Here is a 64895-nt window from a genome sequence, read left to right as displayed (position 1 = left end):
TATTAATATATTATATTGTATTTATTTTAACAATTTTTATTATTAAATTATTATCTATTGTTAATATTAAATTCATTTATATAATAAAATTAATATTATTTAATAAATTATAAGTTAATATTAATAACAAACATTTTAATATTTTCGTTTAAATTTTAATCAACTTATATTAATGTATTATGTTGTCTTTTTATGTTTCTCTGTAGTCTTTTTAAATTTAAATATTTTTTATTATTTGTTAATTTATAAAACAAATCAAAACATTAATGAAAAAATATATAAAGTAAAACAATATTAAATAAAATCATATAAAAAATATATAAAAATATTAAATAAAACAAAAAAAAGTACAAAAATTATTAAATAATGAAATTAAAAAATTATTTACAATTTAAAAAAAATAAATTAAAAAAATATTTACAATTGTTTTAAAAACATTAACTTAAAAAGTAAAACATTAACAAAAAAATATTTACTAATTCAAAGTGATAAATATAAAAAAAATATGACTTTAAGGTGGTAAACTAAAAAAAAATTAAAATCATAAAAAAATTTATAATTTCTTTTTAAAAAGTCATAATAAATATTACCACTTCTAACATAAAAATTACAAAATTTATTATGATTTACTGTCTCGTCCTCTCACGATTCAAAAACAACCCTAATTGATATATTTAGAAAAAAAATTACATCCAACTGGTATTAAAACCGACTAAAAAAACACAATTAACCGTAAATTAAAACTGTCAGAATTTGCAAACTAATGTGTTAGTTTTAATTGGACGAAAAGCATTGGATTGAAGTAATTTTGAAAATAACGAAACCTAATTACAGCTTCAAAAAATATGAGGAACTAATTCAGCATTTTAAATAAATTAAGAAATCATTTTAATAATTAAGCCTTGATCGATTTTATTTTTTTTGCATGATTTTGTAATTTTTAATAAATTGTAACTAATTAAAAAGAATATATTTTAAAGAATACGTTAGAAAATATATTTTTTCTCGTTGTCTGAACACTCCTATGACTTGAAAATACCTGATATATCTTTCAGGAATTGAAGCAATACATCCCTTTTTTATGATTACATGTTATGGGATGGACATATCATATCGTTGGGCAATCCATTACGAGAAGTTCATATAGAATTTGGGTAATGAAATTGGGCTCTGAAAAAAAAAATATAGGAGGGGGATGGGGTTAGCTCAAATTGTGAGGGCTTTTTTATCTCAACAAATTTATTTGGAAGGGGATTTTAACCTTGTTTTTAAATTAATGAATTTTTTTCACATAAAAAACCTCATTTTTCTAAATCAGTTACCTATTCTTAAAATAGTCTTATCTCTTGAATAAAAAATAACAAGATGGATAAAAAATAGTAATCTTATGACTTTTAATTTTATTTGAGATTCCAGAACCAATTTTGGCCAAGAACGTTAATATACTAAAACAAAACAAAAAACTCTAATCTATCCTGGATTCCAAGCCATTCCCTCCCAAATTGGGTTACTGTCCTGATATCCAGTGTGTTTAATTTATTGTCCTGCAAGTAGATTAACATTCAATTTCCATTATTGTAAATTAAGCACTTCTTGTTACTTTGACAGCTGCAGCTTAATTTAGCCCCCTCTTCCCAAGGTGCATCTCTGCCACTTTATTCAATTTCACATCTTGTGATCATTCTTGCAATTTGCATAATTCGTCTTCATTGCTTGTGAATAAATGTTGTTGTTTCTACTTATATTTTGAAAGCTTGTTTCCCCAACATTTACTATTTAGTATACAAGTGCACGGCAAGGTATTTGAGTCATTTTAATTTTAAGTTATGTTACTTATGTATAAAAGAGATATGTACGAGCTATATTTTCTGCATTTGTGCTCCCTACAATCAAAATATCTTTTTGAGTTATATAAATTAAGAGGTGTGTATTACATATAACTATCATTTAAAAGGATCCATGAAATATGAAATTTCCTGTTAATTAAGAACACAATTTTTATATATATTGCTTCTCACAGAATAAACGTGGGAACTTATTCTCTATCAAGCACTTGCAGTAATGAACCCCACTTTCTTTATAACTTTAACTTTCAGGATTCAAAGTAACATAACAAGTAACCAAAGAAACCAGTGTGGGAGTGGACAAGCCATAAAGACACTGAAACTGAGCAATTGGCAAATACAACCTATAAAAGAAATTACAAGATAAAAGAATTTGTTAGAAGAAAATAACTTGAGAAAAATAATAATTATTCAAAAAAATGTCAAAACAAATAAATATTTGTTTCAAGTTTTGACTTACCAGCGTGTACTTGAAGTCATTACAGCCATCCCTGCATCAAATGAACAAATAATTGTTTATTTGACTAATCAATCGTATTTAGAAAGGAGACATATTCAAATAATTCCAGGTAACTAAAATATACTTCTTGCAGTGAGGAGCATCCCTATCCAAACGAGCAAGAGTACCAGCAAAAATGGAAACCTGAAATTAAAAGACAAGTTGTCGGAAAAAAGAAAGAAGTTGGATAATATTCAAGGTAGTGGTACTCAATCATAACAATAAATAAACCAAAAATTCATAAAACAACAAACTTATTTCCCAATAGTTTAAAATGTCACTGTGCTATGGGCAATAAAGTTTTATTAACTTAGTGCTTGCATGTTGCATGTTTAGATGTGCTCTCTCGCCATGCAAAAAGAATTTTTTTATTAAAAAAAAAAGTACTTTTCTTATAGTACATTAGTGTCAGCAATAAAATAAACAATTATTTGTTGATTTGAATTCATATTCATAGCGTTCCAATCACAGAATCATTCGAAAACACCAACTACGACTTTGAGTGGTCAAAAACCTCTGCGCTTCTCTCTCAAGTCTCAAAGACACGCTCCCTGAAAACCCTAACATCTACCACTTCTCTGAGATCTCCGCCGCAACCGCCAATTTCTCCGCGCCACGCCTTTCCTCTTCCTCCTGGCGCTGCGTAATTCGTCACCGCGAAGTCGTCGTTTCGCGCCGCGACTTCCGCCGTCAAATTGATATCCCGGAGCTCAGCCGCCGCCTCGCCCTCATCTGCCGGAGTCACCACAGCAGCCTCTTGAAACTCCTCGGCGCGTCGGTCTCTGGCGCCGTCATCTTCCTCGTCAACGAGTTCGTCCCCGGCGCCAGCCTCGCCGACTGCCTCCGCAACCGCCGGAACCCTAGCTTCACCGATCTCAACACGTGGATCTCTCGGATGCAGATCGCGTCCGACGTGGCGCACGGTCTCGATTACATCCACAATTTCTCTGGTTCCGGTTCGGATTCCGGTTCCGGATCAGGATCCGGATTCGTTCACAAGCACATCAAGAGTTCGAGCATTGTTATCACGGAGGAGAATCTGCGCGCGAGAATCTGCCACTTCGGCGTGTCGGGTCTCTGCGGCGAGGCCGTCGCCGGCGACGGCGATCCTTCTGGCGGCCGGACTGTGAGGATCGAGGGGAGGAGAGGCTACATGGCGCCGGAGTTTCAGATCAGCGGCGTCGCGACGAAGAAGAGCGACGTGTACGCTTTCGGAGTGGTGGTTTTGGAGCTGCTGAGCGGGGAAGAGGCGGTGAAGTTCGAATTCAACGACGACGGCGGTTATCGCAGGATTAGCGTGGTGGAGACGGCAAAGATTGCGGCGGAGGAGAACGGCGGCGTGAGGAAGTGGGTGGATACGAGGCTGAGGGATTCATTTCCCGTGAATGTTGCGGAGAGAATGATTCGGGTCGGATTGGAATGTGTCGGGGATGACCCGAATGAGAGACCCGATATGGGTTGGGTTTCTGATGAGGTGTCGAAGTTGTATTTGGATCTCGTTGGCCCCACGGTGACTTCTTTTGGTTGGGTTTGAGGGGTTTTCTTTTCTTTTTATTTGCATTCGCTATGAATTTTGATTGTAAAGAAAGAGAAAAAACTGACTGTGAAAAGAGATTGATGTATAATTTTATACTTTGTATAGTACATGATTGCGGATATGAAGGAAAAGGTGAAGTTTGAAGCACTCAAATCAGCCAATTGGGCTTGAGTGGAATGGAAGGATTCTGTCTTGTGTAGAATTTGGATTTTGAACAAAATAAACATATTTAGTTAAGCAAGCATCCAGTGTATTTGACTGCAACATAGGGCGGTTCACAATTTTGTATCAACATCTAAGGATGTCGTCATCAAGTTTCAGTCAATATGAATTATCAGTTATCGTTGGGATTTTGATATCTTTCCAATCAAGATCAATTATCATTGGTTATTTGATTGCTGTTTTCAGTTGACATTGATTTGTTCTCAGGATAATAAGTCTTCGTTTTCTACTTTCCTTATTATTTTCAGTAGTAATCATCTCATCTATAATGAAATGTCAAGATATGAATAGAGTAATTACAATTATTAACATTCCAAGAGTAAGAATTTCTCTTTCATGTGATTGTACTTGATCTTGCTTATATTTTTAAGCACTTGCGATTTTTTTTTTAAGAGTACCTGCGATCCTACTACGTTCACAAATACAAAAATATTCTTAAAAATAAATTATTTAAAAATTTGATAAACATTTTTATGTAATTATATTATTAAATAAAAATTGATTTTAATAGTGTAAAAACTCTATTTACCTTTCTTCCCCAAAGACCAAAGTCAAAGCCACATACTACGGGCTCTAGAGGGTAATTGCTTCATGCACCAATTTTTTATTTGGTGCACCACCAAAATTTGTAATGTCTCCATCTTACCCTTCTTCCCTTGCTCACTCTCTTCTTCTCTCCATTTCCTCTTCACGGCATCACACCTTCTCACTGCTGTCACTAACCCTTTCTCTCATGCCCTTCCATCAGCAGCAAAGCCTCCTCACCCTTCAGATTCAATATTCAAAGTTATGGTTTCATAACTCTGAATCCCAAATCCAAAGGGTAAAGAGGGTGTGCCGGGGATGAATAGGTGCAGTGGAAGAGATTAGTGGCAGCAGAGAGAAGGCGTGATGCGATCAAGAGGAAGAAGATGGAAAGAAGAAGAGACTGAGCAAAGGGAGAGGGAAAAAGGGTAAGATGGGGTTATATTAAATTTTGGTGGTGCATAAAGCAATTTCTGCTCTAGAGAACGAAAATACAAAGCCTAAAGCTGGTGTCGTAGAAAAGAAGAAAAAAAAAAGCTAAAAAAACTCAGAAAGTAGAAGGTCTGGGCATAACACCACATTACATTGGCTTGGGAGCTATGGCGGCAAGGATGTTGCAGAGGCGATTCATTTCAATCTTCTCAAGACAAACCCATCACCCCATTACTCAAGGCATGTCCTCACCTTCATTCTTTGCCGATACCTTTGCACAGTTTCTTTTGTGTGTGTGTTGTTCAAGTTTTAGTTCCTCTCAATACTAGCTTCTTCAACAAACTACCCCTTTTTTTTATTCACGAATAACCCTTTATTCAATTTTATCATTTTGCCTTAAAAATTTTAATTGAATGCATTGGTAACATGACTGGTTTCTAGTTTCCACTTTACGGAATTGCCTTGGATTTTAATTTCTTTTGGCAATTATTTTATCTGTAGGGCTTCTCATAACTGGTTCTGAAAAGTGCTAGGCTTGTCAAGGATGATGTCTTTTTTTAGGGATTCTTGATAGCTTTAGTATAATACTTTGATTGTTATGGCTTTCTTTGTCATGATTTAGCACTTTTGGATGCATTAACTTCATTTTTTTTCATTTTCTGTTTAACATGAATCTTGATAAAAACCTTTTAGTATTAAATTAAGCAATTAGGATGTTCAGGAAGATATCTTAATAGCAATAAAAGACATGTAAAGCAATACAAAGATGAAGATGTCACTCTGGTGTCAAAAGCAAAAAAATGCTATTCATGAAGGATAATTTCTTCAAAAAAACACATTTTGTAATATTTGGCTGAACGCCTGAACTGGTTGTTGTACTAGTCCTTTTGAACCAGTAAACAGACACTGAACTGCCAAACAAAAGGCATTTCCATTGGGTGGGGAAACCCTCTTTAACAAAAAGTGTTAATGTTGGGAATTAAAGCACCAGATGTTGGATAACAAATAGCTAGGCCTTAGGCATGCTTGCTCTGTTATAGTACCTGTAAAAATTTACCTTTTTATATAGGTTTCCTTAAATTAACTTTCTGTTTCGTTGATGGATTTGGTTCAAAACTCTGGACTTAGGCAATGAAAATTTACTGTTAAACAACTTATAGATTTTATAAACAGATTTTAACACTCGCATCTCCTATAATGCAAAGCAGACAGTGTTTTCAGAATAACAGGAAAGATTAGGTATTGTTAAGTGTTAACTTGAATTGGACTTGCTCTAAGCTCTAAGCAATCTGATGTCTTCCACCTTATCCATTTTGTGGTAAAATATGTTTCTGCTTGGTATTTGCTCGAGTTAAAGCCATTTTTTATCATTGAGTCAGCTAATAACTTAAGTTTATGCATTAAAAAAATGAAGAACTATCTAATTCTCTCTCTCTCTCTTATTTATTCCCTTGTGTGTGAAAGTTTTTCTTATTAATATGTGAATGTTGTATATTGGCAGAATCTTGGTATTCTCCTACCAGTGCAATATTAAACAGTTATGGATTCCATCAACGGGGGGTCATGACCCATACAAATCCAATCAAACCTGTCTGTGAAGATGTAGAGAATAATGAAGCAGACACCTTAAAATCAAGTCCAAACCCAGATGAAGTTGCTACATCTATTAGTGTTAATGAAACCTCTTCTGTAAAGTTTTCTGCCAAGTCCAGTTTGAAGACATCCTCAAGGCATGATCTTGCTATGGTTTTCACCTGCAAGGTCTGTGAAACGAGATCCATTAAGACGGCTTGTCGCGAATCGTATGAGAAAGGTGTAGTGGTGGCAAGATGTGGGGGGTGTAATAACCTTCACCTGATTGCAGATCACCTTGGGTGGTTTGGTGAACCAGGAAGCGTTGAGGACTTCCTGGCTGCTCGTGGAGAAGAAGTGAAAAGAGGTTCAGTTGACACACTGAATCTTACATTGGAAGATTTAGCTGGAAGGAAACCTTGAAAGATAGAATTTGACCAAGTGTATGTTCTGCAATAGGGTGTCACTGAGAGTTTGGAAGTGCAAGGGAGGTAACAATAGTTGGTTTTGTAAACTCGGCTCTTCTGTCTATAATTATGCTAGTAATATTAAAAAGCAACATATTCAATGTACTGTTTGCTTTATCAATTATTTTTGGTGCCTGCCAAAGGAATGTTTTTAGACCATGATACACCTTCATGTGCAAAACTTAGCCAAGAAAGGAATTTATGAAAACATATTATTTGAGTAGAACTGAGATTTTAGTAGGAATAGTTATTTCCTTTGATGCTTAAATGATTAAAACTAGTACTTCGTTTCTAAAAGTTAAATTTATATACTCCATCCCAATTTTCTTTGTTAGACTTGGTTGGTAGTTTGTTTTGAGAAAAAATTTGCGAGACCCATGAAAGAAAATGTTCTAGTAACGGAAGCACAGTTATTGAATCAAATAATTGATATTTTATCAACATGATTCACCATAGTCGATACATATTTAGTCATATGCATACAAAAGACTTTATTAAGAAAGACAAATCTTTCGTAAGTGATGTTTACATTGTGTAGCCTTACTGCATAGTGGTGTAACCTTCATACATACTCTACTTGGTGTCAATGGTCTCTGATATTAACTCGTCTGACGACAAGTTTGTGAATGTTGATCTCTATGCTCACTTGAGCAAATCTACCATGATAAGCAAATAAAGTGTTTGTATCCACCTTAATGGATTTACCAATAACAAAGTTAGTCCCAACTGAAAACTTTTTATCATAGAACACCGCATTTAACCTTGAAAAATGAACTTAAACCAAACTACTACCTATCATGCTTTTGCAATGAATTTTGGTGTCCACATTTTCACTAATAAATAATGATAAAAAAATTATTCAAAGGTTACCACTCATCCTTTCCATCTAGCTTTCAAAGAATCGAACTTAAACATGAATTATCCATGGCCAATGTCATGTAGGTCAAAATCTTGTAGAAGCTTCTACATTGACTTCAACTTTGATAAGTGCCTCTCACCCAGGCTCATGTAGCTCTTAGAAATATTGATCATCCACAATAAGTTTAGGGAGTAAAAGATTACTTTTCTCAAATTCCACTTTCAATAGATTAACCTTATGTTTGGATGAAGAATTTTAAATGTTAATTTAATTGACAGTAATTAAATTTTAATCAATTGTAAATTAACTTGTTTGGGTTATAAATGTTAGACAAGTGACCTCATTATCTTAAGAAGGGGGAATTGAATTAAGATACAAAATTTTGCCTAATTAAAATTTAATTCTCTTTTTGGATTAACAATGCACCCTTAATATGATTATTCAAAGAACAATTCAAAAATAAACTTCTTTAAAGTAAAAGATAAATTGCAATAATTAAAAGAAGTTTAAGGGAAGAAAGAATGTAAACTCAGTTTTTATACTGGTTCGGCCACGTCATGTGCCTATGTCCAGTCCCCAAGCAACCCGCTTGAGATTTCCATTATCTTGTAAAATGTCTTTTACAAAGTCTGAATCGCACAGAGACAACCCTTTCCTTATGTTCAGAAATCCTTACATCTTAAAAGATCGGTCCCTTAATCAATTTCTTTGAATAAGAAAAAGAAGAAGTTTCTCTCTTTAAGAGAAGAATATTACAATTGAAGTTCAATCAAGATTCCTTATTGAATATGCAAGTGTTTGACCAATGAATCTTTTTGAGAGGATAAAATATTTCAGTTCAGAAAAAACTCTCTAAGGAATTTCGTGTCCAAGTCACCTATATATAGGTCTTTGATGGCCATTCAAAAACATTTGAATAGATGTGACTGTTGGGAGTTATTTTTGAATAATTTCTTACTGGTAATCGATTATCAAAATGGTGTAATCGATTACACATTTATTTTTTTAAGAGTTGTGACTCTTCAGACTTGAAATTTGAATTTTAAGTTCTGGTAATCGATTACACACAAGCTGTAATCGATTACAGACTTTGAAATTTAAATTCAAATTTTTAAAGACTTTTATAGAACGTTTAAAACTTATGGTAATTGATTACAAGTTTTGTGTAATCGATTACAGGCTCTTAAAAACAAATTCAAAATTTTAAGAACATTTCAGAAACTACTTTGGCCACTGGTAATCGATTATATCCTCTAGTAATCGATTATCGATTACCAGAGAGTAAATACCATATTTTTGAAATTTCAAAAAACTTTTTGAAAAATGTCCTTTTGCCAAACCTTTTGCATCATCAAATAAAGAATGTTGTCTAAGACTTTAAGGACTAACTTCATCATTTATCTTGAATTTCTGAGTCCTTGACTTGGATTAAACTTAAGAAGCGTTTATCTTATGGCATCATCAAAACTTCATATTAAGTATGCTTCTACAATAAATTTTTGCAAATAATTGAATTTCAAAACAAATGTTTCTCCTAGCATGCTTTGTCTCTCTACCACACATTTCAACCACCAACATTGCAGCACAAATCTCACCACGGAAATCGAATCTTGAAAATTTTAAAACAAATTTCAAGTTATAATGGTAAGGAAGCAGATTCATTCACAGTCACTTCTAGTCATCAATGGAGGTGTTGGCATGGTCAAAGCCCTTGTGGAAATCAATGACATTGACAACGGTGACGATGTAGCAGATGTTCTTCACGGTGCTGATGATTATGCGATGAATGGAACGTTTGTTGAGCGAAAGGTACTACGGTGAAACTCAAGCTTAAATGACTCAACCTCGTCGACCACTAGGCAAACTTGCTTTTCCCCATCATCGCTATCTCCGTCGCACCAATCAACCACTAAGTTACTAAAAAAATGAAAGGGATAAAATGATAAAAGATGAGGTTGGGGATGACGAGATAGAGAATGAGAAATTTTTTATATCCACCATTTTGGGGGGATTTTAATTCCCTAATCTTAACAAGAGATAAAATATTTGGGGAATTCTTCAAATTCTCCTATTAAACATCCAAATGGAATATTTTAATTAACAATAATTGAAATACCCAAAAAAATACATTACGTACCTTAATTGATTCATCCAAACACAAGATTAAAATAAATATACTTTGATTGCTCCTTGGTCATAAGGGAAAATCACTTTGGTTTCAAGCATTTACTAATAGCATGTTTGGAGGTGGCAAGGAGAGGTGAGACAAAATCAAATTTCAATTTGATAATAAATGCGAAGTAACACTATTATTTTGAAACACTTTTTACATAATTTTAAAGTAATCACCATGATTTTAAAGGTATGCAAACATGATATAAAAGTATTGATAGGTCTCCATCACTCAAATAATATCAAACATTTAATTTCTCATTAACATTTGAAAATCACATTTACTGAAAATGCAGTTTGGATTAAAGAAAAATAGATTTTATGGAAGTATAATAGGAAAAACACATAAGTATATATTAAAAGTGCAGTAGTTTAACTCAACTTTAATAATAAAAAATAGAAATCGAAACAAACTGAAATAAAAAAGTGAATTTTTCAGCATTTTTCATTTTAATGATTTTTTTTTTTTTACCACATGTGAATCAAACAAATCAAAATTACATGGTTATACTTATGCATATTATTATACCAAAACCAAAATATTTAAATATATTTTTAATCATTATAAAGTACACACTTTTAAAATTTTGATTTCAGTAAAAAAATCATTTTTAGTTATTATATGTTTATATTTTTTTAATTTTATCCTTATAATTTATTTTGTTGAATTTTAGTTTTTATAAGTTTTTATTTTTTAATTTTGATCCCTCTAAATTTGTATTATTTTTTAAATTTTAGTCTGATCAACATAACTCACAAAAATTAAAAATTAAAAAATAAAAATTCCAAAGTAACTACAATAAAAAAAAACACAAACTTACATAACTAAAAATAAAGGAAAAAAACATACAGGATCAAAATTTGAATAATCACTGGAAAAAAACATGTATAAGCCAAACCAAAATGTTTGCAAAGAACCCCCTCCCCCTTTGTTTATTAATCTAATATAATTATTCGAAAAAAGAAAAACCTTGCGGCGGTGTAAGAGACAGAGATATAGAGTAAACAAAAACGAAAGGCAAAGTGAGTACGAGAAATGGCATGTCGCTCTGTTCTTTCATCTTCTCCTCACATAACGAACTCCATGGCCATCAAGGAGGGTGTCCTCTCCTTCGCACCCAACCCTCCTCTGCTTCTTCGTCTCCCGAAAGCCGTTACCTTTCTCTCCTTTTCTGCTTCCACTAAACCCCCCACTAAGTCTTTTCAAGGTTTTCAAACTTTTCTATTTTGTTTTTGAGATTTCTTTTTTATTTATACTTTTTGGATTTTTGTAATTCCAGTTATCTGTTCTGTTTCATGTGTTCATATTGGTGGAATTGCCACTTGCTGCTGTTGGCGTGTTACATTGGTTGAGCCTAACCCAGTAACGTTATTTTGTTTTTTGGTGTGCCCTGTCCTTAACTTGATATGTTATCCCTTTTGTTGGTCTAGTTAAGGAGTGTGGATATTGATTTTTTTTATCTGTGAGAATCGAAAACAATGTCAAGATTAACTCACGCATCCTACTCATTCAACTGATAACAAGTTAATAGAAATTGATAAAGAGAAGATATAGAATGGGAAAATAAATGTTTTAGTGATTTTTCTGATCATCTTTTTGTGCAGGATTCTCATTTCTCTTTATTTTTAATTAAAGGGTTAGGTTCAGTATCATTTTACAGTTACATAACTAGCTTATAGCCCACCATAAATTGGGTCTAACTGTGTACTGTTGGTGTCTGAATGATGATATAAATTATAGTTTTTCTTTAAATTTGAGATTGCATCATGTTTAGTACTAGGCTGCTAGTTTTTCTTAGGCAATTTGTGCTTTTTTTTTATAGGCGGAAATTTGTGCTTTTGAGTTTTGAGACGTCTTTTGAGTTTTTGATAACACTTTTTTTTTATGGTTATTACCTTTTTTAATTGTCAGTGAGATCAGTTGCTGGTACTACAGAAGCTGCATCGGGGTTTGATGAGATGATTTCTGGGACTAAGAGGAAGTATTACATGCTTGGTGGGAAAGGGGGAGTAGGGAAGACAAGTTGTGCTGCTTCGCTTGCTGTTAAATTTGCCAATAATGGACACCCCACTCTCGTGGTTTCCACCGATCCAGCGCATTCTTTGAGTGATTCTTTTGCTCAGGTTAATTACATGTGTAGCCTTATAGTTCTGATGATGCTTGCATGGTGGATTATGCTCTGTGTAACACAAGTTTTGCAAATTGTACTCTAGGATTTGACTGGGGGTGCATTGGTGCCAGTGGAAGGACCTGATTATCCACTTTTTGCTCTTGAAGTAAGTTGGCATTTCTGTATAATAGATTGGCTGATATTTAGCATCCGGTTTTCTTGATGACATGATTGGTATTTTTTGAGATTGTGTGTGTAGTATTTAATATAATACCACTCTCCACTTATTTAAGTTTGTAGTTCCTTACTTCATTTACAGATTAACCCTGAGAAGTTTAGGGAAGAGTTTCAAAATGCCGCCCAGAAAAAGGGTGGAACCGGAGTCAAAGACTTCATGGATGGCATGGGCCTTGGAATGATTGCAGATCAGGTAAAGATTTATTGAGATGTTATCATCATTTCTTGTTATGTATATCTTCCTTTAAAGTAAGTTTTCTATCAGAACTACAATTCTATATGCTATCAACCTGCTACAATATTGGCACTAACACATCCTCTTTGATAGCCAGATTAACCTAGAAGAACTTATTAAGTTGGACTTTAAGCACTAAAGCATGAAGGAAAAGAGAAAAAGTTTGTTACACACAGAGGGTTAGGATCTGATAGCATTGTAAATCAAAATCAATCATAATATCATTGATAACTTTAGTTAGATTGATTATGTAACAAACTCCACTGCTCGATTGAAAGAATGCATCATGCTCATGAAGTTCACGTCAACCAAGCTTTTTTCTACTCCACAAATTCATGTTGAAACTAATATATAATATTCTGTTCAAATAAATTAAAAATTTACCACTCAATTGCATGCTTTTAGGCTTTTGGCCATTTAAATTTATGAAATTTCGTTATGTAAGATTTAGGGCTTAGGGTAATTGGTTCTGCTTCGTTATAAGCTTGCTTCTCTAAGATGAGTTGTTACATGTTTTGGTTGCAATAGTTGGGAGAACTAAAACTGGGAGAATTACTGGATTCACCTCCTCCTGGACTGGATGAAGCTATTGCGATCTCCAAGGCATGCATTTTATGTACTGTGATTAATTATTTCATTGCTAATTTTTCAAGTAATAATCCCTTTTTGCTCTCCTAACAATTAAAAGCCTCTTGTCAGGTTATACAATTTCTCGAATCACAGGAATATAGCATGTTTACTCGAATAGTATTTGATACAGCACCTACGGTGAGCAAAAAGATGATAGTTATATATTTCAGATCACCTTTGTTTTTTAGCATTTCATAGGATTTATGCATGTTACTTAACAGGGTCACACATTACGATTATTGTCCTTACCCGATTTCTTGGATGCATCCATTGGGAAGATACTGAAGGTAAGACTGCTAATTTTAATAGTAAGACCCCCGCTCCGCCCACACACACACACCAAAAAAAAAACTGATCTTTATATTTGACATCTGTCAAGGAGCCGAATGAATAAATTGTTGAAACCCTAGTGCACTAAAGCAGAGTAATGGAGCAGAGAGGTCTACGGGATTCGAATAACAATGGTTTTCAAGAGTGGCCATTGCAGCCGCAATAGTGACTTTCACACACTATAGCCTTCTAAAACCCATTTTTACCCATGAAATAGTTTTTTGGATTTTTTTTGGGGGGGGTCAAAATATTCCACAAAAAGTTACCTCTGTTTTGACCTTTGTTCCTTCACACATCATAGGACAATTTTTTTTCCTGGGTTCCATTCTTTCTTCTCCCTATAGACTTCCCAATTCACTTTCTGCTAACTCTTATCTAAGTTGTTATATTTTTTTCCCTATAAATTTCGCCATCATCTTTCATTTGTTGACTTCATTCCGATGTTCTTATTTTTCCTATATTGATGGTGATTGTGTGTAAACTGTGACTTATTATTTATAATGAATTTCTGTAACTGGGTAAAAATGCCTGATTCATGATGAGATTTCATCAAAAGTTCGGTGACAGTTTACCAAAGAGCTTATTCGTACAATGTCTCACATGTACTTAATCATATTTAATCTCCCTTCCACTAAGTGAACAGTCAGGACAGGATAAGACTTAAGAGCACATACAGACTATCTCTTCCTCCCAACCCCCCATCCCAAATTCTTTTTCCAAGTTCCAAGCTTGGAATGATCGTTGTAAGTTATAGTCATTGATACCAATTATTCTGCTGCAGCTAAGACAAAAGATAGCTTCTGCTACCTCAGCAATTAAATCCGTATTTGGGCAAGAAGAAACCCGACAGAATGCTGTAAGATTTATACCTGTAGTCACTGTTGCGTTTAGTTTCATCTTAATATGTTCACCATTTGTTATATCATTTATTGTGCAGGCTGATAAATTGGAGAAACTCAGGGAGAGGATGATAAAAGTGCGTGAACTCTTTCGTGATACTGATTCAACCGAATTTGTCATTGTTACAATCCCCACGGTATGACTTATAACTGGTGCATATAACGATATATTGGTGAATTGACTTATAATTTAGTGTCACCAACCCTACCAAGAAGGACTTTGGCTTTAAGGTTTAAATGCAATCAGGTGTGGAAAGGAAATGATCATTTCATAGGGAATGCCATTTGCCTCCAATTTGAGGGAACTATCCTTCTATTCCATGAATGGTTTATTTAATTTAATTATCATTATAACGTGTGTCTTTCAGTGAAATTGTGTCCCACCTGCCATGTCCACTGATGCTGGGGGGGGGGTGGGGGGGGGTTAAGTTTTTCCTATTTAAAGAATTGAAATTCTGAAGTGGAAGACTTGTGTGCTGGAGAAAAGCTCTGGGGTTTCAAGTACAAAAAGAATAAGACTTTGAGGGGAATCAAAATTTTATAAATAACAAAGGTGATAAAGGAAACCATACTAAATTATAGGGGTTTGGTTTTTTCCTTTTGACAAGAAGTAAAGAAGCGAGAGAAAAAAGGAAAGAAAGAAGTGTACTGCTGAGCTGGGCATTTATAGCTACTCTTTTGCTCAGTGATTTCCTGTGTAAATGGAAGTGAAGCTAATCTTATTGCCTGATCTACTTTCACTTTAAGAATCGACTACCACTTTTAATTAAAAAAGAAAAGAAAAGGATACACTAAATCAGTTTAACTTTTGACAGAACAAAATACCATCATTTGATTAATGTAGCTAACCTCGTCTAATGGGAAAAGGCTTTTGTTGTTGGTGTAGTTTAAATACGTATTTCTTAATCATTTATATTGTGCCGTTACTCCCTCAGGTGATGGCAGTTAGTGAATCATCTAGATTGAGTGCTTCCTTGAAGAAGGAAAATGTTCCTGTGAAGAGACTTATTGTCAACCAGATTCTTCCACCGTCTACATCTGATTGCAAGTTTTGTGCTATGAAAAGAAAGGTACTTTAATTGTTTTCTCTTTAATTGATATGTAACAGAACTGATAGCTGAGCATACCAAAGAAGAACTTGAAGGAGAAGGGGAAGAAAAACTCTTGTGTCTTGTACGTTATGTTCATTTTTATTTAAAGAGCTAAAACTTGCAATACCATGAACAAACTTTTTTCAGGATCAAATGCGTGCTCTTGATATAGTTCAGAATGATCCAGAACTCTCCAGTTTATCAATGATCCAGGCACCACTCGTAGATGTTGAGATAAGAGGTGTTCCAGCTCTCAAATTTCTTGGTGACATTATTTGGAAATGATTTACACAGTTACTCAAGCAATGATTAGGTAATATGTTCTTTGAAGTATTTCATTGATAGTGCTAATTTAAGTATGATTGCTCTTTTAAACTTTACTATATTACTGTTTAAGATTTTAAGTCTTTGGTTAACAAGTTATAATTATAGTTATAGTATTTTTAGAGTCCGATCATATATGGTTTATAGTTATACTGAAATTAGAATTTCTTCTTTTCTTCTAATATTGTTAGGTTAAATTTAGTAATTTGCTGAAGTTGGCAGTTGAAACCATAGACACATGGCATGATATCAGGGCTCATCAGATTTTGTATGATGAAGTTTTGGAGCACTTGAGATGTTCAGATTCTGGTACTGGCAGTTCTTAAAGAGACACTGGCTTCCAATATTCACACGCTAGAGTTTCAAAACACCAGAAAGCTTTTTTGGTTTTTCACATTATAAATATTGTTATTGTAAATTTATTTCTCCAGTAATTGTATCTGCACTTTTTATTTTTTTTGTTCTAATCCCCTTATTTAAGCCTTTTTTTTTTGTTGGGGGCTGTAATGGTCTTTATGTTTTGAAGTGTTGACTGAGATATTCTTGACGCACACATGAAACATATAAGAAAAGTTATATTTCAAATGTTGATTATCATCAACAAATATATTTTAGTAGTTGAGTTTGAATAATCTAAATAACTCAATATTGAGGAGAAATGTTCAGAAGACCAAAACAATAACTGTGAAGAACTAGACATAAATTACAATGGTCATAAATTGAGGCCAAAATCAGATAATATAAAAGGATCCGAATGGCTCAAACGCCATTCAAACCTAATTGATATAAGGCACGTAAGCTATATTTAAATATTAAAAATAATACAATCATTCCGATGTCTCATGCTGTTGCTGCAGTACTTTTAGACTTCTTTCTTGGTTCTAATCGTCAATTAAGTACTAAAATTAATAGCAATGAAAAATAAATTTACTAGAATGAAAGAAAATAACCACTAAATATGGCCATGCAACAATGACATGACTAATTGATCACATCTAAAATGTATAAAGGCCAATAACCAGTATCAGCCCCAAAAAAATTATCAGACATTCTTCAAATCATGAGAATCCTAATGAAATTCCTATAAGTGGTCATGCTGGCCTCTCCAATTTGTACAACTCAGATTTGTAAGACGTATAATTTGGTAGCCTGAAGTTTGGCCTTTACTTCTTTCGGAAGGTGACCATACAGAAAAATGCTATAGCCCGGCAAATTACACCCATTAGAATGAGGATAGATATGCACAAACTCCAATCGTGAAGATTATAGCCAGTTTTCAAAAGTGAACCACAACGAGTTATGAGCCACACTCCCTGATACCTGCAGTATAAAAGAAATTAACAGCATTTCAATGCCCATCTATCATTCCTTATTCTTGCACTTTTAAATTTTTGTATGCTTTACAATAATGTTGATCATTTTCTACAGATGTATGAAAACCTCAAAATACTTCATAACCTTATTTGATGCAAACAATAGTCCATGCTTCTTATTATTCTCTTTGATTTCTCATATCATTTAATAGCAATATGTTCAACCCTCAATGTGGTCAACAATTCATTATTTGCTGAAATTTGGGCCGTAAAACTACTCCTACCTGGTACCCTTCTATTGGAAATTTGGAAGTAGGGGTGCTACACTAAGTGAATAGGAATGTGCGTTTACATTATATTTTCTGATCAGTAAAATTCATCCCACAAAAAATCAAATTTATATCAAAGGCATGAATATGATGGTCCAAAATTTTCAAGAGAAATTGCCATTTGTAAGTGAAAAGAGCCCTTTATCAACCTTATGTGACATGGACATATATACTGAAGTTCACAACCACTAGTTACTACTCTATGCTGAAATTTCTAGATGGAATTGTTAAGGATTGAACTCTTGACCAAATACCCTATCAAATGGCTACTTAGGCTGAAAACTATGGCCGCAAGGGAAAATGGTAAGATACAATCTGAATAGCCAAATTATCAACGCTCCAAAAGAGGGAGTGAAAACCTTGTATTATAGCCAAACCCTCAATTACCATCACTTGAATTGGAAGTTCCGATATGTGACGAAATTTTAAACTTCTAGGATTAGGAAAATCATAAAAAGTAGCTTAATTCTAATCAAGACCAATTTAGATCTCAAATAAGACAAAAAAAAAAAAAACTAATAGCCAGATCCATAACTGCAAAAGGATCATAAATAAATAGTCTGATAATTTAGTGATTAAAGGTTGTGTAAACTTAGGATTCTAAATGCTTAGTTCCAATTTGAAGACTGCCATGAACTACAGGGAAAGGAGTAATTTATCTAGCCCTAATACCTTTTGCAAGCAAAAACCTTTTTCTTACTATATGCAATTATGCATTAATAACAGCATCAAATTCCAATAAAGCCAAACATATCAAAGTAGTTTTTTCTTCAAGCTATTTAGTAATTTAATATATTAATCATCCTGAACAGTTTACCTTTCAGCATTTGCAACAACTAAGGCTTGTAAAGCCCACTTAGAGTAGCATAAATTAGCTATATTCTTCAAAACTTTACTATCTTTTGGTTGTGTTGCAATGAGAGTCAAAACAACTGGCAGAAGTACTGACCACTGCAATAAAACAAAATAGAGGAGAAATAGAAACATAATGATGAGTAAATTTGAATTGTGGGGCTGCTAAATGTTTTATGGTCAGCTTCTAATACTTACCAGCTGGGCTGCACCAGGTTCAAAAAATATGGACAATGCATATGCTATGCCAGTGACACAGTATACAAGACAAAGCAGCACAACATAATTATCTGCAAAAGTTGATCTCGGATTGGTGAAGAAATAGAACATAGAAAGATACACCACAGGCTTGATCAGTGTATTAAAATGATCAATTGTGTCTTTAGAGAGGAAATAAGCCAAGCTGCTCATGCCAGAATCACTCTCCCTCCAATAGTGTAATTTATCCAGAGAAAATGATCTCAAGGCCGCTATTTTGCACAGAAGAGCTGAAATTAACAACAATAGATAAGAATAAAGCATTGCTCACATGAATGCTAGGTAGTTGGTACATTATTTAGTGATATTTATGTGACTTACATACACCAATCACCGTATGGGTGTACCCAGCTGCACCAAATGTTTGGTCACTTGATTTGGAAAGTGATCCTAAGCAGGCTCCAGCAAGTAACAAAATAAGATAATCAATGGCTTGGATCCTAGCTTCTCGTAGTCGCTGCTTCCCAACCCTGGAATAACATTATCATATAGTAAGTACCAGCAACTATCAAAAGAAAATGCAACGACAAATTGAGAAGACATGTGCTTTATTAAAAGTTATACGGTACTCTTTCTCCTATGAAGAAACACAGCACTAAATGGAGCATGAGAAGAAAAGTAATGATGACATTTAGCAAATATTCTGTGGCACAATTAGCAGGGGTAAGTTCCACTTTGGTGAAGCAGCAAGTATAAGGGAATTGACCCTCATATGAGCAGACAAAAAGGTTTTATTTGTATTTTTCCTTCTTTATACTTCCCTTATAACACACAGAACCTTGGACTATGGTTAAGTCATAAAAAGAAATGTAATTATTGAATCTCCAGCATTAACAAAATCCAGTTTGTGCCATGCTTTCAAAGTGGACATAAAGATGCAATGAGGAAAAATTAGACCTCCAAGTTGGCAAAAAATTGAGGTCATTAGATGGTTTACCGTATAAGAAAGTACTTGTATTGCTTGAAAACACCAGGAGTTTCCCGGTTAGATAAATCCTTGGATTTAAAAAAATTGAGTCTTATCTTCTCCCTCTTCAGTTCCACATTGTTTCTCATATCTTGCCATAATTCTCCAGCAAAGGTTTTTCCGACATGACCAGATCCATTGGAATCTATTTCATTTGCTGAATTTACACTCTGGGACATATCAAATTGAACTGCATTCTGCCTCATATCAAGAGGTATTGGATATCCATTATGAAGCATCCATCTTACCGGAAGCTCTTTATAACTGAGTCCTGAGCCCCCTCCAGGGGTTGTTATGCCCTCCAAAATGTCAATGAAGTAATCAGGAGGATTAATCCGCTCCGGAACATTGATCCCCACGCCTGAAAAGTATTCTTCAACTTTCTTGGCAGATCCATGATAGACAGTAAGACCACCTTTTCCCAGAAGTATCAGGTCATCAAACATCTTGAACAAAGCATAGCTGAAGCAGAAAGTTACAATCATGAATAAATTAAAGGGAAACTAATTTTACTGTTAACAAATCCCAATTAAAAGTGATATAATTCAAGTTATGAATATAAAACACCCTAGTTGTGATACAGAGGTAGCCATATAACACGCTTAAAGGATACATCACCAATTTTGAAGTATTTGTGCTTTAAAGCCTGTGAAAATGATACATATTATGAATAAAATAAAATTCTAATTCAGTAAATGGTAGCTGGAAAGAAAAAAACAATGACTTATTAGGTAAGCAATATCTCAATGATGCAACATGGGATTAAAATTCACCTGGGTTGGTGAACCACCATGCAAATGTTAACTCCCTCAAGAGCTTCGCGTCTTAGTGCTCTAAGAAGGAGCTGAGATGATGCACTGTCCAAGCCAGATGTGGGTTCATCCAAGATCAAGAGTGAAGGTTCCATAACCATTTCCAACCCAACATTTACACGTTTCCTTTGGCCTCCAGAGATCCCTCTTTTTTCCACAGTTCCAACCAAGGCATTGCGCACAGATTGAAGCCCTAAGAATTCAATAACTCTTTCAACAACTAGAACTTTTTCTGGTTTTGACAAGTCAGCAGATAGCCTTTGACAAAAGTTCATTTGAATTAGCACATATACAAACGCACAAAAACTGCCATAAACAATATCTTATGTACAAGTAATAGAAAACAAGCAAGGAAAAGCCAAAAGAAAACTCATAACATTTTAGAATATATTGCAATTAAAATGTTCAACGATGTAAAATACCTGCACTGTGCACTGAACCAGAGATTCTCTTCCACTGTCAGATTTCCATGAACTACATCATCTTGTGGCACAAAGCCAGTAATTTTCTTAAAGGAGTGGATTGATTCATTCCTTCCATTTATAAGAATTGAACCAGTGACCAAGCATCCCAATGCTTTTCCGGCTAGAGCTGAAAGAAATGTTGTCTTGCCAGCCCCTGATGGACCCATGACAGCAGTGATGCGGCCAGGTTTAATTTTCCCAGTAACATATCTCAATATATGTTTGTTTTGAGCTTTCAATGTAAGAGTCAGGTCCTTGAAAGAAATCTCCATTAAAGGCCTTTTCCTTTTATCAGTGTTTGTAGCCATTTTAATTACCCCCGAGAAGGTAAGCTTCTTGTTTTCTTTTTGTTGAGCCTTCTCTTTTTCAAGTTGAGAATATGCATACTTAAAAATTTGGCTATGAGTATGTGGTTGTTTTCCCTTTGGCACATTTTCTCTAACACCTGTATCTCTAGTTTCTATTTCTGTATGAAGGTTGTCATTTATATCTGGATCATTTTCAATTTCGTGTATCATCAGCATTAGACTGCTGGGTTCTTTTCCCTTTTCCTTTGTTGCCATAGATGAAGTTGCAACCATGCTTGAAGTTGTAGGTCGTGAATGTGATAACAATTCAACACCCACTTCAGAAGTTGCTTGATTCAAAATTTTAACTTTTTCCAGATTTGCAGCATCCTTCTTGAAGGTGCGTGATAGTTGAGCTTGCAACCCCATTGCACCCTTCTTAGTGGCATCTTTTGCAAATCGCCATCTTTGGCGTGCATTTGCAGTCTTCCTTGCACTTCTAGCTGCTGCTTCTCTAGATTTGGCCACTCTTCTTTCCCTAGTAGTTAGAACTTGGTCAGAACAATTGTAAATAATGAGTAGCAAAGTACTCAAAGCAGCCTGCATAAGCAGTTAAAGAGCGTTAATTTCTACCAATATGGTATCTGTGTGTGTGTGAACATGTATGTCAATTATGTTTCTATATGTGACATGGTACAAAGAATTGACCATGATTCATAAACAGACACTGATATTAATACCCAAAATAACTGATAAATTCCCATAACAATGAAATTCCAATCAGTGCAACTATATCCCATTGTTTCAATTCCATGCTCTAACGTTCAGGTTCAGAAATAACCACTTACAATGAGCATAATTCCATATGCATGCATATTTTGGGTTGCGGTGTTTGAATTACATGAACTCAACTTGAAGCATCCTACAAGATAATCAGTAAATGGTCATATGTACTCTGCATATATACAGCCAGAAATTGATTAGTAAATATGAGACCTAAACAGAGATCTACTGCTGCATGAATTCACAATTCATGATATCTTACTTTTCTCAGATGTGGAGCCCATCCTGCAGTAATGCCTGAAATTTCAAGAGAAAATGTTAAGAAACTTCCCAATAATGAAACAATATAACAAGTATACTAAGAAATTAACTAAATTTGTCATCTTTTGGCCGGCTAGGTAAAGGTATCACTGCAACTATGTAAGACTATTTCCTCTAAAAGCTTTGAACACTTCATATTGCTTTTTGAATATTATAAATCCTATTATTAATATTTCTAATCCTCAAATGAAGACGGAGTTGAATGCTTTCCATGCTGCAGTGCCAAGATATAAAATGCGTCTATTTTTTCGTTCAATACTTTGTTTATTAAGTATGAGGAGAATATTATAGTCTTGGGAGCAAAATAATACCCACTACTGCAGGGAATTCTTTTTGTGGTTGTTGGACAATATGATCCAGCTGAGCAAAATATCTCACTACTGCTACTAACGTCGGCCCAAACATTTGCTCCACCACAGGTATGGTTTGTCTGCATTGGAGGCAGCTGATAAAGATATCTGCAGAAATATATTTGTCCATTAATTTCACAACACCATGCAGGCAACAACTCAAGGAAAAACTAACAGATCATTGGGCCAGAATTAGAACTCACGGTTCGCATACGCCAGTTGTTTTATTGAGTGTAGCAAGAGGGCAATAGGAACCTAGAGGGCATGCTTCAAGAACAATAAGACAGAATAGAAGCATCAGAGACAGTTTTTGAGATACATCTAGACAATCACTAGCGTTATTACAATTGATACCAATATGCTTCAATGATATAGACTCTTCATCACAGAAGCTGCATATCATACACACACTAGCACAAGATATATTTCCAAAGATATGAATTACACAGAAATGTAAATTCTTCAATATCTATTCAAAACTTCTTTATTGAATCTTTACAACTAAAAAGTATTAAACAGCTTGAAGATGCTTAAAAGTTGAATAAAAATTGGTATAGAAGCTATTTGCAGTCATCTGTAGTGAAAAAGTGATTGTAAAGAATCTTATTCATTATACTTACGTATCATGCATGTAATCCCATGAGGACAAAAGAAGCCTTCACAACAGGCTTGACAATTCAAAGTTCTTGCGGGTATCTCCTTTGAATTTTTGAGGTCAACCTTCTGGCTTGAGGGAACACTACAGGCCCATCCCGGCTCACAACCGGGGACCCATGAGGTTAAATTGCAGTTCTTGTTAGGCTTTAAATAATTGGCACTTACAGATTTCTCCAACAAACTATTTAAGAAAAACTTCACTTCTGCTGCTGTACACAAACGTTTTGCAATATCTCCTGTTAAATCACCAGAATCCAAAGCATAAGAAGAGTTGTCTCATTAGACAAACAGATTTCCGGTAGTATATAACAGAAATTCAAATGTTGCTCGTTTCCCTCATCCATTCACCTCAGTTGTAGCAAGAAACACTTTTTCTTTTTTCTCTAGTCCTCATTTTTATTTTTACAGGATGATGAAATGAAAAATAGTGGTCAAAATAGGAGAATACAAACAAGTCACTAATATAAAAGATGGTGTATAGAATAACGAGGAACCTTCTGTTAACTGTGAACAATGTAGTCCCAGCATAAACATATTCATGAATTCCATGTTTGTCTTGTACTATTATCCCTAATCAAGATCAAAATAAAGTGTACTAATTTTCCCTTTCAAGTTACATCCATATTAGTTATAATACATCCATAATTTTCATCCTCAAAGGCCAATAAGCATGTAGTATGTTTCAAAAATTTCTGTTTCCTTAGATCTGCGAACATGCTCATTCAGATTTTCTAGCTAAATCATGAACATGTTGGGTTGGCTGCTCGGAAACAGAATAAGGAAAATGAAAGAAATGATAGAAAAAAAAGGTGTATTTTCTTACCTCTAGTCTTCTTAATGCAAGACGCCAAGAAGCCCAAATCAGATGAAAAATTAAATGCTTGATTCCAATCAGCATCCCTGTAATTTAAGTGTGAAATAAGTACTATCTTCCATTGATTTCCATTAATTATCACGAAATTCATCTCTCTCTATTCTTTTTCAACCCTCGTTAAAATAAATAAATAAAAATATAAATTTTAAACAGTTGAAGCAGAATAACTTCATATGATTCACTTCAACATCAACTGCATTTCTCACTAACAACATCTCCATCAACATCAAATATAAACTTAACGAAACTATTTTTGAGTTTTAAGCTTTCCTCTACTAGTAAACCAACTTATTCCATACACTTAAAAACATTGATTTTAAGTTCTAACCATCATGACAATGAGCATCCTGCATCCAAATGCCAACAATCACACGTATATTTTTAAATTGCAGTTGCGGTGAGTTAGAAAAACTTTTACATTGCGGACAACTGCGAAAAAATGCGGCCATGATGTGGTTGCAGACCCATATTTAAAACTTACTGATCTACTTGTCCAACCTTATAATTAAACTGTCTAATGTCTATGCATTCCCACCCCAGCTCAGAAGGTTGCCAAAGTGACCAAACAGATGGAAAAAAATGCATATAATTAAATAATAAAAAAAAAGCAAAGAAACTCACGGATCTTTGACACAGAAAGTAGACTCTTTGCTAATTTCCTGACTGAGAATTGATGTCAAGTTGGAGATTTGACTATAGACAAGCTGAGTAAGGAGAGGAAGAACAGCAGGGCTATCAATCTGATCATAGTCATTCACTTGTTGGCACTGTAACTGTATCATCCCAAGGAACAAGCTCAATACCACAATAATGTGCACCCTCAAATGCATTGGGTTTGTGCTCCACCTACACATATTGTGATGTTGGAGTGACCACAAACGTTGAAAATGAATGCAACAGAGGTTTTTGAGTCTCTAAAACAAAAGGGTTTTGAGCTTCTGCTTCGGGGAATAATGGCATGATATGGGAACATAGCAATAGAAAAGATAAAAAAATGAGAAGTGAAGTAGAAGTGGTGGGACCCGCCAAAAGGGACAGTCGTGACACCACGTTCGAACGAGGTTACGTGTAAACTGTTGAATGCATCGACAAGACAAGTACTACTATTTTTTGTTGTACAAAAATAGAAGGTCATTCCGTTAACTTAGCCACTGATTATGCTGATACATGGTTCACCCAACATTTTAAGTTTTTTTCTTCGTACTCAATGAGGCTCTTCGCTATGCGAAGGTATGGGGAAGAGATGTTGTACGCAGCCTTACCCTTGCATATGCAAAGAGGCTGTTTTCGGATTCGAACCCATGACCAACAAGTCACGCACAACTTTACCACTGCACCAAGTAAATGGGTAAAAATGTCTTTCACTCAAGTTAATTCATATAAGTCGTACGGATATTAATCATGTTAAATAATACTGATCATATTAATCCATATGAGTCATACGGATCAACATGATCCATATGACTCGTACGGATCAAGTTCATTCATAAAAATTATACGAATCAAATTTATCTGTATGTTTAAATTATACTTACGGATTATATAAACTTACATACCTTTAACACATGATCATTTTAAAATTAATAAAAAATAGCACAAACAATAAAACTGATCCACCTAGCAACACCCTTTAACCAAAAGTCTTCGTTAACATACATGTTATAATTTCAAACTTTGAAGCAATCTAGTTTTACTTCTCATGATACATATACAGACACGCGTTATTTCTTCTTTTTTATGCCTAAATAATTTTACTTTCCTTGAAAGGTAAAAAATTAGTTCATTTCAATTATAAAAAAAAAATACGTGTACATAATGAATTGTTTACTTAATTTATTTACTATTTTACTTACCAAGCGATGATCCTATTTTTTTATGAGAAAAAAGGACTATGCTAAAATTGTTTGTCAAGTTCAGCTAAAGCAAGGTAGCTAGTATTGCACTTGCCCACTTTTACATAATGTAAAATAATGTAAGCTTTTACATAATAAAAGCTGGTATATGTAATATAAGTTTTTACTATTATAGAAACTAGTTTTAATAATATTTAAAATAATGCATTACAAAAACTAATTTTTGTAATGTATTAAAATATAACTACGTCGCAAAAATTAAAAAAGGGGGTGCAATGGTGAAAAAAAGAGATGTTTAGAGAATATGGAAAACAAAGAGAAAAAAATTGAGAATAAATAGGTTGTGAGTAGCAAGACCCTCTAAATCTGTATTGTGATGTACTTCATTGAGATTCATTAATTTGTATTGTGATGTACTTCATTGACATTCATTAATTAGATTAAATGATTTATTTGTTGATTTATTTTATCTTTTTTTTTTCAATTTGATCCTTTGTCTTTTAGAGAATTCAATTTAATTTTTTGTTTTATTTTTTTTTCAATTTAATGTTTTATCTTTTAAAAAGTTTAATTTGATCATTTATCTTATTTTTCTATCCATAAAAATTAAACACAATACTAGGGGTTTAAAACATTCATACCACCCTTTTCAACCAAGAACTAGACCCCCTTGATTAGTTTTTTGGTTTAATTTAATCTTTTATCTTAATATTTTTTTTGTTTAATTTGATCATTCAATCTATTTAAATTTGATATTGTTAATCATTTAAAAATGATTTTTTTATTTAGTTTCCTCACATTCTCCTCCACTTCATTTTTAACTAAAAAAATTAATTATTAAATAATTAATGGCGTTAATTTTAGATGGACTGAAGAATCAAAATGAACAATAAAATAAAAATAAATAATCAAAATAAACTTTTTAGAAGATAAAGGACTAAATCAAACTTTTTTGATTTAGTTTTCTTCCATTTTCCTCTATTTCATTTTTAACTTAAAAAAATATTCTTAAATGATTAAAATAAATTTTTAAAAAAATAAAGGACTAATCTGGAAAAAAAATAAGATAAAGGATCAAATTAAACTTTTTAAAAGATAAATGACTAAATTAAACTAAAAAATAAGATAAATAATCAAATAGGTGGTTTGACCCATTAGTTATTTTTATTTTTTAACATTTTAGGTTATTAATTATTTAAAACTTTGTATATTAATAATCTCCTTTTCATGACAAATCCAAGATTCTCATATTTTACTCAAAAATACATTTTTAAATTCTTTTATATAAATTTTAAGTATTTATACTTTTATATAGTTTTTTTTTTTACTTTAAATAAGAGAATTATATGTTGGATTTTTTTTTTTCAAGATATATGATATTTATATTTTTTGTCAAAATATGAGACTTTTTATTTTATAAAGACTAATATAAAATAATTTTTTTATTAATAGACCAAAAAAGTTTAAACTTTAATTGTTTTACCTTTAAATTAGCCCTACATAATTAAGAGTGATCAAATTTCTTGATAAATATTAGTTATCAATTGAAATATAAGATATTATGCATTAATATTAAGATGAAAAAAAAATACAATTAAAATACTGCACGCCGGCAACAATGTTGATGTTAGTTTTTAAACTGCCGCATGCTTGTAATTAAAAAACTTAATGTCAAATTAAAACATTGCATGCTAATAATTAAAACAATGGATAATTTTATATATGCAGAAGTATTTTTTATTATAAAGTATAAATTTTATTGGTATAAAATAAACATTTATCTTACGTAATGTATAGACAAAAATAATAGTAGTAGAATTATTTTTTATTTTTAAAAATCAAACTTAAAATATTAGTGAAAGAAATTAAACATATACTCCTAAATTACTAATTAATAAGTATTTTTTTATCAATGCAAGGTGATAAGTATAAACTTCACTCTCATGTATTTAAAAAAAAAAAAAGATTAGAAAATTCGTACTTCAATTATAATTAGCATGACTTGCGTATTGTAGTTCCAAGCTACGAGTGTGATACTAAATATGAATAATCGTTGGTCCTACTAATATTGAATATGATTTTTTTAAAATAAAAGTTTGAATTTCAATCTTATAGATAAAAAAGTGGTCAATTAATAAGATTTTTTTAACTGAAATTAGTGACAAAATCAATAAATACTTTTTATCAATAATTATACCTCTTAAAAAATACCAGTGACTATTAAAGTTACGGGTCGCATTTTACTTTTTCTTGACATAGTACTTAATTATACCTCTAATTTTAATATACGAAAATGGAATAAAAAAGAGAGATCTGTAGATTGAGCTTACATAAATGAATAAAAAAAGATTGAGCTTACACAAGTTTGGGATAGTGAGAAGTATGCATCTCACATTTTTTTTAATTATGATTTTATTTGTATATTTTTCAAAATTATATTAATTTATTAGTTATATTTCAGTTCAAACAATGTATTGAAATTAATGATAATAAAAGTCTAAAAAAATAATTAAATGTATGATTTTAATTTAATAATTTAATCAATGTTATATAATTTGAGTACTATTTGATGCAAAACTGGGTGTTAAGAGATATTTTCTCCTTTTCTCTAAAAAAAAGTCAATATTTTTACTTTTAAATATAAACAGATTTTACTTTTAATTACAAACAAGAGATTATTTTTAAAATATTTTTTATTTAATTGAGATTTATACTTGATATCACATAAAGAGTAGATTAAAAAAAGTTAATCTTTTAACTAAGACTGACACAAACTATTTTTCTTAATAGAGGAAATAAGATTGACCAGCTGTAAACAGCGGCGCCGTTTATTCCCGTGGGATCGGCCCACTGCTATTTGTCGACATAGGATATTTTTCACTGTCAAATTATTATTTTTATACATTCAAATTCCATTGCCGTCCTTATATATACTAAACTAAGTTTAATCGTTTTCACTTTCAGTCACATATAATATTAAAATAATTAGTACTGTATACCTGTAACATAAAACAGTTTCAAATTGCAAATCATCATTTATAATAAATTTATTATATTTTATAATAATTATATTAAAAATTATACTATTAAAGAATTTAATTCAACTAATAGAATATGTATTAGTATTATAAAATTTTGCATATGATATTTAATTCTTATAATTAAAAAAATTAAAATTTTTACTAACAAAGACATGTGATTAGATAATAATGTAATTTTTTTTATATTAACAGGTTATTAAATTTTTTATTTTACATATAATTAAATTTTATGATAAATAAATACTTTTTCAATATATGATTATATTTTCTATTTATAAAAAAATGTTTAAATTGTGATATTAGACTGATTTTAACTATTGATAAAAAAATATTAAAATTTCATTTAAAAATAAAATAAGATAAATTGAAAGAATAAACAATTTAAATCAAGTACATGGATAAATATACAACAAAATGGTTAATTTTTGCTCGTTGCAAGTATACCACGTAAGTTTTAGAAAAGCAATTTCTAATAATTTCAACCCACCAAAATAACTTTTAAAATATAAATGACTAAAATAATAAGAATTTAAATGCTTATATTTTAAGAGTGTAAAATAGTTTTACATTATCATATAATTATAAATTATCATTTAAATTATTTTAAAATAATTATTTTAAAAGTTATGTCATACTTGAAAGAATGTGATCGGATGATTCCATAAAAAAATATAAATTTTTCAATGTATAACTTTTTTCCTTAAACAATGAGAATTTAATATTTATGTACTGATAAAACAATTTTATAATGTAAAATAATTTTATATTATTATTTAATCATAAATCACCGTTTAATTAAGATAATTATTTAAAAAATAAATAAATTTATCATATACAATAAATTGTGATTAGATAACAATTTTTACACTTTCAATGCATTATTTTTTCCCAAACAATAAAATGCAAAAGCTTAATTGAGCAAAATGGTATTTTAGTCTTAATTAGACATTCTCAATAGTTTTCCTCTTCTCTTGGTGCATTTGGCACACTACCTATACGGTTTGTTAGTTAAAAACTGGTGGTTGTTTTAAAAATCTTTTAAATTTACAACTAAAAGTTACTCCAAAGGAGCCTAAAATTTCTCTTTCAATAATCTCAAATTACCTTTCCTTTTTTCTTTGTTTATATACTTGATTTTTTTAACTGTTTATCCCTTTTAATTTATATATTTTTAATTTCTATCTATAAATTTAGTTTTCATATATTTTTTTTATCAATAAGTAAAAATAACTTTATATTACAATTTAAATTGCCTACTATAAAACTAAAACTATAATTTAAGTATATTCATTTATCACACTTTTCTATAATGATATGATTTACATATTTAAAATATTTATTTATTATAAATTTTATTTATATAATACCTGTCTAATTAATTGGAAGTAAAATTTAATAATTATAATAATAAATATTAAGCATGCCTGTTTATTTAAATTTTAATATAAATAGAGATATTACTTGTCACCTTGCAGGGTAAAAGTAACGGAGTTTTATTTGCTTGGTTACTGTGATATTGTGCATTTTCTCGTCTAGTTTTCTTCAGCATTCAACAAACCTCTTCACCCTCTCTATCTTCCAATCCCATTTTTCATTCCCTGTCGTCTTTCTTTGCTTTCTCATCCTTTTCCTTTTCCCAAGGTTCGTTTTTTTTTTCATTTTTTTTTTGCTATTTTTTTCTTCTATTTCTCTCTTCTCTTTCTTCCAATTTTTATTTTTAATTGATTTTTCCCCTTTTGGGTGATCGGGGATTTTTGTGTCTGGATATTGGTTTAGGGTTTTTTCTTCAGTGATCATTGGTGTGCATGTTTCAAGTTTGATGTGTTGGCAGTGGAAATCAAAGGTTCTTTTTGTGTTATTGGATGCAAAAGTTTCAACTTTTAGTCTTTGTGATTTCATGTTAAACAAGCATTTGTAATGGGTCTAATGGTGGATGATATCCCCTTTTTTTTTTTTTTTTTTTTCTCTCTTGTGGGTTTATGGGTTCGATTGAGTGTTTTCTGGAGTATGTGGACAACTGGGTTGATGTGAAGCCCTGATCTAATAAGATATTTTTAGGGTGAATTTGATGAATGATGGCTTTATACTTTTAGTTTTCAATATTTCCATGATGAATTGTGTTTCATTAGTTAGATAAAAAGAGCATCATTTAATCATATTAATATTTTCGCTCCTTGTATAAAGTTCATTGTTTTTTATCAAACTATGTTCTGCAACACACACATATGAAAGCATTTATTTAGTTTGACTATTATTTTTTGTCCATTTTCAGCAATTGTACTCTTTAGGGGCATAATACACGTAAAGCAAGTTGGTTTCTGGAGTAGTTAGAGTTACATGTGTTTTGCAGGCACATGGCAATATATGAACTGGATCCCGATGTTGTTCGCTGGGGTCTTCATCTCCTAGATGATTGCACACTTTCCCACCATTATTCGCCTAGTATTGTAACTCAATATGATCCTGATTTAAGTCAAGTTGAATATGTTACAGAAGGCTTTTGTCAGCATCAGTATGTGGATAGTGACGAGGCTGTTGCACAAGCTTATCAAGAAGAATTATGGCAACTTGATTCCATGGTAGCTTCTGGGATATCCAATTTTGAGAATGAAGGAATGCAAGGATCTGTTTATACACAAGATTGGCCTCAGTCTTCAAATGGAAATGATAACTTAGGTACGGAGTTGCATTCTGTATTAGTTTTTTGTGATGTTTTGTTTATTTTATTTTACTTTTGTGTAATGGATTTTTTTAAATTGTCATGATAAATTATCAACAACATGTAGGCAATGAATCTTGCCAGAACTCTGTAGGTGAGTCCTATAATATGAAAGAAGTGGGGAATTATGGTCCAACTCCAAGTGAAAGAAAAAATGACGTGCATGAAAATGATGTTTGTGGTTCGTCTTCTGGATCAGTAGAGGTACCTGCTACTGCTACTAGTGATGACTTCTGGGATTCATTGGAAATATCGGATGAATCTCTTGATGGTGAAGTTGGCAAAAGATTAAACCAGATGGTTCCCATTCCTGTAAGTGTAGCTTTAGTGCAGCCACTTTATTTTTTTTTAAAGTCATCATGTGTCATCTTTTACTATAATTTCCTATTGTATTAGTCGCCATTTGATTTGTGTATTCTTTTGGATGATTTCTGGTAAATTTCATGGACAGAATTTTATTGTGTAAAATTTAAATGATGATCTTTTAACTCAATAAGACTTGCAGAAAAAAAAATCTTGATAGAAATGTAGGAACCGGATTGGTACTAATTAATGCTCAGATCTAGAGAAACAAAGTTCAATGTAGATCAATTATGTGCCTCATTATACACTAATATAAAACTTGAGGCTAGAGCTTTATAATTACAATTTATATACTGAAGACCAGGGTAATCAATTGTGTGCTATCACGCCACAATTGTGGGGTGACGGAGCGGAGTGCCCCCCTCCCTCCTGAGGCACTCGTTTTGTAGTGCCTGGCTGTTGTGGCCATCATTGCAGAAAATAACAGCAATTTGCGGCTACTCCTCTGTTTGCACCATTGCTGGACAGGCTATGCGACCTGTGCCATCATCAGACAGCCTTTGTTCTGCGTCTTTTCTAGAATTTCCAGTGAGGCAAAATTGTTGGGTGAAGAGGAGGAGAGGGGCGGCTGATGGGGGAAAGAGGCTAGGTTTTTCTTTCTTGGGTGAGGGGGTGACTAATGATGGGAGATACTAGAAAGAGGCTAAGTTTTTTTTGGTTTATTGGGTGATAATGGGTGTTGGGCATGCACCTCAAATTGGGTCACTCTTCACCCTATTCAGTACTCTGATATTTAAATATTAATACATAATTTATATAGCATTTAATAATATATAAATATATAAATAAAAAATGTAATAATTAAATAGAATAACTATAGTTAAGATTAGTGGCTATCCCACTATCTCACTATTTTGTGGGTGGTAGCTCTGTGCCACTATACATATGAATTTCTAATTTAAGCAATATTACAGTATAGATATGAATTTCTAATTTAAGCAACAATTCATTCACTTACTTTTCTTGTTCATGTTTGCAGCATGTTCCTAAAACCAATGAAAAAATACCATCTGATGACGAAGAAATATCAGATCATCAAAGACTTCTAGACAGGTCTTCATTTACTTCTCTTGTTCATGTTTTATATTTGTTGGCTTGAGTGGTTTTGCAGATATTAGTATAATTCTGCACTACCGCAATAAAAAACTGTCTTACTTCCCCCCCCCCCCCCTCCCCCCCTAAAGATTCTTACTATTTTGCTAGTTTGACGGGGGGGTGTATTTCTTATTGGAAACTAACCACTAAGCCCCACCTCTTACATTCATTCAATCACTCTTTTAAGAAATTTTAAAAAATTGTATTTTTTTTTCTTCCTTTTTAAAAAACAAAGTATTTTTTATTGAGAAGTAGAAGTGAGGTGAGGATAATTCATCCCCAAGAGTTGAAAATAAAAAGTAATGGAGAAGCAGAAAACTAGGAATATAGCAATGTTTCCAAATCCCTTTGCATAGATGGTTGCTCCATTAATACATTGGGCAGAGCTTCTCTAGAGAAGAGTAGAGCGAACAGCTATCAAATTATCCCATGTGTCTGAGTAGAGTGTCACACCTGGTTTCTGAATAACTTGGTGCCTTCGTGATGAAGCTTCTGAATAACTTGGTACCTTCATGACCTAGTTTATATAGGAAATTGCTATTTTAGCTTCCAAAGCAATATTTTTAGAGACAAAACTTTCCAGAACTAAACCCCTTTATTTTTCCTTGCATTTAAATTACAACAAAATGTATGTCTTATCTATGTCTTTTTTGTTGTTGAGCATTTATCTCAATTTAGGAATTTGGTCTTTCTTAGATTGCAGTTATATGATCTGATTGAATGCAAGGTTCAAGGAGATGGTAACTGCCAGGTTAGTTATTTCTAAGTTTAGTAGAGTAGTGGTTGGATTTTGTTAGAAAATTTATTATGACTTGGTGGAAATTTGACAAATTTGCAGTTATATAACTAAATATTTTAGTTTTTCTTAATCTTTTTTGTTATGAACACTGCTAACCTTGTCAGTGAATCACCGAAAATTTCATGATCATTAAATAGTACTCTTCAATAGAAACTGTGCCTTATTGGTGTCATATTATTTCAGTTTCGTTCTTTATCAGATCAACTCTATCGTTCTCCGGACCACCACAAATTTGTGCGGGAGCAAATTATTCAACAGGTTCATTGCTGTACATCCTATTTCCTGTTGAGTGGACTGCCTTATGTTCATTGGTATTGATACATTGCTTTTTGCTGTCTTGTGTCAGCTCAAATATTACCCAGATCTGTATGCTGGTTATGTTCCCTTGGCGTATAGTGACTATTTGAGAAATATGAGCAAGTATGTGCATATCTCTCATTATGCTATGTTATTTCTCATCATGTGGCTTTATTTTATGTCCTTTGTGTTCACTGCTAGCTTTTTGTGTGGATGTACCAGAAGTGGCGAATGGGGTGATCATGTCACATTGCAGGCTGCTGCAGATTGGGTATGAGGAAATAAACAGTTTTCATTCTATTTTTTCCTTGTATATAATACTTTTCCTTTTTTATTGGCTATGTTGCTTAGTGCCTTTGCAAATGTAATTGAGATTTCAAAGTGGAAAATATTTATCGTTTTGATTCCCATGGATGCTTATTCCCTTGATTTGCATCTGAAGAATGTTTTGGATCTTTTACAGACTATTTTGAAGTTACTTAAATTTTTTATCTGGATTTTAAATTGATCATATAATAGTTAAAGAAATTCCTGTGGGTTTTTAGGCATTTTTTTTCTTAATCACAAAATATCCTTTTACTTAATCACTAATTTATCCAAAATTTTAAATGATTAGATTTATAGTAAATAACGTACCCCAGTGCCCGAAGGCTCCTCACTGTGCGAAGTTATGGGGGAGTGTCATTGTATGCAGCCTTACCCTTGCATATGCAAAGAGGCTATTTCCGGATTCGAACTCATGACCAATCGGTCACCAAGGCACAAATTTACCGTTGTGCCAGGGCTCTCCCTCAAATGATTAGAATTATAATCTTTATATTTAATAAAAAGTTGTTTGGGGCTTTAAAAACTGTTATAGGCTGCTAGCATCAAATAGGTTAGGAGCCAGGAGAGCTTTGTCCCTTTAATGAGTCCCACCCAGCTTGACTGAAATGAGTCACGGTACAAGGTGGCTTCTGGATACGGAAGGTCTTGAACTAAAGAGAGAAGAGGTAGGAATTATGGATAAATTGAGTATCCCAAGGGTAGGATTTTAACAGTGTATCTTACATTTGAAGTGGTGAATAAAATCTGATAACATTGCATTTTTGTTGATGTAAAATCCTCATTTAATTTTGTGACTGAAATGGTCATTTCTCATGTTCTTTCAGTATGGCGTCAAAATTTTTGTTATTACGTCTTTTAAGGATACATGTTACATCGAGATTCTTCCACAGATACAGAAGTCTGAAAGAGGTAAGATTGTATTAGTACTTGTTAAGTTTATATATGTGTGCACGTGTGTGCATGTGAATGATGTTTTAGATTATAAATGAACTTCTTGGTGGTTACTTATACTTTTATCATTGAGAAAGATCAAAAATACAAAATAATTGTATACGAGAAGATATTGGTGTAGCATTAATTAAGAAAAAAAATGACAAAAATGGTTACAGTGTTTTAGACACGCACAAAGAAGGCCACTAGAAGCTCTGATGTGGAGAGTTGATTACATGGTTTTTAGTCATGTTAAAAGGGGGGAGAGACCAAGAAGGGCATTGGATGAATTTGTTAAGAGGAATCTAATGGTGAATAGTATCTTTGAAGATTTGGTCTTTAATTGAGCCGAATGGCGTTTTTGATCTATGTAAGCTGACTTCTCCTAGTGCAAATGAATGCCTATATATAGTATGTACTATGCAAATAAGCCGAAGGTATGTAGCTCTGTCAGACTGCTAGCAAAGGGTGGAAGAGAGTGATAGAATGATGAGAATATTTTGATGATGTAATTTTTAATTAAAAAAAGTTGTTTGATAAATTAATTAACTTATGGTTGCAAATTTTTTTATTTGCCAATGAATAGATGGTAGCAGTTTCACTTATTACATTAACATATGAAATAAGCAAATTCACGAATGGTAATATGTTGCATATGTATAGAAAAGTAAGGGCCCATTTATTTTCAGAAAAGGTTTTTTGTTTTCTTTTAATTACAAAATTGTATCCTTGTTTTCAATTTGTTTCTTATTTTCAAATATTTACACTGGAAGTAGTGAAAAACAACTTTTATTTGTTATTTTTTTTCCTGTTTCCTTTACAAATCTTTGAATACAGGAAACAAGTTGAAAACAAGCTGATAGTTTTGTAATTAAAAGTGAAAACAAAAAATGGAAACAGAAGTTAACCAACCCTAATTTTCAACTATGGTGCATAATCTAAGTACCAATAGTACTTTTAGTTCTGTTTCAGCAACATGCTAAGTTTGTGGCTCATGTGATTTCTGCAGTGATATTTCTGAGCTTTTGGGCAGAGGTGCATTACAACTCAATTTATCCAGAAGGAGGTAACATTTTTATCTTTTATAAGCTCTTAAACTGTAGACGGTTACAATTAATGTATTCCCACACCCAGTTTTGATAATGCTCCATTAAATCTCTTCTACTATGTCCTCCTGAAGGTTCAAAGTATTCCTCACATTATCATTTACTATTTATTATGCTATGAATCCTGTTTACCAATCTGTAGACATGTAGTTAGAGATCTCTCTAGCTAACAATTGGAATGAAAATTTTACCCCTCTTGTGAATACACACACTACTTGATTTTCCAAAGTGAAGCATGTGATGAGTTCACTGAGTTGCAGTTGGCTAACGAACCATATATGTTCATGCATTTGAATTCATTCATTTACTGGCCATTATTACAGCTTTATGTAATATTGCAATACCTGTTGAATTTTGAACCATCCTAAAATATCTCCTCAATATTTTATTACTGAGTTGGTTTCTTTGAACCATCCTTGATCTTTGGAAAGATAAAAGGAAGGCCAGAATCATTTATGAAAAATAAGGGAGAGAGAAAATAACTTTTAATTATAATTTTACCTGAAGAAATATTTTAGAGGCGGTTTCCTCATCTGTTTTTAAATCAGCATGGAATATAAAACACTAATTTTGCCTTTTGAATGTTGTTGGTGAAATTAAAGTTCTGTGTATCTTCATTTGATTGTTTCACATGTCATTCAGATTCAGAATTGCCCTCATCTCATACAAAGAAAAAGAAGAAATGGTGGAATTTTGCTGGCTAGGTTCAGTGTCAGTCATTGGATGCAACCAATCACTCTTCAGTCCATGATTATGATCGATCCATCGGCTGTGATTATTGAGCTTTTAATGTTTTAGTGTTGTTGCTAACACTAACTCTGCCTCCATTATTTCGTATATATTATTTTCTTTTTCTGTATAGTATTCTTTTGTATATATTATTTATTTATCCTATTTAAAACAAAACCGGTATGTAAAAAAAAAAAATCAGCCCGGAATAACAGTGATTAAAACCCTACTTTTTTTTATAGCTAGGTCTCAATCAAATGTATTTTTTATATTATTTGATTTTTTTAATGTTCAGAATATGACGATAACCTAGAAATTTTATTGAAAATGAGAAGCTAAAAAAATATTCCAGCCCAATTAGAATATCATAATTGACTTAAATATGCTATATAGAATGCCGAAAAAAATGTTAGTACTAATTATATTTTTCTGTTTTGTTTTGTTTTGATCCCTTACTAATTTTTTTTCCAGATTGGCATGTGATCATTTAATGGAAAAAAATGCATTGACTAACAAGGTATTTTTTTTAGAACATAAATGAGGAATTCAAGCCAAAAATAATCATTTTATTCTGTTAATTTATTACTTAGTATATTACATGACGATAGATCATGTCAAGAGATTTAAGTGATTTAAGTTAGTTGATATTTTAAATTTTCTAACACTATGATTCCTATCGATAAAAAAAAAAAACATTTAATAGATGATAGAAGGTTTGTGTCATTATGTCGTTTAATAATGTTTGATAATTGATAGTATTAATTGGGGCAGGGAGAGTTGTCGATGTTCGGTCAATGCCCATCATTAAAAAATGTTTAGAACCTACGTACAAAAAGATGTTAAGTACACTTTTTGGTGTATAACAGTCGTACTGATCAGAACTAAATTCAATGAATAGAAGTTCAATACTTTTTTCCAAACTAACTAATTCCTTGCACTGATTAAAAAGACCTCACCAAATAGTTCCTTGCACTGATTAAAAAGAAGTCCAAAAAAGAAGTTCAATATCCCAAGGGAATAAAAAGGAAAAAAAAGCAAGGAATTATTTAGTTTGAAAAAATATTTCTATTTACTTTCTATTTTTAATTACAAAACATCACAATTTTTATATAAAAAACAAAATAAAATGACATTTTTATAGTTTTTTTTTTAAGAAAAAGAAATATCTTCTCTAACAAAGTTTCAGTATCCATTTATGATGTAGAGAATAAAACTCTTAAACCATTAGAAAATAATAGAATTTTTTTAACACCGTTTTATTGAACAAGAAATTATTTACAAGCTAAAATCAAATAAACTTGACAAATAATGACATAAACTATTAGGTATTTCTTGAATGGGGCAATCCTAATGGGTAAAATTGTTTTAGCATGGGTGATTCATCACGTTTTTCTCAAGTAACAAGCCATGTTAAATCTGAACATGAATAAACACTCGTGCAAACACAACTTATCTTTGGGGGTAATAATTTAACTTAAATTTCTCTTCTAGCATAAGAAAAGTGCACCTAGGTTATGTCATGGAAATCAAAGACAGATCAACGCAAGAAAATTCGCAGCATATTATTTACATAGATGAAATAGAAGTTTAGAGCCTGATCTAATAATGACTCTGGTTACTGCAATAAGTCATTTACCATTATTTTCTTTACAGACAATGGACCTCATATACATACACAATAAATACACATTGCCGTCTATTCTTGACATCCTAAGTTAACTCTCCTTACGGAGATTTTCAGTCAAGTTGTTGTAGTAACGAAATCAAGCAAAGTAAGAAAAAGTAATTTATTCTAATGGCCAAGCTGATCGCATTTATCTCCAATGCTTTATATAAAGTAAAGCTTGCAGGGGAAACTTTGATATAAACATTCATGTTAGCTGTACAAAAGGAAAAGTTGGGACAGTAAGAGAGGACGGACTACTTGTCTCCAAGACCTTCATTGGATGCCTGAGGATGAACGAATTAGGCCAACAACCCTATGCGCCTTTCTGCAAATGAGGGACGGGTTTATGAGAAATCAAGGTACAGCAATGGAAATTTATACAAGAAAGGGTATGTTTGATTCCCTTTTCCCTTTTGGGTTTTAAAAACTGTTTTCTAAAACAATTTCACACTACTCAATGATCAATTTCTCATTCAAAATCTATTAATATTTGAAAATTGTTTCTAAAAGCAAGTGTTGTAAAAACCACATAAACAGAAACAGCTCGAAAATGTTTTCTAATAGAAATACTTTCCACCAGCTGTCTGAACAACCTTGTTTAGTTGTATTTTGAAAACTAAAAACAGTTTTTGAAATAGAAATCAAGCACCCCCCTAGTCTTTGCATTCCTCACCTCCAGTGGTTATCAGCTTCTCCACACGGGAAACTATATGTTTGCCATAAGTATACCGCTTCAGTGCATTTAAGTGAACCTTGATGCGAGAAAGGATCAGCTCAAGACTTCGATCGTCACAAGTCTCAAGAACCTTTTGCACTACATAATTTCCAAAAGGGTCCTTCATCATAGCCTGCAAATTGATGTTATGTCATCATTCACTAAGAGCCTCTGATTTGACAAATATAAAAAGCAACTTGATACTTAAACTTCTATAAAAAAAAAAATGGAATCCTTGGATAGTTTCCTCTTCCTAAAATCTTTTTTAGCATTGCAAACAAAACATTAGAAAGGAAAGTGAACACACAGGAACAGATTTTTGAACAATCATTGCACAGTAATAAAAGTTACAAACTAACCTCCCTCAGCTAATACTAAATTAAATGACATGAAAATAGTTTGAGTAACAGATCATCTCCAGCCTTGGAAAAGCTGAAGCTTTGAACAAGAGATGAAAGGAGCCATACCTGTAAGGGCTCATTCTCATCAGAAGTGCCAAGCATTTCATTCACCAAAATCTGACGTTCTTCAGGACTACCAAAAGCCAAACATTTCTCAATAACATTTGAAGCAAACTTTTGCTGGCTCATCTTAACAATCTGACCAGCAAGCTTGCTGATAATGGTAGTCCGTTCATGTGGTTTACCATGTTCCACAATATGCTACCAAAGAAAATTATGGTATAGAAGTACAAAGGAATTAGTAAACAACAATTAACATAAAATAGATATTATGATACAGCATACATAAACAAAACGGCATAAATAATAAACGACTCACATTTATTTTTTTCAAAAAAAAAAAGGAAAAAAGGTTCAAGTATCCCAAGTGAAAACAAACAAAATATAAAGCAAGCCATCTCAATATTCAATATATTAATAGGTGCTAAAACTTCAGCACAAGATGAAACCCAACACCATTAATCCAATTATCAACAGTGGACGAAATGGTAATATTTGTTCTATATCACTTGATAATGAAACCTCCATATATTAACTACACAAAATATAAAAGAGGAATAACAGTTGCAAGTGGCATATTAAATGTCTATTTATTAGCTTACTCAACATTTACTTAGACCAAGACAGAAGCAGAAAATGCTGTTTGTCAAAATGCAAACACAAACTTGGTACTTTTCTAAAATTGGAGACACAACCAAAGTCACAAAACTATAATGCATATTACAAGGGAGGGTATTAAGCACAGAAGTGTCAAAGCATAAAATGTTGCATCTGTAATGCCGATGTGCATTTCCTATCCCATATGAAAAAGTTCATATAATGAAAGCTACATACCTGAATAACATAATTTCCATATTGATCCTGTGCTAAAGTGCTGACAGATTGCATGATTTCCTCCATGATAATTTGTTGTGTATTTTGATCATCACAATGTTCTAGAACCCTCTGTTAGCATCCATGTAAATTGTTAATCGTTAAATAAAATGCTAAAAGAAAAAAAGTGCAACACAGCCTCAATAGAAGATGCACTATGTCGAATAGTCTAACCTGGATAACTCTGCACCCATAAGGATGAGTAGAAAGTGCAACAACTTGCCCATAAAAGGATGAAACAATAAACTGAATTTTATCTTGAGGGACACACTCTATACACTTCTGAATAACATGGTTTCCATTTTGATCACGTACACATTTCATTATTGCACCATTGAGCTCAGACACCATTTGACCCTGCTGATCCACATCAACCACCTCCAAGGCCTGTCAATAAAGTTAGCTAAGATTTGATAATGCATTCATTTCAGCTTATCTAAAAGCAAATAATCAAGAGAACAAATAAGCAGGAGGGGGTCCAGTTCCTTAAAGCTTGACCTTGTAACAATAAATATTTATCAACATCACCATAAACCAAATAAGAATTAAATTAACATTGTTGTTTAATTCTAATATAGACCTAAATACCTAAAGATGATAAAACCTTATAAGTTTGATGAGATACCACTAAAAAATATGAAATAACAAACTGACAAATTTCAGTACCGCAGAAATTGGAAAGTAATACACAAGAATATCTCAAGTGCTTCATTATTTACTTGATATTAAAGTAAATATTTAACAGTTTGAAAAAGAACTGAGCCAAAATTACTGATTTGGAAAACAGAAGTCACCTGTCCCTATAAACACAGCACTAAAGTTTGACAAGGGAAAAAGGGGATCATCTTATGGAAAAATTGAGGAAATGGGACTCTAAGAGTCAGGCATAAATTAATGCTCATATATGGTGAACAATAAGATAACATAAAGCTTGAAAGGCACCTTTTGAATCACTCTGCAACCATACATTTGCAGACTAAGAGGTAAAACATGACCTGTAAGTTGGTTGGCTAATTCCTTTCTTTGACTTTCGGTACCATGCTCAAAAAACTGCAACAGAGCATGTCAAGCATGAAATTCTTAAATCAACAACCAAATAAAAAAGAGAATATTTGTGTCAGTACTCAGTATTCAGTTGTATAAGCTAATTATACTTTTTGTATAACATAATTGCCAAAAACATCAGTCATTAAGGCACGAGCATGAGGAATGATCTCAGGAAATATCTTGGTCTTCTCTTCTACAGATGCCGTTTCTAATTTCTGCTGAATAAAGCGGCTACCATACTGATCAGTACTGCATTATGGCACAGATTATCAATTCAGATCCCCAGAGCCATATCACTAGGAAAAAACATCGGAGATGCAAGATCGATACCTGAATTGAACCACATGATCAATGATATCTGGAAGTTCAAAAGGCCTGGTCTTCTTGTTCTTGAACTCGTCTAGTAAGGATGGAGCAAATCTTCCCTCTATATTATTGCAAATATCAGCATGCCATGAGCCACCAGAACCTCCCATTGAACTTCTCATCATGGAATTTAAGCGTGAAATACGTTCATTCTCAAAGAGTGGATTTCCAGATCCAAGAGAAGGAAGTGTGGAATTTGCAATCTGCTTTCCAGAATATGGCATGCCAAGACCATATGGCTGACTCCCATAGAACCCATTAGTCAGCCCAGATTTGCTCAGAAGTGGTAGTTCATACTGTTGCTTTTGTTGAGTAAGAAGTGTCTCAAGATATGCTTTCCTAAGTCCCTCCAAATCTCCATGTGAAGCATCGGGGAAATTTCTCATTTGAAGAGGATGACCAGAACTACTCATCCCTTGCATCGAGTAATCAGCACTTTGCTGCAAGCATTGGATGAAGCGTGGGTCCAGAGTTGTGGAATGAAGTTCAGGACCAACATGGTTTCCTTGTGCATCTAAACTTTGTCCATCTCTGCGAAGTCTCATAGCTGGAACCCAAAAACTGAATTGTTAGACCAATCTAATAAGGCTAAAATCCAATGAGCATAAACAATTGATTTAATTCACACAAACACAGAGGAGTCACAGAGAGAGAGAGAGAGACCTGTCTCGAGATTATTATCGTAAACAGAATTCAATTTCGAGTTTACAAGATATGCACTAGGAACATGGCCAGTGAAGTCTGCACTTGGCAAACTTGCTGCATTTCCAGTAGAATGCACTTTTGAGCGAAGATTAGCAGAAGAAGCAGTTTTTTTCAGTAGATTGACATGGTCATTTGAACTAAAGGTGTTAAGGTTTGTCACAATATCATTATGTCTGGGCAAATTAACATTGCTTTGCGTGTTTAGTAGAACATCAGCATGGTTATCAACATCCATTTGTAGCTTAGATTTCAAAAGACTATCTTGCTCTGCATGTCTAACACCTGACAAATTTAACCCAGCTAAAGAAGACACCACATCAGTAAGATCAGTCATATTGGAAGAATGGCCATGCTGGCTGCCCACGCCCATACCACTATTCTCAACAGAGAAAACTTTACCACCCATTTGGGAAGCTGCAGACCCAACAGGTCTCCCAATAACCTGTGGTTCAGGGGTTTTCACCCTTGACAGAGAAGTGCCCACAGAGGGTGCAAAACTATGAGAAAGATTTACACCATGGTTCTGAAGTCCAACCAAACCAGGGGTAGAAGCTGAAGAACGCAAGCCCTCAAAGGATTCACGATCAACAATGCCAGTTGAACCCATAATATCACCAAATGCATTGTGACTCGCTGGACGTGACATGGTGCTAGACAACATTGTAGGTTGCTCAAGTCCTTCCTGCTAAAATGCTAACTTCAGTTATAACTATAACAGAGGGCCAATGGTAGAACAATATAAAGAAAAATAGTAGGACATGCTCTATCAGTTTATTTGCTTAAATTATAAATGTGAAAAGCATTTTTCATTTTATTGGATAGTTATGGTTAACAGTAGAAATTGAATGATAAGGATGAAATTATGATCACAAAAGAAGTTAACAACACTAAGTCAACCCCAAATCAATATAAAGGGACACTTTACAGTTTCAAAATTTAAATAATTCAAGAATAAGGAAGGATGTGTTAAGACCAAACACATACTTAACCTGGAAAACCCAGGAAAATATTAATATAGATAATTATGGACACTCTGCCACAGGAAACACCAAAATTAGAGATGCCCACCAAGTACTTCAAACTTTTTATCTAACATTTGACCAATATTTAATCAGATGTTTACGAAAAACCATTTTGAGTTACAAAGTATTTTAGGCATGTAGAATTAAGAGACTTTAAACCTCATTTAAAGATATTGTCTGCATAAGTCATAACAAACAAATTTCTTGCTTGTAAAAAAAAACAATTTTTTTGTGATTGCCACATTTATATTCATTTACATGGGTGCAGCTTTTGAAAGTCATGGATGGCACATGCCCCATAGATGTGATGATAGATGATAGAACACTCCATATCATAGTTTATGCTAGGTCAATTTGGAGTAGCTCAATGCAATTTGAAATAGTTACTATGCTATGCACCATTGTTTTTTTATATACTTTTGACTATTAGTATACTGCATATATGAACATGATAAATGGAAATGAACTAGTGCCTCCAGATTCAACAAAACTGACATCTCCAGTATGTTCTGGAATGTTGACAACAGAATTTAGCCAAAACTGTCAGATCAAAGCACCTATATTTAATGACATACACCCAAGCTTCTTTAACCATCATAACATGCCAACAACTAGTAATTAGTAAAAGTTAGACAATTCCATAAAACTGATAACGAAATCAATTTTTACCATCTTACTCTGTCAAGATGACGTTGAAACGAAAAATGACACCTCACAGTTAATAGCACATAGAAAATGTTTCATCTAGAATTGGAAATTACTACACATGCAACAACAGCATTAATTGCCTTATCCCACCAAGTGAAGTCGGCTGCATGGATCATACAATGCCATCGAGCTCGGTTAAACTCAAAAAATATTATTTAACATGAGATCTTTCTTAATAATTTTCTCCAAATTAATTACCTGAAGAATGTCAGTATAACTCGTTCTCCTCCCACCAAGACCAGCTCCTGACATTCTTGTCAAACCACCCATATGTCTGTCGAGCATCTGACTTGAACCCTGCCTAGAGACATTCCATCCACTGGCTTTGCTCAGTTCCATCAAATCATTCTCTACCTGTTGCACAGAAAATCCTGGCTGCATTGAAAATAGAGACGAACTATCGCCATTGGGAGCTACATTCTTCCTCCAGTCCCCAAATCCCTCAATTGAAGAAGACCCACCACCATGAAACCTTTGTGCAACACGCCAGTCTTCTTTCGACAACAAAGGTGGAGGCAACCTAGGATTTATACTCTCATGTGAGTAATAATAAGAAAGATATGCAGGATGCGATCGTATCTCATCTTCAGTCAAAAGTCCATTGTTATTACTCCTCCTATCATTGATCAATCCGAAATCAGAGTTCCTTAGGCTCCCAAAAGCACTCAACGATCCCTCCACTGTCGGCGGTGCACTTCCACTCCTACTAATATTGTATTCCCTCTCTCGATTGATAAATTGCCGATTACGCTGCTCTTGCAGTATCTTCTCCAGCTCACTCTGCAAGGTGTCTTCAATAGTCCCATTTGCCAAAGGCTGCATACCCTCATCTAATGTTTGCAAATCTACCTTACTCCCACCGCCCATCTGCATATCCAAACTAGAAGTCACCTACAAATGCCACCAAAAAAATGTTTAATCAAAGTTGAACAAAAGACAAACATTAAAAGAAAAAAAAGAAGACATATCTACTCCTTAATCCACTTCCTTGATGCTAAATCATGGGAAACAAAACAAAACAAAAATAAAACAACAGTCGCTGTTCCTTCTCCTTTACTATATCCTCCAAAAGGTAAATTCAAACCTAAAACATCATCAAACACAACCCCTACTATATTTATTCTCTCTCTTCATTTTTACACACAATTAGGACATACGCAAATCAATGAAGAAATTTAAATTTAAATTACAAGGGAAAACCAATCATACCTAAGACTCCACAAGCTCAAAGGCAACCTTCACACATCAACACAAACGAAACCCGAAATCTGATCCTCTCTGAAACCAAAATAGAGAAACCCATTATCGAGAAAAAGATACGACCAACCACTTCAGACAATTCACGTGCAAATCAACACGTCAATTTTCCACATTTCGACAAAAAAATCACGACGAGAAAAATAAAAAAACAGATTTTTCTTTGAAGGCAAAAAAAAAAAAGTTGCAGAGATTAATGAAAAGGGAATAAAAGTTACCACGTTGTTCTGAATGCAGATGTGAGGATGAGGAAGCTGAAAAAGAAAAAAAATGCTTTCTTTTTCTTGTTTTCTGTTCCAATCCGAAAAACAATAATTTTTTGAGAAAAAAGGGATTATTTGCAGAGAGATGGGGTGGGCCTTGGGCCGTTTTGATCACAAAAGCTTTTTTCTTTATTTTCTGTTATGCATATATATTGTTAATTTTGTTAGTGATCATCAAATTTTTCGTAGGAAATAGTAAAATTTTATGAGAATGGGATGCAATTTGATTCCTAGGTTAAAGTCTATTACAGGTTTGACAGGTAACTCATTGGGATATTAATAAGTAATTGACCTAATAATAAAACACCACTAACATTAATTGTAACCCCAAGATTTTTTTGAGGGAGGAAATTTTCTATCTGCTGTGATAATTCTATCCAATTTAACATGGATGAGTCGACTCTTTTAATATAGTGTTTTGAGAGGAGCCGTTACTACTATAATTGTTAAGAAAATTATGCACCGACTTTCAATCATAAATGATAAATTTGTTATTTTGTAAAAAAATTATATCAGCAGAGTGATTATGATTAGATCATAAAATAAAATTATTTTATATTATTAGTAAATCACCATTACACTTGTTTTTTAATACACTTTATTTTAACACTTTTTATTATAAATTAAAATTTATTAAAAAAATAATCCTAGAAAGTTTGTTATTCCTAAAACACGTTTATTAAAATTTATTTATTTATAGTCTCATTTCTTAATTAATGAATCTCATTTATGATTTGATAATTTATGTATATAATTAATATTACAAAATAGTATAATAATAATTTACTCCATCTCATTGTTTTCATCAGACCCTATATCATTCATAAGATGCTTTAGGCTATATTCAATCAAATTAGCTAAAAAATTAATTGAAAACTAAAAAATTAGTTAGAATATGAAAACTAGAACTTGAAAAGTATTTGGTAAAATTAAATATTAAATTAACAAAAAAAATTATAAAATCACATGAAATCATGATTTGTTTTTAAAAAGTAATAAGGAAATTTAACAAATGTACTAAGGACAAAAGAAAAGAAAATATAAAAAAAAACTAGAAGCTAACTTTTATAAAATACTATTTTAAGTAACATTTTAAAAATTATTAAAAGCTATTAAAAACACTTATTCATCCAACAGTCAAACAGGTTATTTAACTAATAAAAAGAGTTAGAAATTAATTAAAATGTTTTGTCAAACATAAAAGTGATTGCATATTAGATTGGATTGATTTTGAAGAGAAAAATCATTCGATCTAATCATTTGGATTTTATTAATTTATCATTCAACTGATTTAATTTAAACTTTTAATCCGATCGAATCCAATTTTAAACAATTTGGATTGGATCAATTTTTGATTTTATTACTACTTTCAATTTTTTAAAATATATTAAATAAAAGGTAAGATATATAATAAATATAAGTGCAAATAATTTAAATATAAAATATTTTATTTATGTGTCATCATATAATTGATAATAGAATATTTACACATCTTAAATCAAGTATATTTTTCATAAATAAATATAAGTTATATCATAATTTTATAAATATATAAGAAAAGAAATAAAAAGGAGTGATATTATAAATTTATAAACAAACATATATACATATAATTTCAATTTGAATCAATTTTTAAAAATCAAATCCAAAATCTGATATAATTCAATAAAATTTTCCATTTTCCATTTTGTTTGATCTGTTTGAATTCGATTTTTGCTGTTTCGGATTGATTTTTCGATATTGAATCATTTATGAACATCCCTAATATCATCAACTAATTCACAAAGATTACAAAAATATTTTATTTAATTAATAATATTAAATTTATCCAAAAATAATTACCCCACACATTTATAAGACATACTACTAATAAGGACTATATGTAGATGGTGTAATGCATAATAGTGCTAATAAACTAATATAAATACTACTACAAATAAAGTAAATATTATATACTAATGAATTATAAATTAAATCTCATTAAATACTAATAAGTTGATAAATATGAAATAATATTAAATAATGATGCATATTTCACAAAAAATGATGCATATAAATAATAAATATATAATAATATATTACAATTAATATGGATAATTTAATGTTGATAAAAATAAATTAGAATAGGTTAACATTCTTCCACAAAATATAAATATATTGGATACGATATAAATATATTACGATAAGATTAACTATAAATATATGATATAAATATTGTTTAGTGAAACACAAAAAAATTATTACATTGATAATAACGTCTTATTTCAACACTAAAATATGAAATAAAAAAATTAAGACAACACAATTTTTAAAAGAAGAAATGTTTAAAACAGAGTGATTAAGCTATAATTAAAATATATAATATTAAGACAAAGTATTACCCCTAACCTTCCAAGCTAACGATGGGTTCAATTCCCTCTAACTGCTTATATTCTCTATTTATTTTATTTGAATATATATTTTTCTTATAGAATAAATTTAGATTTTTAATTATTTTTTCAATTATTTATTTAAAATTCTTAATAAAATAATAGTCTTTTAAGATTATGCACATTGATTAAGAAACATTTAATTGATACAAATTTAGAAGAAAAAAAATACCAGTAGATTTTCAACTACTATTGTCATTAATTATCCCATTATCAACCAATAACAAATACATTATTTTCTCATCAAAAAAATACATTCTTCCCTCCACCAATTTATTTCTACGGCAAATGTCTCTTTCCAATGTAAGTATTTATTGTTTTTCTTAATTACATCTAGGGGTATCGTTGAAAAAATATCTGAAAAAAGTTAAAAAATTATTATTTTGAAACAAAAACTAAAAAGACTATTGTTTTGGAACGAATGGAGTAAAATTGTGAAACTCATGTCTTATTTGATGAACCTTCTCATAATTTTATAATTTTTGATAAAGTTTTAACCAACATAAAAAAAAATGTGACACAAAAATAGTGTTTGAGTGTGTGTTCCTAGCACTATTCGGCCAAAATTATACAATTAGAACTTGAGACATCAAAATCCCACAAATATGATGCTGAACAAAAATTACAACTAAATCTTTATAAAAATGATTTTAGATGATCATATTTGTTGAATTTTGTGACCCGAATTTGGTTGAAGAGATATTTAGAAAAAATATACCAGTGAATTTTAGTGAAGAAATACTTAGGGGTGTATTTAATTAGAATTTTAAAAGATTTTTAAAAAAAATTGTGAAAAAAATGTTGAGGTATTCAATCAAAATTTTTAAACAATAAAAATAAATCTTATGTTATTTAATGAACATTATTATGACTTTTAAAGAAATATAATAAAATTTGATGGTATTCAATTAAGATTTTTTAAAACTTTAAAAATATCTTGTGATATTCAAAGATATACAAATTTTGATGTATTTGTTTAGAATGAATTTCATGAGACTTTTTAGTAGAAAATGTACATTAAACAATCCCACTCAAATTCTTGAAATTTCATGAGACTTTTTTTTTCTTTTCCAATTAATTGACATGTTTTTCTTGTTTCATCACGCAAAATCTCTCATCTCTTCATTGAAAATGGTAGACATTATAATTTTTTGTACTCTTTCGATCAATGATCAACATGCCCTAAAACATGTTATATGAGAGATCTTTCAAATTCTTTGAAGTTGAGACATCTTGATTACATGCTTATACATATAAATGAATATAAATATATATGAACATGAAAATATATAATTTGAATGAACGTGAGAAGTTGACTTATGTGTAATTAGATAAATATATATCTGGGGTTGAAACAATTGTTTAACATATTTTTTGTTTGGTGAGATCGTTATTGTGAGAATGACTACAAGTATTATGTTACTGTAAAATATTACGATATATAAATTTTATATAATTAACATTATTGATGATTGAATGAGAATAAACCTAGTGTGTTTGTAAATATGTTAGAAAAAAATTGATTTATTACTTAATAAGATGAGTTTTTATTTAAAGTGTTAGCCCGATAAAATTCATGGATTTTTATAATGATTTTGAATATTTTTTAAAAATTTATAAAATTCTTTAAAATCTATAATGTATTTTCAAATCTTATGAATTCATATTTTATAAATTTATTAAAATCCGAACTAAAAAATCTTAATCATAAAAATCTTTTAAAAAAATCTTAAAAGTCATTATATTCTTATAAAATCTTTTAAAATCCAAAAAAAAAATTATACCAAAATAATTTTTTAAAATCTTAATCTAATACATTTTTTATAAAAAAAATATCTTACTAGATTTGTGATTGATATCCCACATATTTTCTCTAATTAGCATATTAATATCTTAGAAATTTTTCTAACTCGTGCATCAATCTCAGATACTTTCTCTAATTATTATATCAAATATCCCATGGTTTTTTCGTGTCTTGGGTTTCCACGTAAAATTCTTGATGTTTATTAAGTTCGTATTTTTAGTTTTCTGTTTGCCATTATTTCGTAACAATATGTTTTAATAAAATTTAAAATAATTTTTTAATCCAATGTAAAATTTATATTTTTTGTAATAAACTTTTTTTAGCTATAAAATTAATTTTAATTTTAAAAAACCGACTACCACAACTCATCTAAATATGCAATTAATTCCTTTCGGATGACCTGAAAAATGTTGATTAAGTATTTATTAGGTGCAGATGTGTTTAATGACTCTATGACTTTACAAGTTTAGCCGGATTAAATTCTACAGAAGTTTTTTACATTCTCCTATTTTTATGATTTTTTTTTTTTTTTACATTTTCCTCGAATAGAAAAGTAAGGATGTTTAATATTGGTTTCTTTTATATTCTCATTTTATCTCACCATCATCCTAATCTGCATATATATAGTTTTTTCCCGTTAATCTGATAAACTATTAATTCAGATGAGATAATGGTTAATTTAGTTTTAATTAAGTTTAAGTAAATAGATGATTAGTTTAATTTTATAATTAGTCAAATCCTTATAACAAACCCTGTAATTGGTCAATATCTAGTGTGTGTTTTGTTTTAACTTTTTAGCGTGTGCCTCCAAGATAGTATGAATAAAAGTAGTTCGATCCTCCATAAAATCTCACTGTACTCACAAGTTTGTTGAGTAATCTCCCTTCGTAAGGAGAAGTATATCTTATTCTCTATAATCCATACTCCGTTAACTCTGAGGAGTATACACTACACAAATTGATTAAATGTTAATTCTATGATAGTAGTATATTATAGATTAGTGACTTTACGAAAAAGAAATTTTTGAAAGTTTCTAAACACGGACGAAAACATTAGAGAAATGTTGATGGACACGATTTTCCAACAGTGTATGATCCATGATCATAAATTCATTTTCATTTTGAAGACAGTAATAGTATCTATTCAGTGGATCAGACAATCAATAACAAGCTTGTAGGCTGCGAAGACTTGAAAATTTATGATTAAAAAGTTAGATGAAAGAGCGCTGGTCAGTGAAAATAATGTGTTATAACTTGAAAATTTATGATTAGAAAGTTTATTCAACATATCAAGTTTCAACCATGCATTTAATTCTCCATAAATTATGAAGAAAGAACAAGGAAACAAAGTAAGGTTAGGCAACAAACCTTGCTGTCTTGAATGAAAAATTGAAGACACTACCCATATTCATTGAGCTATAATTTATGTTCGAGCACTTTTGGTGACTGAGTACTCTATATTGCGGCATTAAATGGTTATAAATATCCTTTATCATCACCAGAAGATTGCACTAGACACTTTCAACATAGAAAAAAAAAGTATCTTCAACAAACTCATTTGATCGCTCCTTACAAACTAAGTGTTGTCTCTGCCACAATCTATGATTACCAATACTTCAAACATGAGCAAAACTTTTTATGGTAAGGTAACAAGAGATCAGAAAAACCACAAATAAACAGAATGGAGAAGTCATGGCAAGCAAAAACTTGACTCAAAATTGTGGATGTGCAATCAAACTAGATAGAATGACTGGACAGACTAGACAACAGCAGACATATCTAATCTTCCAGGATTTAAGCCTCAAAACTTCACTCCCTCAAACTCTTCACAATCTCGGAGAGGGCGGAGTATGTTCCAAAAGCAGAACATACAACACCTACTGTGATAATTGTAATGCAAAGTGCTGCCTGTAGACATGAAGTAAAAATAGTCACAGTATTAATCATAAACTATGCAAGTAAGTTTTAAACTAATTAGTGGGAAACAAAAGTATCTTTTGATATTTCTTCTAGCATTGCTTAAAAATCCTTGGGTGTCTCGTTGTAAGTCGTATTGATTTCAAAATGGTATATTTCTATTCAAAATTCCTTTTCATTTGTATCCTTTAAGTGTTAGTTTTGATTTTGAAATCAAATGAAAGTGGTCCTAATTTTTCTCACGATTCCAAGTTATTAACACGATTTCAGTTTTAATTATAAAGTTGTTGAAAGTATATTTACATCCTGATATTATGGAATCAGTTTTTATTTTTATGATGGATAAAATCTAATCTATATAAATAGGCATCCCTATAAACACATTAGAAACAATCCCCATTCCATCCATCCAAGGTGAGTATGTTAAAGGGTAGAAGTATTCTTTGTGATTAAATTAAATATACTGTTATGCTTTTTGTGGTGTACAAAATTTATCATTAAGTTCTATAAATATCAAAATAGTTTGTTTTTGAAGCCTTTGAGTAGTTCACACTTAATTTTGAGGGGACATTATTAGTCTGTTACCAACTTACCATGTTTAATATTCATTTCACCTCAGGCTCATAATTTGTGTAAAGATCCCTCTTTAGTCAAGCTTATTTATAGTAATTGTTTGAAAGTGTTCATATTCATCCAGGCATGCTAATTTTTTTATCAATGCTGTCACATTAAGAGTTGCTTATTGTTCTAGCTCCAGGACTTGGGAAGGGTAGTTATATGAAATGGATGATCTAAGATTCGGTCACTAAGTAAATTGCAAGTGGAAACCTCTAATGACAAAATCAAAGAAGTAAATGTCCGGATATTCATGATTCGTTAAAATCGTTGTATTCCATAAAGTCATAAAGAATTTATTTTTTCACATCAATACTCTCTTTTTATATGTCCACTTTTGAAAGAAAAATTTGTTTCTTCTTATCGTCCATTAAGAAGTTCAAGACAACATCAATCACTATCTTCTCATTTATACCCTTTTCTCTAACTAAGTCTTAAAATGAGAGATAAAAGTAGTGGAAGTCAAATTAAGAAGTTAAAAATAGGAAGATATTTATTACATTATGGCTTATATTGAGCCGTATTATTAAGTATGAAATCATCATACCTGTATTCGTGTCACTTTGCCCCGCAAGATTCTTAGGAAACAAGCACAGGGTAGTATCAAAGTCTGTCATCAAGGTTGGTTTTAATTAGTAAAATGCTTATGTCAGTAATTTTAGGAGCAAGAACAGATAAACTGAATGGAACTTACAACAAGCATTGTGAGTAATGATCCAATCAATGACATCACCAGACCTGTAAAAGAAAAAATTATATTTGCTGTTAATATACATAGTGCAACTATGTCGCAGTGCAAAGATTTTCTGAAATGAGAAAGTAATGCATTTAATTGTTCCCTGGGTTGGTCTATATATAAATAGTTTTCAGATTTAGTAAAGAAATAATATGAAGTGAAATTGATCAACAACCAAGCACATGAGAATAGGAAGTGGGAAGACTCACCAAAAAAGGGAACTGAGAGACCAATAAATAGGGTAGAAAGAACCAGCCCTGTTCTGATGAAGATGGAATATAGATAAGACTTGGCATGGTTTGACGGTATCAACTCCTCCAGACTCATTGCCACTGGAGATATAGTCAATGCATACGTGATGCTAGTTAAGTACAAAACATCTTTCTTTGCTCACAGTGTAAAAGTACTTTAGAAATGCAAGAGAAATGACATGTGGGACTAAAATTGATATAACATATTATTTCCTGTCAAATACTATCATCTTGAATTAACATTTTGTACATGAAAAGGAACACAAAGAGAAAGTCCATGTCCTTTATCATGTTTTATATATTTTTTCCACAATTCAAGTAAAACATGATGCTACTTAGAAATGTTGTCAATTGTGCAGCATTCCTGTCTCTGATGATGCAAAATGCTTGAATTACTTGAAAATATTTTGTTTGCAACAAAATTTCTTATTCAATTTTCTCTCAAATATTACTTAAAAGAAGAAGAAATTTCAAATTTTAAATGCGGTCACAAATAAAGAAGTCAATAAATGCAGGATGGAAACAATGCCATTCCTTTTTTCCACATTATATAATGATATGCTGGTTCATATGTAATTTACGTAAGGCACGTATAAAGGATATTTGGTAAATGGATTAACCACCTGCAAAATAAAAGTAACAGATAACAATGTTGGTTATTTATATGATTAATAAAACATTAATAATATGCTGATACTGAATTAAGAATAGTATTAGAATAATAAAAAACAAAAATAGAGAAGCTCTTTCCCCAACTCTTTCATTGACCTCAAAAAAAGGCATATGAAATTTAAAAATGGCAACTTGAAGTGCCCCCGGTAACACTAGAACTATTAAATTTAATATCCTGAATAATATGATCAGCTTCCCTTAGCCACTTGGTCAATGGTTATAGAGGAACTAATGCTATGCAAGAATCAATTATCCCAAAAGCACATGCTATTATGTTTAGGCCCAAGATTGGTCTTTTCTTCAATATTCATTTCCATGAGGAAAACCCAAAAAAATAAAATGCAAATCTAATAAAGATGTTTCCACTAAAAAAAAAATCTGAAATAGGATGTAGAATAAGTATACCGTAGTCCAGACAGCAATATTTGTGGCTACCAATTCTTTAGGCATGTTGAGAGTGAACTGAGACAGTATAGCTTCTCCAAACATTGTGTATCCCATTACAGCAGCCCCAGCATACAATAAGGTACAAATACCAAAACTGTGAGAAAAAGAACAGTCACAGGTTGTATTAGACTCACTGATAGAATTTTAACTAAAGAAAATAAAAATCTTATGCATCATGTACATCATATATTCCACATCTTGAGGCATTCATGCCTAACTGCTAGATGATCTGTGTTGCTTATACTTCTCTTCTAGTTGACCTAAAACAGATAATTATATCTTTTGATTATACTTGTAAATTACAATTTGTACAGGACTTGAGGAGATTCAATATTTAGTGGAAGGACTAGTGGCAGCTGAGCTATAGATTATGGCCAAAAGTTATTTACCATGCTAAGAGCACTCCAGGAAATTGGTTTGGATTTGCCATGGATGTATAAATGTTCGGGAACACTGCATGTCCAGAGTAGCAGTAACCATAAAGACCAACAGCAACAGGAAGAGTTGAAAGATTGAGTGTGGTCCCTTTGCTATGAAAGCCTACGTCCTCTATGCCAACCCATAACAAGCAGAGAACCACTAAAATCGATGCAACAACTCCACCAGCTATAACAAACATGGTAAAAGATTATAATAAGCTTTTACAAATAATGATGACAGTGTAATATGTGTCTGCTGACTGCCAAAACATACAAATTGATGGACAACTAGTAACCAATTATGAATGACAACAATTAGAAGAATGAAATTTGAGAAGCTACAAATGTTATATATAGTTGGTAACTTGATACGTTATTATAGTTTCCTTTAACAACAACAACAAAGCTTATCCCAATACAGAAAAGGATATACCATGAAGTATAATAAAACCTTATTTCAGCAATATGACCTTAAGGCCAAAGGCAAATGGGACCAAGCTTTAATGGATAACTGATCACTACCTGCACCAAAAATAAGCTCTTACCGGATATGTAACTGAGAATGCTTAGGTCACGGAGCCAAACAGTAGGAAGAACAGCCAAGGTAGTAATCACAGCAAACAAAGTACGTGAATTCAGTTCAATTCCACCCAAATTCAAGTGTGCACTTGGAAATAAAGAAGACAAATTGTCACCCTCCAAAATTATATATTCAATGCAACAAGCCTGCATGAAGAAATATTCAATAGGCAAAGTAGTTGCTAGAAATTTAAAAACGTCATCATAATAGGTAGCCAATAAGATGCAACTGTGGAATCCAAATAGGTAGCCACTCAGAATTTAATTTTCATCATTATAATTATTTGGTTTTAAAAAATTACTATAGGTAGAGACTACGAACGGAATACTCGCTGCTGAGAGAAGGCATCGGTACTTACATATAATTCCACGTACAATACTATCTGCATCCAAAGAAAAAAAAAAGAGAGAATAAAAGAGATATTAGAAACTAGTTATTTTTAATTAACATATCATTTGTCCCCATAGAAAGCACATAAACAACATGATAGAGACATGGGAACACAACAAAATTAAAAAATTACAAGACCTGACACATCTATAATCTATAATACAACTTATAAAATTAACCTAAAACATAAATCTTAAATCAAAATAGAGAATCAATGTTTGGAAAGTGAGCATGAGTTATTATAGACATAATAAAATGTTATAATTTGTCTACTTATTGTGATATTTTTATCTCTGTCAGTATAAAAGTTTATAAAATAAAAATAGAACTGTTTGACATGAATACATATGAGACACGGGTGGGACATGGACACTTCAAATAAGAGTAGAGATCAGCATGAAGACTTACTGAAATGGCAATACGTCCAGTAGTACCAAATGCAGCTTGGCCAATATCAGGATACGTCTCAAGCTCAGGTTCACTGTCCAGGCAGGAACGCAAGAGCAGCCCAGTATAAAATGAAATAATTGCAAAAATGACCAATATAGAAAGCCCAAGCCATCCACCTACTTTGGCAGCATAAGGTGTAGAAAGGATTCCAACACCACAAAGAACATTTATGCCTACAAAATCCAAAATATGAATAAGGGAACAGCATCACTAGCAATTCAAATAGTTTCAAATCAATATCATCAACAAAAGCCTTATCCCATTAGGTAATGTCAGCTACATGGATCACAATGTCATTCGGTTCGGTTAAAGACCAAATTCTCATAGATATTATTCACCTTAAGATCCCTCTTAATAATTTCCTCTATTATCATTCCTGGAATGCCTCTATCCTTGTTCATAGGGCTATCATGCAATTTACTTTGTTCTTCAATGCTTCCAATAACCTTCTTTACACATGTCAAAATTACCTTAACCATTTTTTTTCTTTTTTACAATGATGACAATGAGAATCAAACTTCAGTCATCGTCCATCTACTCCAATCCTTACCACTGGACCCAAATAGTAAATCGAGGTACCCATTTTATGATAAACTTTCCTTCCATTTTTGTTCCTCTAGTAGGCCTAGTATTTCCGGCAATTGCAATGGTTTCTTTATTTTTTCATGTTAAAAAAAATAAGATTTTTTAGATACAGAAAACAAAGTAAAATTGTGGGGTTTTTTATTCCCCAATTATAATACTAAATTCAAAAAAAGGAGAGTAATGAGTATAATCTTTCGCTCAGAAGATGTATTAATATATTCTATGGCGGAGGTTCGAAGAACAAGCAATTTATTTTGGGCCGTTTTCACTTTGTTACCCTAATGAGTTAAATTCAATCTAAATTAGTATATATAAGATCATGGTCAACTTAGATATGAGAAAATGAAATTATGAACCATTTTGAACAAGTGATGCTGACAAAGTGGTTTGAACTGTCACTCTTTTAATTTATGTAGGCCTGATAAGCTAGGAAAAGTTATATCATTGGCTAATATGGTCCCCGCAATCAGAGGACTGATTGAATGTGTCTGTTGGACATCTTAATTGCCGCTTGCAGAAAACACATAATGTTCCGAACCCCTGCCACTCTCGCTAGTAAGGATGACAAATAGATACCCAACCCTTTATCTTCAAATAAAACATATGTCAAGTAATTTTGTATTAAATAATTCATAAAATGAAGTAAAAGATTGAACCAACTAGTACTATTAATACAAACACTTGTGCTTAACTCTATGGTTTACTTTATTATAATTTAAATATTATGGAGACATATTTGAGTTTGAAGTGGTTTAAATGAGTGTCTATATCTCAAACCTATCTCCACCTCACAATTTATAAGTTGTGTAAGATCTGATCCTAACTCCAAACCTAATCAATCAAGTGGGACAGGAAGGGTACCCGCCATGTTTTTTATTTGATTCTTTTGTCATGTAACTCTTATGGACGCTGTTTTTTGGAGTGTTATCTTGCTTGTTTACCTTCTATTTAATGCAACCCGTGCATTGTCTCAATTTTCAAGCACAAAGAAACATTCCTTTTTTACAACTCAGATCATGATTATGTATGGATACAAAAGAAAGATAACGTATATGAAGAAATTTACATCCCCTCTTTTTTCTCACCAAATTTTGCTTGCGTCTAGAAAATTCCTTCAAATATATAAGTGTAAATTTGCTTATAAAAATGTGGCAACATGGTATACTTTAAGATATAAAAAATAAGCTTATATAGTACACCAATTAATTTGTATCATTTCCTTCTTTTACCTTAACCAATTATTTAATATTTTTCCCTCCTTCTTTTGTCCTATTTATTCACTTCGAAGATAAGGTTGAACATTTTTTTTCTTATAATAGAATTATGGCCGTAGATCAAATGAAAAGTATAGAAAGCCCAAAGGTTAAACAATATACCATTAAGCATAGCTTGCCCAAAAGAGCAGTGGCGAGAGGGAACTTCAAGATGAGCAACCTTGGAATCCTTCTTAATCAAAGAAGACCTTCTAGAAGGAAGAGGAGGAAGCAAGGTATGAGAGCTACGTCTCTGATGCTGCTCATCTTCTGTGTCTTGTTGTATCAGAGGCTTTGTCAATGAAGGAAGTGCTTCAGGAGTGTGCCTCCTTGTTAGTGATGTAGAAAGGAAAGAACTGCTTAGTCTTGACAATGAGGGTGTGCCCAAAAATCCAATGTTTGGTGATGGCACACTACTATATAGATCAATAGATTGCCTGAAACATCATCAATTACAACAATAGCATGAATATTCAATTGATGCACTTCACAACAACTGGTTGGTAAAAAAATTCAACTTTTTTACATGCTTCTTGACTAGGTCAAACACGAGTGCTTTTTTCTTTTATCGACAAATATTAGTTGATTAGTTTTGTTAGAAATATCCGGTGGAGGGATTTGAACTCGTGAACTCTCCATCCTCCCTTCTCCCTTCACCATTCTCAACGAGGGTAAACCTTATATCTCCTATAAAACACAACTGTTATATTCTGGTTTCTTCTGATGCTGAAAAACTTATCAGAAAAAGGTTCCTAACAAATTTTACATTAACCCCAAAAAGTAAAATCACTTTCCAAGGATCATAATAGAAAAGGAAGAGAAGAAAAAGACAATTATTAACCATGAAAAGAAATTAGAAGATGCCTTTTGACACTCCTAGAAACATAAAAAAAAGGAAACATGAAAAAACAATCATAAGAAAATCACAAATCGAGTGGAATTGAAACAAGAAAAGGGGTTGACCTGTAACTCTGAGGCCATGAGATGTTGTAAGAACTGGGCTTTCTCTGTGGAGGGTTTTCATTTGAGTAATTGGAAGAATCAGAATCGTTTCCACCACCTTCACCTTTGTTCAAATCCTTCTCCTCGTCTTCTTCATCACTCTCAATGATGAAACTGTTTTCTGAAACAGAGTTATTCATCTTCCTTCAATCTCTATCTCCCTTCAAAAATCCGCTACCTCTTCAGCAGTTCACCTTCACAAAATGACTCTGTCTCATCAAAACACATCACAAGAGCATAAAGGATGAGAAGCCTTTATAATAAATTTTAAGGTAATTTTGCAACTCCAAATCCTGAGTATCCTAATCTTGAACTTTTCACTTTAAACCAAAATGCAAACTGCACGTGGGGTGAGATTTGAAGAAACCATTCCTATTACATATTCTTACTCAGAGATACAAATTAACCTCTCAACTTAAAAACACAAGCACCTTTATGTGGATTTTGTTTTTTTTTCAAAGAACAATAAAGTGAAAAGTGAAAACCAAGGGAGAGGAGAACACAGAGAAAAGAAACAGGTGGCTAAGCAAAGTACCTTTGCTTTGTGTTCTCACTTCTCACACACACTCTCTGTGAATATGCAGTTATGGTTCTTACTCTTAGTTCTTATAAATAATACAGCTTTTGATGGTGGTGTTGGTGTATGTGAAAAAACGTGAAGATTCACGATGACAGAACAGAAGGAAGGAGGAGGCTTTAGCAGTTTCTTGTTATGCGTATATCTGTACTTTGTCTTAGACGGTGCAGGCACCTAACAAAATCCTAGCCCTGCATCATTATTATTATGTAATAATAGATTGCCAATTGCCATGTTGATGCTGGCATGGGTCCCCATTTTTGTTTGTAGTTACTTATAGATCATCATGATAATAACTTTAACAACTTAAGGAGTGTTGGTACTTATTTACATAACTGCTGCTTCAAGTAACATCACTTTATTTTATTTTAGGGGGGGCCAAGCAGGAGCTAGCTTCCTTTGGGAACTTTATACATTCCTAAAATGAACACATGATATATATGAAATTAAAATTAAGGCAACTGAAAATATGTTTCATATTCTCTCTTGCTTTTTTATCCCTTACCTAAGCAAACAATGCTCTCCCAAAATGGTAGAAATTAGCAAAAATAATTAAATATAGTTTTTTTATTAGAAGAATGTTTAAATATAGTTATATCACAGTATACTGTCACAATATATCAACAATCCAAAAGATGTGTCATTTAATTATGAATCGTATGGTGAGATAATTAATATTTATAAAAATTACTTTAAAACACATACTTTCTTCGGTCACATCTATTAGAAAAAAAATTCACACTTAAGAAAATTAGTTATGTTTATTAAATTGTGTGAATCTTAATTAAAAAACAGTTTTTTTAAATTAACCTTTATTAGATAAAAAAACATAAATCCCCTTCGGTAAAAATAATAAATCAAGCATAAACCTCTATTAAATAAAAAAAAATCTATTTTGAAAATAGTTGAGATTTATTTATATTTGAAATTCAAATACAATGATTTTTTTGTTTGTATTTGAGACCAAAGTAGTATTTAATTAGAATATTCTTTAAATTGAATATATATATATATATATTTGAATTTGATACATATTTTATTATAGATAAAATTGATGATATAAAAGAACAGCATCTACAACTTAGATAATGGTATGATATATTTAATTATTGTAATTCAATGCTTATTTAATACTTATTACTAAAAAATTCAATTATTTAAGCCATGTAAGTGTTATAAATCATTAATATCGTATTCAATTTCTATATAAAAAAAATCTGCGTCCCTGAGCACATGTAATATAAGGAACTGATTTTATCAAATAATTTGTTGACATGCATTTCATACTTTTAGAGGGACTCAAATCCTGCATATAACTCATCTTTTTTTTTTCATTTTATAAGAAATTATCATTGTCATAATGACCATCATCATGTTGGTTGTGGTTGTAGTTATGATGATATTGATCTTGACATAATTTAATTTTTTTTTCAATAAGTAATAAAATTAAATCTTTAAGATATTTGATTTTTTATTTAATAAATCCTATAAAAAATTTATCGTTAAATAAAATTTTAATTTTAATTCTAATATTTTATTTTAATCTATCGATTAAAATTAATCGTTTTCATTTTATATAAAATAATTATTCTCATATTATACATATTCTAATAACAAGGGTATTTATATCATTTTTCTTTAAAAAAATGCAAAGGGAAACTTGCTTTTCCGTATGGTGACCTTTCTATTGTGTTTTATTTTCAATTTCTGTCTTATTTTCATTTTCATAGTTTTCCATAACTAATAAAATGCAATAATACAAAAACAAAAAAATTATTTTTATTTAAAGTGTAGGTGATAATGCTCAATCCAAGAAAAGTGTAAAATGCCACTTTTTATTTTTTTTATTTGCCAAAACTTTTCCCCCATTTATGTTTTGAAAATTGTAAAACAATCAATGTCTTTTGTCTTATTAATTATGTCTTTATCTTTATTTAAGTCTTAAATATTTACACGCTTACTAAAAATAAGAGGAAAAAATCCATAACATATGAAGAAGTTGTTAATAATTTAATATAAATAAGTATTAATTGTATATTTCAAATTTACATAATGTTTAAGTGTAATTTTGATCTCTTTATTTTAGAATGTAGACATTGAGTCTCTTTATTTTTTAAAATATGTAATTTTAATTTCTTGTTTCAAAATAGAGATATTTTTGTTTTTCCTATTTTACAATTTTTTTTTCAAATTTAGTCCAGTTTTTAATTTTATCTATGCTTTGTTTCTTTTAATTTGATCAAGTTGAATCTTAAACTCAAAATATTTATTTAAGGTATTATAAAAAATAAATTTAATTAATTATAATGTAAGAAATAAAATTGAAGATTTGATCAAAATTGTTAGATTTTTTTAAATGTGGAGATCAAAATTATAAATTTTCTAAAATAAAATGATCAAATATTTCTATTTTAAAATATAAAGACTAAAATTACGAAATTCTTAGAATGAAAGAATCAAATATTTCTATTTTCAAATAAAAAGACCGAAATTACTTATTGAACAAAATATAAGTAACAAAAGTTACATTTAAGTCTTTATATAATTGTTATAGTTTGAAAAAAAAATATTTTCTATCAACATATTAGTATTAAACACCATGTGAAAAAAATTAGAAGGAAAAACGCTTCAACTTTGGGATTGTGATAAGTAAGTTATTTTTAATTTAAATACTTATACTTAACAGTTTTTATTTATTTATTGTAATGATATATAATAAAAATAATTTATTTTTTTCTCTATTCTGCCTCATATACTTATACCAAATTACTACTAATAACAAGCATAAGATAAATATTTAAAATAATAAACGGTTGGGATTAAAATATTTAAAAATTAAAATTAAACAATAATTTAACCATCAAATCTCTAAAAAAAATCATACAATGAGTTAATCTTTTATAACTTAATTATCACATCACTTTTCTTCTTCTTCAAAAGTATATTGTTAACATACAAATCACATCATCATTATTATTTTTATCGTCATTCCGTAATTGTCACCTAAAATATCTATTTTTTTTTTAAGTGATTGTACCTTACCCTTTAAATAAATTAAATTTCTTATTAGCTTTTAAAATATAATTATCTAGCCAAATTAAATTGATGAAAATAGTTTTAAAAAATTAACTCTTTTAATCAAAATAAAAAACTGCATATACTAAAATCCAAAACAAGCATGTGCTTACTCATTGTACTCAAATTCTCTCTTTATTATATTATTATATATGTTGAAAAACAGATACTTAAGAATATTCCTATTGTTTATAAGGGCAACTTGACAATGTTTTTCTTCATGAATAAAGTGAGACATATAAAAAGAACAACAGTTTAATTATGCCTTTAATACTAATTTTATAAACTCTACAGGCTATTATATAAAATTATCTTCAATATACATCTAAATCAAATGTAACAATTTTACTCCATAAACTATTAAAAGATGACATCAAACATGTGATTGAGTGTTGTTGTTTGATCCCAAGAAACAACAAATCATGACAACGAACATGTGGTTTTCCTGAGAACAACGTTCCAAACTCTCTCAACCAATATCGTACCCTTGTCTCGTCCAGACAAGATATTCACGTTCATGGCAAAGCCAATGCTGAAATCTATCATCATCACAATATTGCAAGTTTATGGATTATTAGTAACTACGCCATCTGCTGGGTTGTGTGGTTAGGATTGTGAAGAATCAACTGCTTGACTTGGGGACCAAATGTAAAAAGTAAAAACAATGATTTTTTTTTTTTTATTTCTCAGTAAAATTCTGTTCAGGAAATTTTCCAATGTATTGATACAACTTTTAATTACCTCAAAACTTTTACATATTTTGCAAGTATCTAATGTCTCAATCAATAAATAAATAAAAATATTGAAAATTATAGTAGAGATGTATTGAAAATCACAATGAAAGAGTTTTTGTAAATTGTGTAAGATCTTTCCGTAACACTTTTTTCATTTTTTATTTTTTATTTTTTAACTAGTACTATTTGTCAACGTTTTCTATTTTTTTTAATTAAAACTAAATTATTTGACTGAAATATCGCAATAGCTAGAATGAATTAAATTTAATATATTGTGAATGTAATTTTTTTACATTATTAACTAATTAAAAACCACTTTATATATTTATTACTTATTCAATATTTTTTAATTATACGATAACTAA

General features: G+C 31.4%; 7 protein-coding genes across 17 annotated transcripts; 4 read left to right on the top strand and 3 right to left on the bottom strand.

Annotated features, from left to right (window-relative positions):
- The first annotated feature begins 2780 nt into the window (after positions 1–2780).
- LOC100799331 (protein LYK5) lies at positions 2781–4233 on the top strand. Its single transcript, XM_014763311.3, has one exon. It carries the CDS (start codon positions 3239–3241, stop codon positions 3875–3877), a length of 639 nt encoding a protein of 212 aa, XP_014618797.3. The 5' UTR covers positions 2781–3238; the 3' UTR covers positions 3878–4233.
- A 963-nt stretch (positions 4234–5196) lies between these two features.
- Positions 5197–7115, top strand: LOC100527239 (uncharacterized). The gene is given in 2 exon segments (NM_001249923.2): positions 5197–5299; positions 6561–7115. Coding segments are annotated over 2 exon segments (567 nt in total). The 5' UTR covers positions 5197–5226; the 3' UTR covers positions 7055–7115.
- A 3955-nt stretch (positions 7116–11070) lies between these two features.
- LOC100811603 (ATPase GET3B) lies at positions 11071–16571 on the top strand. 3 transcript variants are annotated; one of them, XM_006589352.4, is made up of 12 exons: positions 11073–11337; positions 12042–12253; positions 12344–12406; positions 12560–12670; positions 13241–13315; positions 13412–13480; positions 13564–13629; positions 14454–14528; positions 14610–14708; positions 15507–15641; positions 15810–15975; positions 16202–16571. In XM_006589352.4, the coding sequence occupies exons 1-11, from the start codon at positions 11166–11168 to the stop codon at positions 15945–15947; spliced, it is 1215 nt and encodes a 404-aa protein (XP_006589415.1). In that variant the 5' UTR covers positions 11073–11165; the 3' UTR covers positions 15948–15975; positions 16202–16571. The 3 variants fall into 3 exon arrangements, with proteins under 3 accessions (XP_040861796.1, XP_006589415.1, XP_006589414.1); XM_006589351.4 differs by having other exon boundaries at positions 11074–11337; positions 16178–16571; XM_041005862.1 differs by having other exon boundaries at positions 11071–11337; positions 14454–14708; positions 16178–16571.
- Positions 16202–25240, bottom strand: LOC100798807 (ABC transporter G family member 24). Its single transcript, XM_006589350.4, has 14 exons — positions 24875–25240; positions 24203–24279; positions 23343–23615; positions 22926–22989; positions 22684–22830; positions 22314–22348; positions 22117–22190; positions 20940–21868; positions 20479–20775; positions 19676–20167; positions 19060–19208; positions 18679–18968; positions 18446–18579; positions 16202–17306 (listed from the first exon to the last, which is right to left on the bottom strand). The coding sequence occupies exons 1-14, from the start codon at positions 25105–25107 to the stop codon at positions 17150–17152; spliced, it is 3351 nt and encodes a 1116-aa protein (XP_006589413.1). The 5' UTR covers positions 25108–25240; the 3' UTR covers positions 16202–17149.
- Positions 25241–30614: 5374 nt separating this feature from the next.
- On the top strand, positions 30615–37642 carry LOC100811064 (OVARIAN TUMOR DOMAIN-containing deubiquitinating enzyme 9). Of its 4 annotated transcripts, none has more exons than XM_006589348.4 (11): positions 30615–30788; positions 31420–31823; positions 31934–32178; positions 33209–33282; positions 34021–34075; positions 34307–34381; positions 34470–34543; positions 34622–34691; positions 35572–35656; positions 36687–36743; positions 37426–37642. In XM_006589348.4, the coding sequence occupies exons 2-11, from the start codon at positions 31502–31504 to the stop codon at positions 37485–37487; spliced, it is 1119 nt and encodes a 372-aa protein (XP_006589411.1). In that variant the 5' UTR covers positions 30615–30788; positions 31420–31501; the 3' UTR covers positions 37488–37642. The 4 variants fall into 4 exon arrangements, with proteins under 4 accessions (XP_006589411.1, XP_040861795.1, XP_040861794.1 ...); XM_003536293.5 differs by having other exon boundaries at positions 30616–30788; positions 34643–34691; XM_041005861.1 differs by having other exon boundaries at positions 31498–31823; positions 34470–34691.
- A 1409-nt stretch (positions 37643–39051) lies between these two features.
- On the bottom strand, positions 39052–46719 carry LOC100798281 (pumilio homolog 4). Of its 3 annotated transcripts, none has more exons than XM_006589345.4 (12): positions 46551–46719; positions 46285–46353; positions 45274–45966; positions 43304–44030; positions 42605–43187; positions 42382–42523; positions 42170–42277; positions 41402–41614; positions 41189–41299; positions 40361–40555; positions 39852–40026; positions 39052–39503 (listed from the first exon to the last, which is right to left on the bottom strand). In XM_006589345.4, the coding sequence occupies exons 3-12, from the start codon at positions 45946–45948 to the stop codon at positions 39478–39480; spliced, it is 2955 nt and encodes a 984-aa protein (XP_006589408.2). In that variant the 5' UTR covers positions 45949–45966; positions 46285–46353; positions 46551–46719; the 3' UTR covers positions 39052–39477. The 3 variants fall into 3 exon arrangements, with proteins under 3 accessions (XP_006589408.2, XP_006589409.2, XP_014618795.2); XM_006589346.3 differs by having other exon boundaries at positions 43304–44027; positions 46551–46717; XM_014763309.3 differs by lacking the exon at positions 46285–46353.
- A 5635-nt stretch (positions 46720–52354) lies between these two features.
- LOC100810530 (amino acid transporter AVT1C) lies at positions 52355–60906 on the bottom strand. 4 transcript variants are annotated; one of them, XM_003536292.5, is made up of 13 exons: positions 60680–60906; positions 60106–60353; positions 59266–59579; positions 57263–57477; positions 56823–56846; positions 56430–56610; positions 55855–56071; positions 55424–55559; positions 54950–54969; positions 54305–54450; positions 54054–54097; positions 53907–53969; positions 52355–52735 (listed from the first exon to the last, which is right to left on the bottom strand). In XM_003536292.5, the coding sequence occupies exons 2-13, from the start codon at positions 60282–60284 to the stop codon at positions 52637–52639; spliced, it is 1638 nt and encodes a 545-aa protein (XP_003536340.1). In that variant the 5' UTR covers positions 60285–60353; positions 60680–60906; the 3' UTR covers positions 52355–52636. The 4 variants fall into 4 exon arrangements, with proteins under 4 accessions (XP_003536340.1, XP_006589407.1, XP_014618793.1 ...); XM_006589344.3 differs by having other exon boundaries at positions 60106–60338; XM_014763307.2 differs by having other exon boundaries at positions 60742–60896.
- Positions 60907–64895: the final 3989 nt, after the last annotated feature.

Source organism: Glycine max, chromosome 10 (assembly GCF_000004515.6).
Source record: "Glycine max cultivar Williams 82 chromosome 10, Glycine_max_v4.0, whole genome shotgun sequence".
NCBI lineage: Eukaryota > Viridiplantae > Streptophyta > Magnoliopsida > Fabales > Fabaceae > Glycine > Glycine max.
The sequence above is the reverse complement of the archived record's forward strand: the minus strand, read 5'-3'. Positions and strand labels throughout refer to the sequence as shown.

Coding starts and splice junctions, on each gene's coding strand:
- LOC100799331 (XM_014763311.3), top strand. CDS start 3,239: ATGCAGATCGCGTCCGACGTGGCGCACGGTCTCGATTACATCCACAAT.
- LOC100811603 (XM_041005862.1), top strand. CDS start 11,166: ATGGCATGTCGCTCTGTTCTTTCATCTTCTCCTCACATAACGAACTCC. Junction 12,407..12,559: donor ATCCACTTTTTGCTCTTGAA/GTAAGTTGGCAT, acceptor CTTCATTTACAG/ATTAACCCTGAGAAGTTTAG. Junction 13,316..13,411: donor AAGCTATTGCGATCTCCAAG/GCATGCATTTTA, acceptor GCCTCTTGTCAG/GTTATACAATTTCTCGAATC.
- LOC100798807 (XM_006589350.4), bottom strand. CDS start 25,107: ATGTGTAGGTGGAGCACAAACCCAATGCATTTGAGGGTGCACATTATT. Junction 22,349..22,683: donor AGAATTCCCTGCAGTAGTGG/GTATTATTTTGC, acceptor TTGAAATTTCAG/GCATTACTGCAGGATGGGCT. Junction 19,209..19,675: donor TACAAGTACTTTCTTATACG/GTAAACCATCTA, acceptor ATGTTATTCCAG/GGTTGGGAAGCAGCGACTAC.
- LOC100811064 (XM_041005861.1), top strand. CDS start 31,502: ATGGCAATATATGAACTGGATCCCGATGTTGTTCGCTGGGGTCTTCAT. Junction 31,824..31,933: donor AAATGGAAATGATAACTTAG/GTACGGAGTTGC, acceptor AACAACATGTAG/GCAATGAATCTTGCCAGAAC. Junction 34,382..34,469: donor GGGAGCAAATTATTCAACAG/GTTCATTGCTGT, acceptor GTCTTGTGTCAG/CTCAAATATTACCCAGATCT.
- LOC100798281 (XM_006589345.4), bottom strand. CDS start 45,948: ATGCAGATGGGCGGTGGGAGTAAGGTAGATTTGCAAACATTAGATGAG. Junction 41,300..41,401: donor ATGGGTGCAGAGTTATCCAG/GTTAGACTATTC, acceptor GGATGCTAACAG/AGGGTTCTAGAACATTGTGA. Junction 40,556..41,188: donor ATGGAAATTATGTTATTCAG/GTATGTAGCTTT, acceptor TTTCTTTGGTAG/CATATTGTGGAACATGGTAA.
- LOC100810530 (XM_003536292.5), bottom strand. CDS start 60,284: ATGAATAACTCTGTTTCAGAAAACAGTTTCATCATTGAGAGTGATGAA. Junction 57,478..59,265: donor TGGGCAAGCTATGCTTAATG/GTATATTGTTTA, acceptor TGGATTTTGTAG/GCATAAATGTTCTTTGTGGT. Junction 52,736..53,906: donor GCAAAGTGACACGAATACAG/GTATGATGATTT, acceptor TCATGTCTACAG/GCAGCACTTTGCATTACAAT.